At 45.2% G+C, this 62,043-nt stretch overlaps 1 protein-coding gene across 1 annotated transcript; it reads left to right on the top strand.

Annotated features, from left to right (window-relative positions):
• Window positions 1-21,423: 21,423 nt before the first annotated feature.
• RPIA (ribose 5-phosphate isomerase A) lies at window positions 21,424-53,918 on the top strand. Its single transcript, XM_007175372.2, has 9 exons — window positions 21,424-21,731; window positions 27,443-27,503; window positions 29,655-29,710; window positions 41,819-41,878; window positions 44,087-44,151; window positions 45,392-45,460; window positions 46,165-46,306; window positions 47,800-47,899; window positions 52,974-53,918. Exons 1-9 carry the CDS (start codon window positions 21,459-21,461, stop codon window positions 53,066-53,068), a joined length of 921 nt encoding a protein of 306 aa, XP_007175434.2. The 5' UTR covers window positions 21,424-21,458; the 3' UTR covers window positions 53,069-53,918.
• The last annotated feature ends 8,125 nt before the right edge of the window (window positions 53,919-62,043 follow it).

Raw genomic sequence — 62,043 nt, 5'->3', positions numbered from 1 at the left:
GAGTGAAGTTCCATGGAAACAATGTGCCACATTTGTTTAACCAGTCACCCGTTGAAGGACATTTTAGCTGTTTCCAGTTTTTACTATTACAAATAAAGCTTTGATGAACAGTCGCACGTAGGTTTTTGTGTGGACGTGGATTTCCATTTTTCTGAACTAAATGTCCAGGAGTGCAATTGCTGGTCATATTTTACTTGCATGTTTAGTTTTTTTAACTAAAGTAAGTTTGCCAAGCTGCTTTCCAGAGGGTATACCATTTTATATTCCCACCAGCAATGTAAGAGAGATTCACTTTCTCCACATCCTTGCCATCATTTGGTATTGTCACCCATTTTTATTTTAGCTGTTTTAATAAGTGTGAAGTGATATCTCAATACGGTCGTTACCTGTGTCGAGCCAAAAGACACAACCAAGATAAAAAAGCGAGAGAAGGAAGGATTTATTACTTGCATCAAGTAAGCAGAACACCAGAGATCTTTTCCAAAGCAGTGTTGATGCCGAAAGCTCGGCCTCTGTGCACCAGCGCTGAATTGAATCTCGGAGACGGAGTTTTGGGTGAAGTAGAAAAGAATAATTCTATTGCTTTGCCAGGTGAAGGGGGACACAGTGGGCTCCTACCCTTGGAACTGTGTGTCCCAACCCAGGGGAGTTTGGTGAGGAGTTTTATAGCAATGGTTCAAGGGTGGGGTTGCTGATAGGATCAGGGTGTGTGCAGGGCCTGCATTCCTTTAATCTGGCCTCAGGTGGTCTCCTGATCGTCTCTGAAGAATGCTTCATCCAGCAGTTCCATCTTCCATTTGTTGGGGGTTTTCGTTCTATAAAGAGCTCAAAGATATTGTTATGTGTATCCCTTGGGGTGGAACCAGGACCCTGCTCCAAGGCTGCTCTGCTGTGTCCTGACTGTTCCTCCCTTGTCTCTGCATCCCCTCCCTTCCCTGATTAGCAACTGTTTGAACCTGCCCTTTGGGACTCAGGGAAGGTCAAGGAGGCTGAACAGAAAGGCTCCTGTGCCCAGGATCCCCACAGGGTCCTGCTCGGTTTCACTGTCTCCTCAAACAGCAAAATTGGGGAAGTTTTAAGCTTCATGAAGGGGCTTGAGCAGCAGAGAATTCAGCACAGAACTGGGGCAAAGGATGACAGTGTCCAAACTTCAGTTGATTGAAGTCATGAGGGTCAGAAAAGGTCAACATCATCATTCCACCCTCCACCTAGGTGGGGGGCTGAGTTCCTGTAGAACTCAAATGTAAGTATCAGATTGTGATGTATATCTCTTGAGGAGGAACTATTGATAGGACTCTGTTTTATCTCTGAACTGTTGTTTCTTGACTGCTTTTCCTTTGTTCCTGCATTCTTTTGTTCCCTTGAAGATCGTTAATTACTGAGACCTGTTCAAGGGCAAGCATCGTGGCCAGGCTTAGATCACAAAATGGCTTAGGCCAAAATGGCTTCTCTTCTGTCAAGAAAGCCATGCCTTGTTCTCTTTTGCTGGGAACACCCTACCCTATCTGCTTAGAGTCTTTTTTAAAAAATATTTATTTATTTATTTATTGTTTATTTATTTATTTTTGGCTGTGTTGGGTCTTCGTTGCTGCGCACGGTCTTTCTCTAGTTGTGGCAAGCGGGGGCTACTCTTTGTTGCGGTGTGTGGGCTTCTCATTGCAGTGGCTTCTCTTGTTGCAGAGCACGGGCTCTAGGCACGCAGGCTTCAGTAGTTGTGGCACGTGGGCTCAGTAGTTGTGGCTCATGGGCTCTAGAGCGCAGGCTCAGTAGTTATGGCACATGGGCTTAGTTGCTCCGCGGCATGTGGGATCTTCCTGGACCAGGGATTGAACCTGTATCCCCTGCACTGGCAGGCGGATTCTTATCCACTGCACTACAAGGGAAGCCCTGCTTAGAGTCTTAATTTGCTTTTCCCTAGGGGCTAGTGATGTTAAATATCTTTTTATGTGCTTATTCCTTTTTTTCTCCCCATTTCCTAATTGCATTCTTTTGTTTCTGTGTTTTACTGTTAAGTTATCAGCATTCTTTATATATTCTTGTCCAACAATAATCAGATTGAGGCTGAAAGGAACAAAGAGTTTTATTTGGGGTCTTAGGAACTGCAATTCAGGAGACACAGATTCAGGTAAAACAGAAAGAGTGTTCCAAGGTAGAGAAAGAATCAGGGGCTTATAAAGGCAAAAGCCACAAGATTGTTAAAGTTGTCTGTCAAGCCTATGATTGGCTCTGTAGCAAAAAGAAAATATTTGTCCTTAAGGGGTAGCCTGTCATGAGTTATGTAGAGTAATGGTCTGATAAGCTATCTTGAGTTTCTGGGACATTGTGCAGATGTTCTGGAAGCCTGCTTTAAGACAATAAGTGGTCAAAGTTCAGACTCCATCTGGTTGAGCTGTGCATAAGTCACACTTCCTCAGCGGTCTCCTGGCTCTGGTTTAGAACTCTCTTAGCAATACCGACTCCATTCTGATTTTCCTTTCACATTCTAGATATATGTCCTTCTTCAGATTTATGGTTTGCAAATATTTTCTTCTAGCCTGTAGCTTGTCTTTTCATCCTTTTCATCATTAACAGGGTCCTTCAGAGAGCAATATAGAAGAATAAGAAATATATTTGGTTTTCATCCGTGATTCCTCCTAAAACCTTCATGTTTTCCTAAGTGATAAGAGCTATAGGAGCATCTTTTGTTATAATATTTAGTTTTTGTTCCCAGCTCTCGAAATAGTGTCAGAGCATAAAAGTGAGTATCTTGAGTTATTGTTACAAGCCCCTTGCAACTGAAGACAGGAAGCGCGCAGGGCACAACCTTTAAAAGAATGACAAAGCCATTGAGGGCACACCGTAAACTGGTTAGAAGCAGGAGTTCCCTGGCGGTCCAGTGGTTAGGACTCTGAGCTTCCACTGCAAGGGGCATGGGTTCAATCCCTAGTCAGAGAACTAAGATCCGCGTGGCAAAAAAAATAAAAATAAAAATAAGACTGGTTAGAACCAACTAAATCCAAGATGGAGAAAGATTTGACTTCCAGTAGACCTTGAGCGTCATTATAATCTCATTTTAATACATTAGCATATGCTAAGCAGACCATAAAAGGCCAAAAAGTGGGCAGTAACCCAATTCCTGGAAATCTCTGCCCCTTCCCCAAAATAGTTGCAATAATCCTCCCACTCATTAGCCTATGAAATTACCCAGCCTATGAAAACTAACTACCTCATATTTCAGGGCCTCTCACCTTCTGAGATGGAACACACTCTGTCTATGGAACGTGTATCTCTCTAAATAAACCTGCTTTCACTTTACTGTGGCTCACTCTTGACTCCTTTCCTGCGCGAAGCCAAGGACCCACGCTCGGCAGCCCGTCCCAGGGACCCTCCTGAGACCTGGGATGTGACCATCCTCTAGAGGCTCACTCCTTCCGGCAACACAACCACAGCCTGAGTTTATGTTAATGAGGTGACTTTTGGAAGGACCCTAAGAATGGGGTGGGGAGTGCTGGTTGCCAGGGGAACCAACCCTGTGATTAGAGAGCTGGAACTTCAGCCCCAACTCCACCTCAGGGAAGGGGAGAGGGGCTGGAGGTTGAGTTTAATCACTAATGGCCAATGATTTAATCAAGCATGCCTGTGTTATGAAGCCTCCATAAAAACTCTTAAAGTAAGGGGTTTAGAAAGCTTCGAGGTTGGTGAACACATGGAGGTGCTGGTGGAAGCAGAGAGGGTAACAGTCCCCGGAGAAGGAGAACCAGGCATGGTTTTCTTTCATTTTGACCTCAGGCGTTTTGTGATCTAAGCCTCATCACAAGGCTTGCCCTTGAACAGGTCTCAGTAATGATGGTCTTAAGGGAAGTGAGGGAACACAGGAACAAAGGAAAAGCAGTCAAGAAACAATAGTTCAGCGATAAGAGTCCTAGCTCCTTCTCAAGGAATATACATCACAATCTGATGCTTATCTTTGAGTTCTGCAGGAACTCAGCCCCCCACCTAGGTGGAGGATGCAATGATGATGCTGACTTTTTCTGACCCTTGTGACTTCAGTCAACTAAAGCTTGCACTCTGTCAACCTTTGACCCAATTCTGTGCTGAATTCTCCACCACTCAAACCCCTTCATGAATATACATGTTCTCTTAGCTTAAAACTTCCCCAGTTGGGCTTCCCTGGTGGCACAGTGGTTAAGAATCCACCTGCCAATGCAGGGGACACGGGTTCGAGCCCTGGTTCTGGAAGATCTCACATGCCGCAGAGCAACTAAGCCCGTGTGCCACATCTACCGAGCCTGTGCTCTAGAGCCCGCGAGCCACAACTACTGAGCCCATGAGCCACAACTACTGAAGCCCGCGCGCCTAGAGCCCATGCTCCACAACAAGAGAAGCCACCACAATGAGAAGCCCTCACACCGGAACGAAGAGTAGCCCCCGCTTGCCACAACTAGAGAAAGCCTGTGCACAGCAACAGAAACCCAACGTAGCCAAAAATAAATAAATAAAATAAATTAAAAAAAAATTTTTTTTAAAGTATTGAGAGTAATAGTAGAGCAGAGAGGCAAAAGGGGTTTTCCTTTCAGTAATCTAAAAGTGTGAGGTTTACAGTGACGTTTGCCATTGTTTTCTTATGGTTATTTGTGGTAGGCTGAATAACAGCCCCTCAAAGATGTCCAAATCTTAATATCTGGAACCTGTGAATGTTACCTTGTATCCCTGTATTGATCTCGGGTGGCCTCGACCTGCAGCGGCTTGAAGCAGGATTTCCGTTCCCCGCCAGAGACTGAAGTCAGGCCACGGCAGTGAGAGCGCTGAGTCCTAGCCTCTAGACCAGTGGCCGGTGACAAGGCCCTGGCCCATACAGCTTTGCAGAAAATGAATTTCCACAAAGAAACGGAAGGTAGTGAAACAAGTTAAAATGTTTATTAGGAGGAAAAAGAGTACGTGTGGATAGACGCGTGGGCGGGCTCAGAGAGAGAGAGCGCCCTGGTGGTAGTTTGAATCACTTTTATGGCGCATTCCTTCCAGGTTTCCTCTGGCTAATCATCTTGATTTGCCTGGTTCTGAATCCATGTTTGGTTTATCTCAGGGTCCTCCCATGTGTGCGTGCGCATCTCTTAGCCAAGATGGATTCTAGTGAAGAGGCCTATGGTAGGTTGAACATCACTCCCTTTTTGACCTCCAAGGAGCCTTTCTGTGCCTGTATAGTCGGGAAGGTCTCCTTGACCTTGAGAATGAGAAATATGTGGTCTCTTATCTGGGCAGGGCTTAGCTCCTCCTCCTCCTCTTCATCTTGGAGTATCTCTCCACAGGCGACAAACTCCAGCTGTTCAGCCTGGAGCCCATCTACCTCCTGCCTCAGTATCACAAGAGAGATTTTTGCTGATGTGATTAAATTAAGGTTCTTGAGAGGAGGCGATTATCCTAGATTATCCATGTGGGTCAGGTGTAATCACAAGGCTCCTGATAACAGGAGTTGAGGAGATCAGAGTGGGTAGTAGGAAATGTGACCACAAAACCAAGATGTTGGAGTGATGTAGGAAGGAGCCATCAGCCAAGAAATGCAGGCAGCCTCTACCTGTTAGTGACAAAGACAGGACTAAAAATCGATTCTTGAAACTCAGTTTTTTAAAAATTGAAGTATACTTGATCTACAATGTTTCAGGTGTACAGCAAAGTGATTCCATTTTAGATAGATAGATAGATAGATGGATAAGTAGATAGATAGATTCTTTTCCATTATAGGCTATTATAAGATATTGAATATGGTTCCCTGTGCTCTACAGTAGGTCCTTGTTGTTTATCTATTTTATACATAGTGGTGTGTTCTAACTCAATTCTTTATTCTTCCCATCCCATCATACAGCTTCTATATGATGTTATAAGTTAAATCAGATATGCTGTATATGTTAAATCATATTTTCATAAACTGTAAGCTATTATACAATTTCTGGGTTGTACCATAATCTTAACATGCTGATTTTGTCTTTTCATCATCCAGGAACCACATACTGAGCACTTACCTTGGGCCACTGTAAAGCCCTGTGGACACAGACAGAAAAGATGCAGGCTCTAGGCTCTGAATCAAGGAGCTTGCCCTTTAGTGGGCAAACACATGTATATCAGTGTGAAAAGTACTATGATGAGTTTATTCAGGAAGTGAGGCCTGAGCCAGGTCTTAGAGGATGACGAGGTGTCAGCCAGAAGAGGATGAAGCGGGGGTGGGGAGGGGAGGGGTGCACTGGGGAACTCTGTTGGCTGGCTATGATTGGTGCTTAGGCAGTGAGGGTGCTAGTGAGAGAGGAGGATGCTGAAGGAAAAGGTCAAGGTCAGCTCCTGGGAAGCCCTGGCATACCTTAAGATGTTTGGAACTCACCTTGAAAACGATGGGGGAGCCATCAAGATTTAAACAGGGATAATATGATCAGATTTGTTTTTTAAAAATTGCTCTGATGACTGCAGAAGGGAGTTGAGGATGAGGAAGGAGAGAAGCTACGAAACTGTTGCAGTAATCTAGAATTGATAGATGCTGGAACAGGAAGGTCCCCTCGGACATAGGGAAAGGGGCCAGGTCTGAGAGTTATAAAGGAGGTAGGACCTGTAGGTAAAAGTAATTAACTGACTAGAGTGAGAGAGAGAGGACTATTCTTAAAATCCTAGCTCAGAATTTGTTCATTCATTCATTGCAATGGTTCTTGCTCACTGGTTGCTTAAATCTATCATCTGCAGGGAAATAGAGACATCCTCGGTGTGGGTCTATGATAGTATTTAATTCAAAAAGCATTGCAAATCAACTTTCGTTTGTTTTGTATAAAATATCCAGAATGGAAATTGGCTACAAAAATATTTTAATTCCAGCTATTTTTTTTTAACATCTTTATTGGAGTATAATTGCTTTACGATGGTGTGTTAATTTCTGCTTTATAACAAAGTGAATCAATTCCAGCTATTTTTTTCCCTTTGCCACTTGCTCACTCACTGATCATATCCCTGACACTAGCAGATGGTAGGTGTGTATGCGAGAGATGCCAGCTGTGTATGCGAGAGATGCCAACCCATTCCAATATTTGATTGATTGTCTCATGTATTTATAACTCCACCTGTTTCCAAAAAGAATTTGGAACAGCCTACTATGAACACACATATACAATAAGCCAAATCTCAGTGGATACAAAGCAAAAGATTGATCATCTTTGTACTCCCATGCACGGCAGCCATGTGCTGTTTTCAAGTTCCTAGCATCCATTTCTTTCTTCAACCTTAATTTTTAAAAATTTATTTTATTGAAGTATAGTTGATTTACAATGTTGTGTTATTTCTGCTGTACAGCAAAATGATTCAGATATATGTATATATAAAAATATATAATAAATATTTATATATAAATAATAAATAAATAAATATATATATATTTATATATATATATTGGATTGGCCAAAAAGTTCGTGTGGGTTTTTCCACAAGCTCTTATGAACGAACTTTTTGGCTAACCCAATATGTTCTTTTCAAAATTCTTTTCCATTATGGTTTATCACAGGATATTGAATACAGTTCTCTGTGATATACAGTAGGACCTTGTCGTTTACCCGTCTTCCACCATAATTTTTATTCCACTCCTCTCCACAGTTCATAGGCATCTGAGGAAGATAACTCTAGCTCCTAAAGAATTTGGACTCAGACTAAACAAAATCCACTTCCACACCCCGCCCCACAATTGGTTCTGAGTGGGCATATCCCTAAATTGGTCTAATTAAAGCTGAGGACTTTTGCTTAGAGGGTCTGGGACACACACCTGAAGTTTCTGGTAGCCGTCTTGAGATATGAGGGCAAAGTCCATCTGAGGCTGGAGCCAACCTAGAGAAGGTCAGCCTGAGACTGGCTTATTATCACATCCTTTGAAATCGAAATCAAGCTGAGCCGTGAATTACTTGGTTTTGGGAACCAATCAATTGCTTTGTGGCTGGGGCCAGGCTGAGCTGGGTTTTGTGTTGCCCAGAAGTTGAAAGATTCCCTAACTTGAACACCTCCATGGGAGGCCAGTAAGTCAAGGCCAGTAAGAACCAATGCAGAGCCCAGGGGAAAAGAGGTTTGATACTGGACACTGAAACCTACTTGTCCTGGGCAAAAGGTATCCTTTTCAGACATCATGTTCAACTGTTACTCCATTAGGTTGGCAGGGAGGGGTGGGAGGCAAGGTCCCTGGGGCTAATAAGGTATGTTTGCCTTAGTGAGGGACTCTGGGTTCCTCAACCAAAGGATATCACCCTTTCCCCAGAAGCCTCTGTCATAAATACAACTCAGTCCCAATAATAAGTCTTAGAGAGATGCTGGGGGTTTGGAAATTACCAAGGTGGGGCAGCCTCATGAAGGGACCTCAACCAGATTTGCTTTCAACTGAGACCTGCAAGGCTTTTCTTCCTCCCAACTCCACTGTCTGTTCTTTACTGTATAATGAGCTTCACTAAATACATCCTTCCTCCAGGGATCTCTCTCCTTCTCTGATACTGAATTACAGAGGTGCCAAAAGTGTATATTTTAAACTGCTGTTCTCCATTCACTAGGGGTTGTGAAATCAGCTTAGTAGGTCTCAGCTAGTGTTTAAAAAGAAAGAAAGAAAGAAAATATTAGTACATTAGATAGAATAAGAGTAAGAACTGTCTTCATGAATATTTTTTCAGAGTTGCTATGTATCAATAGAATGTGGTCCTTGCTGTGGGCTGGGTGAAAGGTGGAATTGGTTTTGTTACCAGAAGGGAGACCTCTTCCAGGGCCCAAGAGTGGGCTCTTGTCTAACATTTGGAAATGAATTGTCCGAGGAGACACACGTACTGATAAAGCAAAAGACTTTATTAGGAAGGGGTGCCCGGGTGGAGAGCAGCAGGGTAAGAGAATCCAGAACTGCTCTGCCACGTGGCTCACAGTCTCAGGGTTTATGGTGGTGGCGTTAGCCTTCCGGGTTGTCTCTGGCCAAGCATCTTGCTTGTGCCCATATTTGGTCTGACTCAGGGTCCTTCCTGGTGGCGCGCACATCTCTCAGCCAAGATGGATTCCAGCGTGAGGGTTTCTGAGAGGTTGGCAGGACATATTATGGGCTGGTGTCGCCTCCCTCCTTTCAGCCCCTCCTGAATTCTCCAGGTTAGTTTTCCTGGAGAAAACACGTGGCAGCACTGTGCTCCGTAGTGGGACCTCCTGTTGTGACAACTCATGCAATCAGTTATTATTAGTGTGCCTGGCCAAGGTGGGTAGTTTTGGTCAACGGTTCCCTAGCACTTTGGCTGAGACTCTTCTCAGAGCAGTGGAAGGCAAGGGTGGGGTGGAGAGAGGTAGAGAGGATGAGGGAGGGGAAGAAGATTGGAGAAAACTGAACTGCGAATTACAGCTGTTTTTGCATTTGCTTTTGTGGCCCAGGGGAGAGGGCAAGTCTGTGGCCACTCCAGTGTTCATAAGATCCTAAGACTTGGACACTAGGACTAGAGCTATTGTAGAGAAATGCAACTGTGGACATGAATTGGTGTTTGAGAAATTTTTGCAGAAGGAGAACAAAAAATAATTGTTCTAGGATTACTTCTGTTATTTAGTTGGTGCTGGGGTCGGTGCTGCAGTATTCATGTGTGCCTGTATCACCAGCTCAGTGGTTCTCCACTAGGGACAGTTTTACCCACCACCGGACATCTGGCAATGTCTGGAGTCACTGTTGGTCATCACAACTGCAGGGTGTACTGCAAGGGTGCTACTGACACCTAGTGGGTGAAGGCCAGGGATACTGCAGTCCCCCACGATAAAGAATGATCTGGTTCAAAGTGTCCATAGTGTCGAGTCTGAGAACCCTGTGCCAGCTCCCTGTAGCTTTAGAGAGATGGGACGCATGGGAGCCTAGACCTTGGCATCATAGAGAAGATTTTGTGCTTCATTGGAAAACTGTGCATCATCTAGATTGGAGAGGACACCCCTCCAAGTTATCTGATTCTATAAAAGCTATTTGCAGGTCTGTAAATTATAGGTAACCAACAGCAACACAAAATTATAATTATTCTTGTTTATAGACATGCAAAATCTGCTCCATCTGGCAGAGGTTCCGTGGGCATCCCTGTTGTACTGTGGAACAAGTGTGTTTTCCTCCATCAGCACATTCTATTCAACATTCCTTTATTTAATTTTGTGATTTAAAAAAATTTCTCCTTTAGATTGGGATTGACATATATACACTAATATGTATAAAATGGATAACGAATAAGAACCTAATGTGTCTTTAAAAAAAATTCTCCTTTACACTGGTTATAATCCCTCACTACTTTCCTTGCTACTGAGTTAAATAAAATCATTCACATGTGGTCATCTTAAAAAATGTGTGTAAGGCTTTCCTGGTGGCGCAGTGGTTAAGAATCCACCTGCCATTGCAGGGGACACGGGTTCAATCCCTGGTCCAGGAAGATCTCACATGCCATGGAGCAACTAAGCCCGTGCGCCACAACTACTGAGCCTGCGAGCCACAACTACTGAAGCCCGTGAGTCTAGAGCCAGTGCTCTGCAACAAGAGAAGCCACCGCCATGAGAAGCCCATGCACGGCAATGAAGAGTAGCCCCCGCTCACCGCAGCTAGAGAAAAGCCCACGCACAGCAACGAAGACCCAATGCAGCCCACAATAAATAAATTAAATAAATTAATTTAAAAAAAAAGAGGCAAACCATTTAAAAGAAAAGTGTGTGTAGGTGGGGGAGGCGAGATAAAATAGGAGTTTGGGATTAACATATACACACTACTACATATAAAATAGATAATGAACAAGGACCTACTGTATAGCACAGGGAACTCTGCTCAGTATCTTGTAATAACTTATAATGGAAAAGAATCTGAAAAAGAATATATATATATACATATATATAAATACAAATATATGTATGTATAACCAAATCACTTTGCTGTAAACTTGAAACACATTATAAATGAACTATACCTCAAGAAAAACATTTAAAAATTTTTAAAAATAATGACTATATTCCCCACACTGTAAAAAAAAAAAAAAAAAAAAAAGAAAGAAAGAAAGTAGGCACAAAGCAAAACCAAAAAACCCTGTATCAGAGTCATACTTCATCTTTTTTGGAGAATTCTCTTTTAACAGCATCATCTACCTTTGAGGTGCTGAGGAAATGGAATCATTTCCATTGGAAGATATGCCCCGGTCTTGGCAATGGAGGCAGGAACCCAGACTCCCCTGAGAGCTTCAAAATGACAGGCGTTGGTCTGTGTGGCCCATTGCTGTATTCCTGGTACTGCAGCAGCATGCAGCACATAGGAATTGCTCCATAAATATTTGCTGAGGGAATATGCGAGGCAACTGAATGGAAACCTCCTGCTGAAGCTGAGCAGATTCTAGAAGAATCTAGAAGAAAAGACCTGTGTTCTCTGTGGGAACAAAGAAGGGGAGATTTCTTTAAGGGGAGGAAAAAATTGACTTGATAATGGGAAGAAAGTTGTGTTTAAACGGGTAGGGGGCTAGGGAATGTGCAGTCCCCGACATTGCTGGCAGCTCTATCATCTGGTGCACGTTGCATGGGCCAGTCTAGCCAGTGAGCATAATTTGAATGAACAGAGGGTGACTTCTCACCATCTTCTCACAGTGTGGCTTTGAGATAAACTCATTTATTTTATTATCAGTATTATGTTTTGGCTGTGCCTTGTGGCTTGTGGGATCTTAGTTCCCCGACCAGGGATCTAACCTGTGACCCCTGCCGTGGAATCAAGGAGTCCTAAACACTGGACTGCCAGGAAATTCCCCTAAACTCATTTATATCAAAGACTTCTGGGGTAAAAATGAAAGGCATTCATAAAATATGTAAGGTGCAGTGCTGCCTATATTTTTGGCCCCAGGTGAATATATAAGGGGATAATACAAGGTAACCTCAAACATACTGGGATAATAGGAAGTATATAAAATAGGAAAAACTTACTTAAGAAATCCAACAGCTGTATTCCATCACTAAAAAGTGGAAGCTTTGAGTTCCCCAAAAGCCTGAGCCTAGCTTTTGTTGTCTACTAGCAGGAAGTATACCTGTTAACCAGGGGGAGCAAACAGAGGTTTCTGGGGCCCTGAGGTCTGAGGGTTCTGGAAAACTGGACATCCACGTGCAAAAAAATTAATCTAGGCATAGACCTTACGCCCTTCACAAAAAGTAACTCAAAATGGACCACAGACCTAAATATGAAATGCAAAACTATAAAACTCCTAGAAGATAACATAGGAGAAAATCTAAGTAACCTTGTGTTTGGCGATGACTTTTTAGATGCAACACCAACAGGAACAAGCCATGAAAGAAAGAACTGATCAGCTGGATTTCATTAAAATTAAAATTAAAATTAAAATTTTCTGCTCTGTGAAAGGCACTGTCAGAATTAGCAGACAAACCTCAGACCGGCAAAAAATATTTGCAAAAGACATATCAGATAAAGAACTATTGGGAATTCCCTGGCAGTCCAGTGGTTAGCGGTCCGCGCTTCTGTTGCAGAGGCGTGGCTCACCCCTGGTCTGGGAACTAAGATTCCGAATGCCGCTAGGCTCGGCCAAAAAGAAAAAGGGAACTGTTAGAACTGTTATCATCCAAAATACACGAAAAACTCTTAGAACTGAACAATAATAACACAAACAATCCGATTTAAAAAATGGGCTCGTGGGGCTTCCCTGGTGGCGCAGTCGTTGAGAATCCGCCTGCCAATGCAGGGGACACGGGTTCGAGCCCTGGTCTGGGAGGATCCCACATGCCACGGAGCAACTAGGCCCGTGAGCCACAATTACTGAGCCTGCGCGTCTGGAGCCTGTGCTCCGCAACAAGAGAGGCCGCGATAGTGAGAGGCCCGCGCACCGCGATGAAGAGTGCCCCCGCTTGCCACAACTAGAGAAAGCCCTCGCACAGAAACGAAGACCCAACACAGCCATAAATAAATAAATAAATAAATAAATAAAAAAGAAAGAAAAAATGGGCTCGAGACCTTAAAAGACACTGCACCAAGGAAGATATACAGATGGCAAATACGCATGTGAAAAGATCCTCCAAAACATATGTCAACAGGGACATGCAAATTAAAACAATAATGAAATATCATTACACACCTATTAGAATGGCCTAAATCCATAATACTGACAACGCCAAATGCTGGCGAGGATGTGGAGCAAAAGAAACTCTCAACCACTGCTGGTAGGAATGCAAGATGGTATGTGCACTTTGGAAGACAGTTTGGCAATTTCTTACAAAACCAAACCTCCTCTTACCATATGATGCAGCAATCACACTCCTTGGTAGTTACCCAAAGAAGCTGAAAACTTATATCCATTCAGAAACCTTCATTTGGATGTTTAGAGCAGCTTTATTCATAATTGCCAAAACCTGAAATCAGCTAAGATGTCCTTCAGTAGGTAAAATGGGTAAACTGTGGTCCATCCCAACAATGGAATATTATTCAGTGTGAAAAGAAATGAGCTATCCAACCATGAAAAGATATGAATGAAACTTAAATGCATATTCCTAAGTGAAAGAAGCCAATCTGAAATGACTACATATGTAGTATATGATTTCAGCTATTTGACATTCTGGAAAAGGCAAAACTATGGAGACAGTCAAAAGATCAGTGGTTGCCAGGGATGGGGGGAAGGAGGGATGAATAGGCAGAGCACGGAGGGTTTTAGGGCAGTGAAACTATTCTATATGATACTACAACGGTGAATACGTGTCATTATACGTTTGTCCAGATCCATAGAATGTACAACATCAAGAGTGAGCCGTAAGGGCTCCCCTGGTGGCGCAGTGGTTAAGAATCCACCTGCTAATGCAGGGGACACGGGTTCGAGCCCTGGTCCGGGAAGATCCCACATGCTGCGGAGCAACTAAGCCCATGCGCCACAACTACTGAAGCCTGCGTGCCTGGATCCTGTGCTCCGCAACAAGAGAAGCCACCGCAATGAGAAGCCCTCAGCAACTAGAGAAAGCCCGCACACAGCCACGGAAGACGCAACGCAGCCAATAAATAAATAAATAAAATAAATCTATATTAAAAAAAAAAAGAGTGAACTGTAATGCAAACTATGGATTCTGGGTGATAATGATGTGTCAATGTAGTTTCATCCATGGTAATAAATATATTACTCTGGTGCGGGATTACCGTATATTTATTACCACATTGATAACGGGGGGAAAGCAATGCATGTGCGGGGGCAGGGAGTATGTGGAAAATCTTACTTTCTACTCAATTTTACTATGAATGTAAAACTGCTTTAAAAAATAAAGCCTATTTTTAAAAAATATTTCTTTTGTTTTTTAAAATGTTTTTATTTATTTATTTATTTTTATTTTTGGTTGTGTTGGGTCTTCGCTTCTGTGCGAGGGCTTTCTCTAGTTGCGGCGAGCGGGGGCCACTCTTCAATAAAGCCTATTTTTAAAAGTTATAATCAAAACATGTTATTCATAAACCCAATAAATATTTAGATTATAATTTAGAAAAAAATGGAAGCTTGGGAGAGCTTGGACTTTCTAACCAACTTAAGAAAAACATGCTCAGAAAGCTAGTAACTCGTTTTTGCTTTTATTCTCCCGGTAATCATAAAAAGCTCATTTCCTGCAGCTTCCTTTTTCATTAATAGAACGTATGTCAGGCCACTCTAAATGGTGTTCAAGACATGGTGTCCTGCTTTTCTAGTGGGGCGAACAGAAGCGGCTGACCTCAGGTCTGTTCGGCTCCTGCTTGAACCGCGAACATGTGTGGTGACACCAAGGCCCAGAAGCCCCTCCCCTCTGAGCTCTGGTTGGGCCTTGAGTCAGGGAAATCAGCAAGGAAACAGTTACTGTAAAAAACATCAGAGACACTGTGCAGTAGTGCCTACAGTGTGCTTCATACATAGCAAACAGCTCCAGAGAAGCAGGAGAAACATTTGGGATGGAGTTATCTTGGTCCATTGTTTTATCATAATTTCTTGGTAAAACTATTTCTTACACTCTTAAACATTCCTGTAAGCTGATAAAGAGGGAGGTTATTCCACAGCAGGACTGAGGTAGAGTGAGGCTGAAGGTGGGGAGTTGGAGGATGAGGGGAAGGAGGAGCCAGGGGCTGTGGATTCATTCATTCTGCAAGTGCATGTATCCAGCAGTGAATAAGAGAGACAAGTTTTCTGCTTATATTCTACAAATAGGGGATACAGGCAACACACAAAGAAACAGATTACTTAATGAAATGATGTTACAGCAGAATAGGATGATCTGGTGGGCATGAGGTGGGGATTGGAGGGCTGAGAATTGGGGCAGTGGTACTTTATTAAATGATCAGGGAAGACCTGGGAGTGGGCAGGAACCTAAGGGAGAGTGAAGGTCTATGGCTAAAACGTGTGGTCCAGCCTTAGAAAGTGCCCCTGATTCCTCTGGAGGACTCATTTATACATAGAAGTGGCAGAACAGGTTATTTTGGACCTGCTGGACCACATTTAAAAATGTGGACCATTTTTAAAGTCTTTATTGAATTTGTTGCAATATTGCTTCTGTTTTATGTTTTGGTTTTTTTGGCTGCAAGGCATGGGGGATCTTAGCTCCCCGACTAGGGATCGAACCCGCACCCCCTGCATTGGAAGGCAGTGTCTTAACCACTGAACCGCCAAGGATGTCCCCAGCCTCCTTCTTGAAGAAGGACACAAATCCTTCCCTTCTTTGGGGCCGGGTACCTGGTAAGCCAGGCTGATGCTGCTCAAGGCTGAACAGACACGGGCTCTTGGGGTAATAGTGCAGGCGTTAGGGCCAGAGCTGATCCCTCTGACAGTGTGAAAAGGATGGACCTTCTCATGGATGTTTCCCCCCACCGCCCATGCCCGCCAGGCAAAGCCTGTGTTCCTTCATGTCCTCCTACCCCTCCTCAACTCGCAGGGATGTGAAGCCTCTTCCAGCTCCATCCAGAGGAAAAAAAACAATGGAACTGAGTGACGACCTTGACCAAAGAGAAGAGGTGAACTCCTGAGGGCACTCTGGGGAAGAGGAAACAACCAACAGGGGTGGTGGTGATAGGAGGTGGGGAGACGTTTGGCGATAGGATGGACTGGAGAAGGCCAATCACGTGGACGTTCTGGGTGTAGATGAAGCCGGTGAAACAAACTTCCTGGGATAGAAGACCCACCTGTGAATTTCCACTTGAGGATGCTTTAAAGTGAGTTTTTCAATCTCAGCACTACTGAAACTTTGGGTGGGAAAATTCTCGGTGGCTGTCAGTGCATGTAGAATGTTTAGCACCATTCCTGGCCTCTGCCCAGTAGCAGCGACCAGTCATGACAATTAAAAATGTCTCCAGATATTGCCAAATGTCCCCTGGTGGGGGGCACAAAATCACTCACCGAGTTGACAACCATTGCTGTAAAGATTTGAAAAGGCAGCTTGATCCTTACGCAAGGAGTGTTTTCACACAGCAGTAGGAAATTGTCCTATACACATTTTTTGACCATGTGGTCAACCAGAAGGAAGACTTGCTTTTGGTAAACGGACTGCTCTATGCTTCCTTCTAATGCTAAGTGTCTAGCAAGGTCAGAACACTGATATGTTAACCACGGCTCATTTTGACCACTAGACCATCAGAAATAACAAGGTCTCATTCTCTTCCAAGGCTTTAAATCTCAGTCAAAATTATTAGTAGACAATGAACCTGTTCTTGTGGAAAGGGGATGAAGGAATTCAGGCCACAAGTTGAGGCTCCAAAGGCACCTTCTAAGGTTGTGAGAGTTGGATGTTAAGAGGATGTGAGCTTGAGTCCCTATTTCTAAATTAGTGTAACTCCTGAATACAACTAGGGGAACTCTAGCCTGAGGTGTATTTGAGCTAGCCCCACACCAATCTCTGTCAGGGTCCTCAAGTCCATTCCAGCATCTGTACAGTCTTCCCTGGGAGTCCCCTTCCAAATGAACACACTGAAGAAAAAGAGAGGGAGAAGGGAGTGGAAAGGGAGGTGGGTAAGTGGGGAGGGAGAGAGTTTTTCTTGCTTTACTGAAGCCCAGGCAGGCACACATGCTGGCTGTGTATCTCCCTGGGGGAGCCTACATCCTGGGATTGAGGGAGTGGCCAAGGTGCTTTGTTTCCTCTCAGACTGGACCACACTGGAGCCATCAAGGAGGTGAGGTGCTCAAGGCCCTCCCTCTCACCATCAATAATAGTGCTGGAAAATGGGCTCTGTGATCTTTCATTCTGTCCCTGAAAACTCTTTTCCAAGGATATTAGGGTCCATGAAAGAGGGGAAAATGAGCCCCATGTAGTTCTTTCCAGTGCGAGTAATCTAGAAAGAAATAGAATTTTTAGTGGTTTGTTAAGATTATAACATGGATTGATCTCCCCTCTGTGAGACCCTGAAAGTGGTCCAGCAGCCAAAACTTGGACTTCCCTTCAGTTACTACTTCTTCATTTATAGAGTTTTTCCTTCCTTTTTTCCCTTATTAACTATTTTGTCTTAAGGGCCGTTGCTATTACTTGTGACTTGAAAGAGAAAAAACATTACCTGTGTGGTTTATACAAAGTTTAGGGCTATACTGTGTGTGGGAAGGCAATTAATACATCTCCATCTAGGTGATTCTGTTAGATCAAAGTTTGATCCTAGAGTCCCTGAAGGTTTGCCTCCCAGCTTCACCTGTGAGCAGTGTGACCTTGGGTCAGTCAGGACTTCTTTCATGTCTTATCTGAACAGTGGGGATCAGAGTACCCACTTCTTGGAGTTGTTAAAATTAAATGTGATAACATCCGCAAAGCATTTAGCATGGTGCCCGGCACTGTTATTAATACATATGCAAATGCAAAGCGTCATAGGAACACGATACTCAAACTATTCTAAGGGTCAGCATAATCTTCAGCCCCAAGAGCCGCCAGTGGAATTTCAGATTGGCCATGAGAGTCGCTGGGTACCATTGGCAGACCTAAGGAGAAGGGTTAAAAGTGAAGGCAGGAATGAGAAATGATTGCAAGATGGAGAGAAGAGAGACAAGAGAGAAGAAAACAAAAAAACAGAGGCACAGACAGGTGGACCTTTTAGGACACTGCTTACTCCCAAATTATTGAGCCAGGCACTGTCCATTCTATGAGGAATAGACTGTCTGTGCTATCAAGAGACATAGACAGTTTCACAATCTTTTGAGAGAGACAGTCGCGTGAATAGAGCAAGGTGGACCATCACAGAGAGGGTAGAGGTGAGTGGAAGCACAGAAGGGCAGCCAACCCCGGTAGCAGTGGGGTTCAGGGTTACAGAGTAATATGTACAAGGGTGGAGACCTTAGGAACATCTGAGAGAAGAGTATAGTGTTTTCCAAGACATGGAGGGAAGAGCATGTGTGCAGAAATTGAAATTCTGTACAGCTGAAGGTGAAGTGTGGGGTTAGGCGTGAAATGTCTCTGTTATCCAGTCATGCTTTAGGTATTTGTTACGGACCATCTACATGTCAGACACATGGAGGATACTGTAGAGGAAAAAAAGCAAATTCCCTCTTCTCAGAAATATTATTATTATTATTATTATTGGCCATGCCACACGGCTTGCAGGATCTTAGTTCCCTGACCAGGGATTGAACCCAGGGCCATGGCAGTGAAAGTGCCTGAAGTCCTAACCACTGGATTGCCAGGGAACTCCCAGAATATTATTTTCTAGAGAGGACAGATGACAAACAAATACAAAACCAAGTAAACATAAATAATCAAGGAAAGTTCTGTGAATGAAAGGAAACACTGGTAAAGTGATAGAGGATGGGTGGGTGGGAACCCAATTTCGATAGGGTAGTCAGGAGGACTTCTCCGAGGAGGTGGATTTCAGCTGAGTCTAAAGAATAAGATGGAGCTGGCAGTGCAGAGAGGGGCAGACAGACAGGCAGAGCAATCAAGATGGTGGGAAGCCCCAGTTCAAATGCTGGAGACTGGGGGCAGCTGGGGGCGGTGGGGAGTGAGATGGGTAAAGCAGAGATTGGCACTGATATTTGCTCCAGTAACCTTTTGATGGAGAAATCTGAAGGGGGGGAGACTGCCCCCAAGAGGATGCAGGAGAGGCCACAAGCTTGTAGAGACCAACTGTAGTGAGGATCCACGTATTTTTCTTTCTTTTTTTTTTTAGAGATTGGAGTTTGTTTGTTTGTTTGTTTGTTTATTTATTTATGGCTGTGTTGGGTCTTCGTTTCTGTGCGAGGGCTTTCTCTAGTTGCGGCAAGCGGGGGCCACTCTTCATCGTGGTGCGCGGGCCTCTCACTATCGCGGCCTCTCTTGTTGTGGAGCACAGGCTCTAGGTGAGCGGGCTCTAGAGCTCAGGCTCAGTAGTTGTGGCTCCCGGGCCTAGTTGCTCCGCGGCATGTGGGATCTTCCCAGACCAGGGCTCGAACCCGTGTCCCCAGCATGGGCAGGCAGATTCTCAACCACTGCGCCACCAGGGAAGCCCCACGTATTTTTCTTTTTTCCTGCATCTTAGCCAGAACTTTGCGCTAATTTCCAAATTCTGCCTAAAACGTAGGATTCAAGTATCACCTCAAATAACTTTTCCTCCTGCAGGCCAAGGTGGAGGTGGTTGAACCATTGGTGGGCGATTGTAGTGGGATCAGTATCGAGGCTGTCAAGCAGAAAGAGCTTTATTTGGGGTCTTGAGAATTGCAATTCCGGAGACACAGATTCAGGTAAAACTCAAGAGTGTTCTCGGGAAGAGAAAGAGCCAGGAGCTTATACGGACAAAACCACAAGGTTATTAGAGTTGTCTAGCAAGAATTGTAATTGACTCTGAATGCAGGTAAGAAAATATTTGTCCTGAAAGAATAGGCTGTCACGAGTTATTTTAGGGTAAGGGTCTGATAAGTATCCTGAGCTTCTGGCAGATGTTCTGAATGCCTGCTTTAAGACAGAAAGTGGTCAGCTTAGATGTGCATAAATCACACTTCCCCAACGGCCTCCTGATTCCATTTCAGAGAACTCTCTTACCGACTCCATTTTGATTTTCCTTTCAGAAGGTCCAGGGGCTGACAGCCTCAGGGGTCATGGCAAAGAGAATCCAGGTGACCAGGGCGATAACACAACTTTTACCGGTGCCTTGCACACAGAAGAGGGAGAAGACCTGAAGTGACTTTGAAGGAGATGAATTCATGGCAGACAGAATGGATTCCACAAACATGGAAGGGTAGCACAAAGGCTAGTGCTTTTAAAAGACCTCTAAGTAGTTTATATGGCTGGTGTTAGCAATAGCTTTCTCACCTGTAAAATGGGGACAATAAGAATTCTCTGACCCTCCCTATTCCCTCTGTAAACAAACAAACAAAAGGACAAAGAGTCTCACTCATCATCCAGTTACACAAAGGGCTAAGTCTCAATCCTGCAGTTGCCCCACCAACAGTGCACCCTGAGGGGAATTCAGGATGAAGAAAAACAGCATGAAGCATTTTGTGTTTTGGATACATGGCCCCTAGATAGTTAAGATGCATATCTAAGGAAGAATTTCAATGAGCCTAGATTCTTGGATCTTCCCATATTTGGGAAAGCACTAAAATCATTAACTTGAGATATATTCAATATATATATTTTTAATGATTAGCAATCATCTTTTACCAAGATGTATGCTTAACTACATTTCCTAGATCAAAAATTCATATGTATACATATACATATATATGTATACGTATGTATATATATACTGGCCCCTCCCCTATCTCTTCGTAATAGTTCCACATAGCAGAGAGGTTATCTCCCAGGCTAGAGTCCCTAGTAAGGTCCCAGAATAAAACTGAAAGTCACTGCTCTTACATCGTGCGTTTTTTTTCGTCCACACCTACAGCAAGACACTTTACAGGTAGAGAAGAAAAGAGAAAGCTGTTAGGTTCAGTGAAAGCCCTTTTTAAGTCAACAAGTATTGCAGGGTTTCTGCAGGTCACACGTATGTTCCCAGCCAGGCTCCGTCTGGAGGGAAACCGTGCCATCCAACGCTGCCCAGTGCAGAACAACATCTAAGGATGGGCGTTCTAATTTGTAGCCTTGGGCCTGCGGTGGGGGGCGGTGGGGGGGCCTAAGGATGGACTAAAGTGGGAGCCGGAGCCCCCAGGTGCGTTTCCCTGTGGCGTCAGTCTAGAGAAGTCACTCCCAAAAGGACATCTCCAGAAGAGCGGCTGCCCTCAGGCTTCGTCCACCGCCACGTTCTTACTTCTAGAAAAAACAACAGGGTCAGATCGAACACTCCCTTCTCAGATGCTGGGGCAAAGAGAAAAACCTCCAGGATTAACCCCACCGGGGCTACTTGGGCGGTACAAGCCGTTGCGCCAATTCCTGTCGCCGAGATTTGCGAACCCGGTCGCGGAGCATTGTGGGGCTGGTAGTCCAGGCTGGGGCACGGCTTCAGGCCACTGAAGCCATAGAACTACATTTCCCAGGAAGGCCCGCTCTGCAGCGGACGCGGACCTAGTACGTCAGCTACCAGACTTCCGGCAGAGCCGGGGGCGGAACCGTGGTGGAGGCTGGAGCGGGGCGGCGGGATGCAGCGACCCGGGCCCTTCAGCACCCTCTACGGGCGGGTCCTGGCCCCGCTGCCCGGGCGGGCCGGGGGCGCGGCCTCTGGCGGAGGCGGGAACAGCTGGGGCGTTCCGGGTTCCCACGTGCAGTTGCCGGGACGCGCGCAGTTCGGCGCTGGCAGCGCAAGTACAGCTGGCGGGGACGCTAGCAGCGTCTGCCCGGCCCCCTCCACGATGTCCAAGGCCGAGGAGGCCAAGAAGCTGGCGGGCCGCGCGGCCGTGGAGAACCACGTGAGGGTGAGCAGCTCAGGACGTGGGGCGCCCGTGCTCGGCCTGATGGGTTCGTGCTCTGGGCACTGCCGGGTGCGCCTAGTTCCTGGCAGGGAGGGGGCTGCGTGAGAGGGGAGGGGGTACGCATTTTACCCGCCTTGAGACCTGCTCCTTCAAGGCCTTTTAGATGTGGAATCGGTTGGGGTCGCGTCCCCTAAAGTTGTGCTATCTAAAGACTGCTTGTCAGGCCAGCTAAGTTTGCAAAGTGGAGCCTGGTGGTGTGCGTCTGATGTTTGGAGTGGGGTTAGTAGGGACTTAGCGTGTGGCTTCCTTTTCAACAAATAAGAGACTGGGACTGCGAGAGGTCTTCACTCGCTTCACTGCCCTGGGAAGTCGGTGGGGAGCCGATTTTAAAAGTGTTTTGAAATTTTACTCCAAGAAAGTGCTTAGCTGGGCGCGCACCCGCTCCTGAGTGTACTCGCTGGAGGGAAGAGGAGACTGAGCCAAAGGAGAAACCCAGGCTTTAAGCCTCCTTTTGACAGGGCTCGGGTGGACGCTTGAAGTCTGGAGGACTCTCTTCTTTAAGGTCGGGATGTGGAGATGTTTAGCTTTTACTTGGCGAGGTCGTGGCCCTACTTGTTTGCTGTGTTGCGGGTGTGGTCCTCTTGGGTGGAGTCTTTTAACCCGAGGGCATTTGCTGTCAGCAGTCAGTTATCTTAATTGTAATACCGACAGCCAAGTGGAGTATCTCTGCCCTTAGGTGGAGTTTCCTTGACTAATTATTGGCTTTTAATCTTTCTTTTCTGATTCCTGGAAAGTGGTATCAGATTCCCTTTTCTCTAGTGATGGTTCTTTATTCTTTACATTTGGTAATGCTTTCGTGTACAAAGTTATTTTGCCTAGGTAGATGTTTGATGCTCCCACCGCCTGGCTAAGTGGGAGGGGCGAGTGTGGTAACCTTTGGCTCTGCGTGTTCTGTAGGAGGAATGACCAAGGATCCTCCAGGACCCAAACCGAGTGACTTCCGTTCCAGGGCCCTTCCACCAGTTACACAGCTGCTCTGTTCTGGTTTAATAGTGTGGTTAGCAATAGGATTTTCTATGGGGATTCACAGAGATAATGTAAAATGTGTAATCTGGCTCTCCTTTTGGGATTCACGTGCCTCAGCTGCAAAATTGGGACGGTAAGCTGAAATTTCAAAATGCCTGGATAAAGTGAATCGTAATGGGTAAATGTAATGGATAAATGAGATCTATACAATTAGAAAAGACCCATATATTAGATTTCTTATTAACCTATTTACATTACTGTTTGGTGGCATGCATCTCCCTGACCATTGTTTTATTATTATGTATTTGGTTAAATTACAATTTGCAAGCTCCCACCTTAGGCCAGAGCTGCAAAACACTGGATTCTGGCCACATTATTGCATGAAGTTACCAGGCAATCCTGGGGAGATCTCCATAGGCCTTTTGGGGGCACCTCACCCCCATCTCAGTTACACCCACTTTCCTTTGCAAACTTATTTTCTGAGATGCCAACACTACTTGAATTTTGTATTTTCTGCTTTGTAACTTCGATTCATTCATTGCAGGTATTTGTTGAGTGCCTACTAAGTGTAGGTAGTTGGTGTCGTGGTCAGAAATCTGGCTAAAGGGAGGAGGAGAGGCTGGTCCTGGATACTTTGCAGACAAGATAACTTAATTCAAAGCCACAGGTTTATTGAACTTAATTCAAAGCCACAAGTTTATTGAGCATAGTCCGGTACCTAATTGTCAAGGCTTAGCTGCTCTCTCCAGGGAGAGAGGCCAAGGCCAAGTTTTCCTTTAGCACTTTGTGTCTTGAAGTTGTTCACTTGTTACACAACTCAGGTTTGGCTGCTCACCCCTCCAAAGACAAGTGTTGGTTGGAAAGAAAAGGTTACTTTATTCTGGAGGTGGGCAACCTGGGGAGAAGGCAGACTCGAAGAATCAACTCCAGGGGAGAAAGGGGAAGTTAATCGCAGTTAATCATTTGTGGAGGGGGGGTTCAGAGTCTTATCTTCCACTGAGTGCAGACTTTCTTCTGATTGGTTGATGGTGAGGTAACTGGGTGATGTTTAGCCCGAAGTCTTGCACCCAGTCTGAATTTACCGTCTTCCACCTGGGTGGGGCCTTAGTTCCTGTAGAAGAACTCAGAGTTGTATTGTTTTGTATATTCCTTGAGGGGGAACCAGGACCTTGCCTGTCGCAGCACCATTGTTTCTTGTCTGCTCCTGCCTTGTTTCTGCAGTCCCTTCCTTCCCTGATTAGCAACTGTTTGAATCTGCCCTTTGGAACTCAGGGGAGGTCAAGGAGGCTGAAAGAAGCCTATTTCCTACAAGCAAGAAACAAAGGACACGGAAAGGATTTGTACGGGAGGACCCCATAGGGTCCTGCTCCGTTTCATACTCACTTGTGTAAGTTTGTCAAGCTAGGCTGTGTGCGAGGTCCTGTTGGTTCCACCTTTGGAATGTTCTTAGAACTGACCCTTCCTGTTGACCTGCCAACTTTCCCGGTTTAGGCTCTCCTCGTGGCCAGAAGATTGCAGTTGCCCTTATCTTGTCCCCTCTGTCGACCACCCAAGTGGTGCATTATCAGCTTCTGAAGCTTTAATCTACTCTTGTCACTGTGCCCCTCAGGTGGCCTCATCCTAACCTCCATAAGACACATCAGGAGCATCTACTGTAAACCAGTACTGAGGCAGGTGGAGGGGATACACAGATAAGAGGCTCTGGTTCTTGTCCTTACGCCCACAGTCTTGTTTCCTTCTCTGCTCCCTTCTCTCCCAGGTACCAGAACATTGGAAAGGACAGACTACTGGCATAGAGTGTGTGTTTTAATATCACAACCCTTGACCAAGAGTGCTTTTTCTTGTCTGCTGCTTTTGCCTATTAAAATCATATATGTCCTTCAGGGTTTGGTTCAAAGGCCATTCTTCCTTTCAGTTTTTCCTTAGCCTTGTAGGGGAAGCAGTTCTCCCCTTTAATTCTTTAGCACTCCATACCTCTTAGGTGCCTTATACCTCTTTATGACCTAGTTATGTGTATGCGTGTCTCCCAGTTCCCTGAAGGGTAAGCTTCTGGAGGGTAGTTAACCTTATTTTCATTCAGTGTTGGTCACAGTGGGGCCTTCCCAGTAAATGCTTGATGAGTTGTGTGGAGTGTGGACACAAACGTGGAGGTTGTGGGGTGAATTACCCTAGTCCATTGGTGACTACTTGCATTTCTGGGTGGGAGGAAAACTTGGAGAGTTCTCAGCTGAAGCCTCTGGGTAGCCACCCGGGACTCAGGTGTGCCTGTTGCAGGCTGGGTCACCATGCAGGGCCATGCTCTCCTGAAGGTCCCTAGCCTCCTTTGTTTTCTTTGGCGCCTGGGCTTAGCTTTTTGGCTGGCTTAGCTTGGAGAAGTTGGTGGGCAGTGGTTCCAGTTGGTCAACAGAAGAGGTTACCCTAGTGGACAAGGTGACCCGAGTTGTGATGTTGCACGTATGGCCTGTTGTCAAGTATTGCCGTCAGGAGAAACCTGCTCCTCCAGCAGAGCCTGCCTGGCAGCCTTCTGCTGTTGGGGCACCTCTATTTGGCTTTGGCTGGTACACTGATTCTTGGCCAGTCATTTGATTGCAGGGTAGCAGGACCACAGGGTTGAAGAGCTTTGGGCCTGGCAGGCCTGTGCAATTCCTGGCCTCTTGCAAAAGCCGAGGGAGGAGCCTTGCACAGAGCTTGTGTGGCTCACCCAAGTTCATCTGTGTGCCACCTGCCTGCTGGGTGACATGAGTGTATGGCAGAGTATGGTAATGAGGAATCTGACAGTTGAATTACTGTATAGCTAGAGCTCTCAGCTTCAGGTTGGGTGGGAAGGTCAGGTTGAGCCTACCTAGTCAAGACATTTCCTCGTTACTTGAAGGTTTGTACATTTTCTGATATTCAGCTATTTTGTGTTGTGATGCAGCATTTACTAGTCTTGAAGACCTTGCTATTGAGGTTTGCCCAAGTAGCTAAACGGCTGTTGGATGCATTGCCTTCTTGAGGGCGTCATCACAGGTGAAATCCTGACCTAGCACGAGCTCTGTTTTAAGGCCCCTTGGTGTTATTTGGTGACTTTGAAACTTTGAGCAAAGGCACACACCCCTGTAGGATCAGATACTACCTGCAGATTCCAGCATTTCATTGAAAGTATGTCTAATAATCTCTTGCTCATTTCTAAGTCTTAAATTTTTCCTTAGGGTGTTGAATTCATCTCTAAAGTGGGGCTAAGGGCCTTGAGGTCACAAGGGGTTGTTGTGAGATTTGACTTATATGAACATTTATGAATCTTCTTAGTAGCTGCTTAACAGATGATATTAGGCTTTGGCTTGTAGCTGTTTTGCCTTAAACAGGCAGGAGATTACTCCCAGGAAGTTGCTTAGGAACCAAGCTTCACATTAGTTCCTGTTTGTACTCTGACCTTGTTTTGCTGTTTGTGGTCTAACTGACCTTGGCTGGGCCCCTACTCTGCCCCTGGTCTACTCTGAGGTACCTTCCCCCTTTTCTTAAGATGATAGGCTCAGTAGTATGATGCCTGTTTCTTCTCCGTTGTACTCAAGGAGTGGCTTCCTATATGGCAGATGAAGACTATTTCTCATGTTCCCACCTGAGCCTTCACCCTCTCCCCATTTTCTCTGAAGCAGGCTTGTGCAAAATGAGGACCCCTTGGGATCAGTCAGAGTTGATGTGATTTGCTATTCAAGGTTGCTTCAGACTCTCTTCTGTTGACTTTGGTTGGCGCTCTGGATGGTAGGCTTGATGTGTCTCTGTGGTTCGCTGTGATGCCACCAACTTGATGGGGACTGTGGTCAGTCCCTTCTTTTAGATGTTAAACTTGTGTGAAAAGTTGCTGAAGCCAGAAACCTCTGTTTTCTGCCCTTAACGTTCAGCTGGGCTCTGTTTTTCTCCTAGGGTCTTTCCTTTCTGATCGTGCTCCTGGGGATGGCCAAAAATCGTTCAGCGTTCCTCTGCAGGCCATTTCTGTGAGGCTGACTTAAGTTGCTCCACGTTGTAAATAAGCCAAATCTTTTGTGTTGATAGGAGGTAGGGAATGTTAAAAATGAGACAACAGACCCAAAATGGAGTCGCTTATGCCAAGCCCCGCATCACCAAACAATATCTAATTACACTGTTGGCTCTCCCAGAAATGGAATCTTAGTGTGGAATCTTAGCTCAATCAATCAGGAATCACCTGATCAGCACTATTGAGGTCATCTGCCTGGTAGACCCCTGCCGTCCCCTAAAGGGAAGTAACCTTACAATAACCAGCTTGCTTTTTTGCCCAGTATAACTTCCTTGTCCCCGCTTGCTTCTTGCTATAAAAGTCTTAATTTTGTACAGCTCCTCAGAGCTCCCTTCTGCCTGCTAGATTGAGTGCTGCCCAATTCAAATTGATTTTTGCTGAAATAAATGCTTAAAAATTTTAATAGGCTTCAGTTTATCTTTTCACAGGAGGAAATGGTCATGTCATTGTCAGGGATGAAAGGAGGAGGGCTCTGCTGATAAATTGCCACTGGGCACCAGGACAGAGTACAGCTTTGAGGTTCAGTGATTATGTTTCTGTGGGCACAGTACCTTGCACCCAAGTTGGTGAATTGCTGTTCCTAATAATTTTATAGCTCTAGGAAGCGGGCTGGAGAAGGGAGTAAAGCATGGTATTAATAAGTTTTGGATTTCCCTCCTCCTTTTTTTTGCAGAATAACCAAGTGCTGGGAATTGGGAGTGGTTCTACAATTGTCCACGCTGTGCAGCGAATAGGTACGTTTTCAGGCTGACTCCTGGATGTTAGTGTGGGGTGACGGGGGTGGGGACATAGAGGAGAGGGAGGAAGCAGCGCGCAGCTTGGCACCAGCATTGTGGAGCCTGTGGTCAGGTGAGTGTTTCTGCTCTTCTCTGAGTGGGATTCTTGGGGTTTTGGGGTTGGCAAATTTGGGGTTGCCCTGGCTTTGTTTACTCTGCTGAGCTGGGTGAGGAGCTGACTTAGGGTGAGGTCTCCGCAGAATCTTAATTGTCATCAGGGGGGTGTGTGTGTGGCCTCATGGATCCTGAGGCAGGCAAACCCTCTAAAGCCCGCGGTTTCTCAAGCAAACAAATCGAGGTCGGCCAGGCCAGCGCAGGCTTGGCCTGTCCGTGACCCTGCAGTTGGTGGCTGGCTCTGCAGATGCTGACTTCATTCTGATGTGGGTGTCTCTGGGCTCAGGAAAGGCTCAAGAATTATCAACCCCGGTCGCTGCTGGACAGGTTTGACTGCCCTGCTCTTGTTTGTGAGAACAGAGCCCAGAGGAGAGGCTTGCCTGAATGTGGATCTCCTCTGGTAGGTGCCAAGGGGCTGTGCTCAGGGGACAAAGCCCAGGAATGCTTTGTCTTTAAGGAATGACTGTGGTGCAGGTGTGATGGCTTCTGAAAGCCTCAGTGTTACACACCCTTCTGCCTCAGCACTGAGTATGTGAAGGAATTTAGGGCACAGGGATTACTGTGGATTTCATAATAGTGGCATCTGAATCTCCTAAGGTGTACACCCAGTGATTAAGGAGACTTGAAAATTTTAATAAGACAGTTTTTCCCTGTCGACTGAAAAAAAATGCACAACCTCAAAGTTCAGAATTATGTTTTGTGTGTGTGTGTTTTTTTTTTTTTTTTTTTTTTGGCCATGCTGTGTTGCTTGTGGGATCTTAGTTCCCCGACCAGGGATCAAACCTGCACCCCCTGCAGTGGAAGCGTGGAGTCCTAAACCACTGGACCGCCAGAGAATTCCCCAAGAATTATGTTTTATTTGGGGGTGTTACTGAGGACTTAAGCCTTGGATACCGCCTCCCAGATAGCTCTGAGGGACTGTTGAGGAGCCAGGATATATAGGAGTTTTTGCCAAAAAACCCCAAGCAGTCGAACATCAAAAGATTACCGTTAGTTAAAGAAAAACCAGACATCTCAAGTTAATGAATGTAGTGCTTTCCTATGTATGGGAAGATGCAAGGGTCTGGGCTTAATGAAATTATTCCTTTGATGTGCACCTTAATCTAGAGCCAGTATCCTGTTTTTTTCCGTCCTGAATCCTCTCGGGTGCACCGCCTGGGGGCAGCTGCAGTGGCTGAGGGCTTGATGGCTGCGGCATCCTTTGTTCACTGAAATGACAGGAGACGTTCTTTGTCTGCATCCCTTAAGACTTTCCTTTTTGGTTTTTGTTTTTTTTTGGCCGCACCATGCGGCTTGTGGGATCTTAGTTCCCCGACCAGGGGGTTGAACCCATGCCCCGGTAGTGAAAGTGCCGAGTCCTAACCACTGGACCGCCAGGGAATTCCCAAGACTTTTCTTTTTGTTTAAATCAAGTTTTCCCGAAAGGTACAAATCCAAAGTGAATAAATAAACCCTCTCTAACCACCCTCTGGCGTCTATAAATGATTATATTTTTTTACTAACTGTAAAAGTCAAATTCTAGCTTTTCTCTGTAAAAGCCTATATAGGGAAGTAGTTAAGACTGGCACTAGACTGCCTGGGATCAGATCCCAGTTCTGGCATTTGTTAACTGTGTACCAGTTACTTTGCCTCTCTGTGCCTCAGTTTCCTCATCTGTAAAGTGGGGATAGTAATTGTAAGTTATCTTTGGGTTACTGGATTAAAAGAGTTCATGTGTACAAAATTCTTTGAATATTACCACGCACATACTAGCAAACCCTGACGTTGCTCTTTCTGTGGTTAATACTTACCTCCTTAGGCTTTTTTGTCCCTGTCTAGTGACATGTGAAGGCTGTTTACCAACTTTTCAGCAAGGGTGGGGACATAGAACGAAAGGGACATTTCAGTGGGGGGAGGGGTTGGACCTTTTCTGTTGGATTTGAGCAAATGTGAGTACGACAAGGAAAATAAGGTGAGGAGAGAGAAAAACCACCAACGCGGCTTTTGTCTCCACAGCTGAAAGAGTGAAACAAGAGAATCTGAACCTCGTCTGTATTCCCACTTCCTTCCAGGTATGTCCTGCTTTCCATTCTGCATCTTGGCAGTTGCCGATGAATCTTCTGGGTCCCTGAGGATATAGGGGTGTGGCTCTGGGTTGTGTACCAGGGTTGTTCTGGGTGAGAGAGCCAGGAGCAGGAGAGCAGTTGATTGACTGGGGATTGCTCCTCGGAAGCATGGTTTTTTTAAAAAATGTAAAGTATTTTTCCCTTTACTTTTTTTTTTTTTTGGCTTTATTTATTTATTTTTGGCGGAGTTGGGTCTTTGTTGCTCTGTGTGGGCTTTCCGTAGTTGCAGCAAGCGGGGGTTACTCTTCGCTGCGGTACACAGGCTTCTCATTGCGGTGGCTTCTCTTGTTTCGTAGCATGGGCTCCAGGCGTGCGAGCTTCAGTAGTTGTGGCTCGCGGGCTCTAGAGCGCAGGCTCAGCAGCTGTGGCACACGGGCCCAGCTGCTCTGCGGCATGTGGGATCTTCCTGGACCAGGGATCGAACCCGTGTCCCCTGCACTGGCAGGCGGATTCTTAACCACTGCGCCACCAGGGAAGCCCGGAAGCATGGTTTTAGACGTGAATATTTTAGTATATCTTGTATTAGGCACTGTGGAGTTTGTAGAGATAACCACATGGTCTCCGTCCTCAAGGAATATTATCTCCATTTATAGATGAAAAAACTGAGGTGAAAGGGCATTAAGTGATGCGTTAGAAATGCAAGTGCAGTAGTTTGAGTCCGTGTCTCATGCTGTTTCACCATAAAATAGTAGGGGCTGATGAAGGAAAGCAATGGAGCCAGTTAAACACAGGGAGAGATAAGGGAATAGTAGACTTCAGGAAAGGAGGGAAGAGAGGTGCCTAGATAGAGCCCCATCCCTCACCTGGCTGTCGTGGGGAGGGTAGGTGTGTCGTCTCTCTTTGGCTTCGTCGCGAGGATCCTGTGAATTGGGGTTAAAGATTGGCATTGCTGGTGATTTGTGCTCCTGTGATGTTGTGGACACGGTTTTGGACAGCTAGGTCTTCAGAAACTCTCAGTCCTGGAGGCAGGATGTGTCTGGTGTGTGCCCCAACCTGTCGGAGTAGGGAGTGGAGGAGGGATTCCAGGTAGGCAGGATAGGAAGTTAGGATAGTGCACGCTGTCAGAGCTGTTTTGAAGTTAAATCTCTTGGAGGCTCTGACAAGCTGCCCGGACACCCAGGGAACTGAAGACAATACCATAATTCCTGCTTTAGGCTAGAAAAGGAGTGGTTTCACCTGGACTTTCTTGCTTTTGAAATCCTCATGTTCTGAGGAGATGCTCTTAAAGTCAGAGGGGCTGTGATGGGTTGCCTTGCCCTTGAAAAAGCTAAGTGTCTGATTTTTCCAAGTGACTTGATCATCTAGTATTTTTATTTCTTGTTTAATAAAATTATTTGATATTGGTGCTTATTTTATTTTATTTTTTTAAAAATTTTATTTATTTATTTATTTATTTATTTAAGTTTTGGCTGTGTTGGGTCTTTGTTTCTGTGCGAGGGCTCTCTCCAGTTGTGGCAAGCGGGGGCCACTCTTCATCGCGGGGCACGGGCCTCTCACTGTTGCAGCCTCTCTTGTTGCGGAGCACAGGCTCCAGACGCGCAGGCTCAGTAGTAGTGGCTCACGGGCCCAGTTGCTCTGCGGCACGTGGGATCTTCCCAGACCAGGGCTCGAACCCGTGTCCCCTGCATTGGCAGGCAGATTCTCAACCACTGCGCCACCAGGGAAGCCCTTGGTGCTTATTTGTAATTAAAGTTATACATACACATAGATTGAAGAATCAAATAATTCAAGTCATTTTATTAAAAAATAAGACATTCCCTTCACACCCTCCCCCACTCCTGACCACCACCATTTCTTGCTCTTTAGATGGACATACCTTTAAAACTCTTTTAGCTGATTGGGTATTTGCTCCAAAGTCTGGAGACAACATGCTTTTCTTGCCATTTAAATTTTTTTTTTCAACTTGAGGTAATAATTCCATGCTGAATGGATGCAGGGAAGACGAGCATTCGGTTATCTCTTCCCTCCTTGCTCTCGCAGGTCAGACACTCTTCTCCTAGTCTTCAGTACAGTTACGTTTTGGTGAGGCCTCACTCAGTGTTTACAGAATTGTGGTGTCCAAGCTACAGCTGAACTGTGCAGTCAGCTATGATTACGCTTCCTTACCTGCTCATTATTTTGTTTTCCTGAAAGTTAAGTAAATGATGCCTTTGTTTTTTCCACTTCCTTGGTTGTCTGCGTACTCCTTACTAATTCAACCCCAAACTCTTACTTGGATGGAAAATCTCACCTCGTTCTGGCCCAGTGGATATTCTACTCCCGTCAGCTTCATCTTCTTGGTACTCTGGTTGGTAGCAGCTGCCCTCGGCTGTTGTCTTGGGATCTCCCTTTGCGGTCAGGAACTTTCCTTTTCTGTCTCCTCTTTTGGATCATCCTGTTCCTCCTCACTACTCCCCCATACCCTTTGGTTTCGTTTCCTTCAGTTTCGGTGAATCACATCCTTTAGGTAGCTACCCAAGTGCACGGGATGCAAACTTGTCGGCACTTTGGATGTCTGAAAATGTCTTTAGCCCCTCTGGAAGTCAGTTATTTGGATAGAGAATTATTTTTTTAAAAAAATATTTATTATTTATTTATTTGGTTGCTCCAGGTCTTAGTTGTGGTGGCAGGCAGGCTCCTTAGTTGTGGCTCGCCCGCTCCTTAGTTGTGGCATGCGAACTCTTAGTTGTGGCACGCATGTGGGATCTAGTTCCCTGAGCAGGGATTGAACTTGGGCCCCCTGAATTGGGAGCATGGAGTCTTAACCACTGCGCCACCAGGGAAGTGCCCTGGGTAGAGAATTCTGTGCTAAATCACTTCTTAGTACTCTGTTGTATCTTCTGGCTTTTTTTTTTTTTTTGGCTGTACTGCACAGCCTGTGGGATCTTAGTTCCCCGACCAGGGATGGAACCCGTGCCCCCTGCAGTGGAAGCGCGGAGCCCTAACCACTGGACTGCCAGGGAATTCCCTCTTCTGGCTTTCAATTTGCCGTTGAGGAGCTTGCTACCATTCTGATTCTTGATCCTTTGTATAAAACCTATTTTTCATTCTCCCTGAACTCTTACACCCTTATATTATCTTTTCTTTGTCTCCAGTGTTCTGAAATTTCACCATGCTGTGTCTTGGTGTGGGTTTATTTTTGTCCACTATGCTGGGCGCTTGCTGGGACATGTCATTCTACAAATTCACACTCTTCAATTTTGGGGATTTTTTTCCCCCTATTATTGCTTTAATTTTCTTTTCTCTGTTTTCTCTGGTCTTTCCTTTTAGGGTACTTGTTAATGTCCTTGGTGCTTGTGGCCTGTTTTGTCCTTTTGTCTTTTCAGCTTTACCTTTTTCTAACCCTTCCATTGAGCTTTCTTTGCTCTCGTGTATTTAATTTCAAATAACTCTTTTTTTTATTGTTCTCTGAAAAGTTTTTTTGTTTGTTTTTGTTTTATGGGTGCAGTTTTTTTCAATTTCTTCTCTTAGCTCCCTGAGGATGTTAATACTTCTGTTTTTGTTTTAGGATTTCTTCTCCTATATCTCTTTTCTCAAGTTTTTTTTTTTTTTTTACAGTTTGTTGGAGGTATAATTTACATAGAAAATTTACTCTTGTTTTAATATCTATAAAAATTTATTTATTTATTTATTTATTTATATATGGCTGAGTTGGGTTTTGTTGCTGTGAGCAGGAGCTACTCTTCGTTGTGGTGTGCAGGCTTCTCATTGCGGTGACTTCTCTTGTTGCAGAGCGCAGGCTCTAGGCACACAGGCTTCAGTAGTTGTGGCATGTGGGCTTCAGTAGTTGTGGCTCGTGGGCTCTAGAGCGCAGGCTCAGTAGTTGTGGCACACGGGCTTAGTTGCTCCGCGGCATGTGGGATCTTCCCGGACCAGGGCTCGAACCTGTGTCCCCTGCATTGGCAGGCAGATTCTTAACCACTGCGCCACTAGGGAAGCCCCCAAATTTACTCTTTTTAGCATATAATTCTGAGTTTTGACATAGTCATGTAACAACCAACACAGTCAAATATTGTTAGAATGCTTTGTTCTTTTTTTTTTTTTTTTTTTAAATTCCAGCTCATTTTGAAGACTAATGGACTAAGAAGCTGACCGGAAACCAGCTCTCAGGGTGGGGGTGGTCCTTGCTCTCTGCCAAGAGCTTGTCTCCCAAGAGCACTCCTGGCAGACAGATCATTGGGGAACTCCTAGTGTCAGATCATTTTTTTTTTTCCTCTGGCTGGTCAGGTTTCCCAGAGAAGACTGCCCAGTGCCCGTCTAGGAGGGGTATGCGGGCCTGCCTGGGAGCCAAGTAAGAGAAGAGGGCTAGAAGACGCCTGTCATTATTTGGGACATAAGCCCTGTTTTCAGTGTAGTGCCTCTGGTAGATGGGGAAGAAGTGCCTGCTACATTCTGCAGTATTTCTTTGACTCTGGGCCTGATGGTGTGACTTGTTTTGCCAATGGGATGTGACCAAATGGCAGGCCATCAGTGGCTTGAACAGTGAGTGCTTTTGCTTTGTGGCTTGGCCCTTTTGCTGCTGAGACCATTCTGCTGCCATGTGAACAGGCCTTGACTACTCTTCTGGAGGATGAGAGGCTCTTTTAAGCCTCTGAGTCTTGGGGTAGCTGCTACACAGCAAAAGCTTGCTGATGGAGTACCCCCATCTTCAGCTGTGCCTGGCAGTTCAGTCCTGAGACCTGCTGTTTGACCTCCAGAGAATAAACATGCTGCTTTGGGAGTAGTGGAGAAAGATGAGGAGCTATAACAGGTTCTCAAATAGGCTTTCAACCAGTCTTCCCTTTTTCACTCCCACCGTTGTGTCTGTTTTCTGAAGTTCACAGGGCCGCTGAGTCCTTGAACCTTTTGGGAGGTTCGGTGCTGTTTATTTGGTCGCTTCTTAGCTTTCTCCAGTACTGGTTTAGAATACTGGCTTAGGACTTCTCTTTCTCATTTCTGCCATTTACCATTGTCCATCAGTGATCTAGCTTTTAGAAGTTGGTTGCTGTTTTTTCCTCTTTTTGCCATTGAGAAAAATTCCTTTATTGTATTATAGATTTAGAGAGGTTTAGGGAAGGAGCTGAGCTAAATACAGGTGTTCAATTGCTATCTTTAATTGGAAGTTTGATCTGTGTTTTTAAGGTAGCATCCTCCCAGCCCACCTATATGTTGTGGTGGTTAGTAATAACAGTGTACCCAGACTGGAAAATGCTGGCCAATTCCAGCTGATCAGGTAGAGGAGTCATTCACAGTTCACAGGACTTTAAAAAGTTCACTTGTTCAGAGTTACTGTTTTGTCCCCGCCCCCCCCCCCCCCACCATGCCCCCATCAAACCCAAACTTATTTTGTGTTAAGTTTAGCCAGCTGCAATCTTCCTGAAATGATTGAAAGGAAATCAAAATATTTCATGTTCTGCCTTTTAAACAAGTAAACCCATAGGTGTTTAAAGGATTTTTGTAGATTTTCCCTTTAAAGTTAAAAGCTTTTGGGAGAGAAAATTTAAAAAAAGATTTAAAAGCCAGATTTGGTCTAGGCAAAAAAACAGTGTTTGTCCATGCTGGCTTTCAGTCTACCTCTGTTAGTTGATAGAAGGGGGAATGCAACGTTTTCAGGTATTATTGTGAAATTGATGAAAAACAGGACGGCTAGCCTGCCACATGCCACTGTCCTTGGTCACATGAGGCATTTGGGGCACCAGCTGTGGGATTGCAATGAGAAGGCATTGCTTCCTGTCTCTTTTTTTCAAAAGTACAAGCTAATCATTAGCTTTCCTGCTCTCTGCACTTTTAAGAGCTGGAAGAGACAGCTGTTGCTCTACACCCTCAGGAGCCCCTTAGCTTGTGAGCCTGGAGTGTCTGGTGTCTAGCAGGTACTGATCTCAGTTAAGCACCTGTGTCTGCATTACTACTGGCTGAGCCAGTGATGGGTCCATATCTCCACAGTAGGGCTGTAGTGTTGAATTCAGTGGATTCGTTTCCCAGGGCTGCCATAACAAGGAACCACAAATTGAGCGCTTAAAAAACAGAAATTTATTGCCTCTCATTTCTGGAGGCTAGATGTTGATTGCTTTAGAGGCTATGAAGGAGAATCTGTTTTGTCTTTCTCCTAGCTTCTGGTGGTTTGCTGGCAGTCTTTGGTATTGCTTGGCTTGTAGGCACATATCCTTGCTCTCTGCCTTCATGTTCGCGTGGCGTTCTCCCAGTGTGCCTCTGTCTGTGCGTACAAATTGCCCTTCTAAGGACACCAGTCCTATTGGATTAGGGCTCACCCTCATGACATTCTGACTTGATTACCTCTGTAAAGGTCCAATCGCAAAATAAGGTCACAGTCAGAGTTACTAGGAGTTAGGACTCCCACATACCTTTTTTCTTAGGGGAGCACAGTGTAACCCGTAACACTCAGTGAGGGTGACGCTCCTGCCACCTGTGATGGTGACTCCTCTCCATGTGCAGGGCCATTCGCAGGGGTTTTGTGGGGAGTCCGGTCAAAGATGGGGAGAAGGGAGGGTTGGAGGACCTGCTGATGGAAGCAGGACTTAAGGGTCCCACCCCAGTGGGCTCTTTGATTTCATTGTACAGGGCCCTCCACGTCGTGAAGGGGGATACAGACGATCTAAAGGGAGAACAGATCCTGTCCTTACGTTACTGCTTATTGTCTGGGAGGACACGGGGCTTGTGGAGGAGGTTGGGGCGACCTCCCAGCCACATAACATAGACAAACGTATCTGCTGGGCTCCTTTCGTGTGCGGACTCTGGACAGGTATTGAGACAGGCAGCTGGTGGTGGTGGTGAAGAGGCAGATTGCAGTCAGCATGGCGATCACCGAGGGGTTACCTTTTTAAAGGGGTGCGAGGCTCCTTGTGCACAGCGGGGGTTACTCAGCGTTGCTCGTGCCCAGTGTGGTGCCTGGCTCTTAGCAGGCACTCTGCCTGGTGGATGAATAAATGCTACATGTACGTGTGCCATTTTTCACCAATATATGGTAGAGAAGAAGTAGAGGTAGCGTGCCTTTTGGAGGAAGGAGAGCCCACTCCTCGCACAGGGGATTGGGGGCCTCCTGGAAAGCCGGGCGTGAGGGGCTGGAGTTTGGGAGGAGGCAGGGCATGTCAGGTAGAAGAGGGAATGCCAAAGAACTCCTTTTAAAATTGTCATTGTTAAAAACGTTATTAATAGCATAGTATCATTATGTAAGATGACTTCAATTCCATTTATAAGCAGAGGCTTATCAATTGTCATTGTTAAACATGCTGCTTTGGGAGTAATGTCATTGTTAAAAACGTTATTGTTAAAAACGTTGTTATTGTTAAAATGGTCATTGTTAAAAACGTTATTAATAGCATAGTATTATTATGTAAGATGACTTCAATTCCATTTATAAGCAGAGGCCGTCCTCTCCTTTCCTTTTTCTTCTACGTTCCCTTTGTTTGCCTTACCTTCTGATTTCCTTCCTAGTCCCTAGACAGGGCAGGAGAGCAGGAGACTGTATTTCTGGTCCTCGCCCTGTCCCTAACTTAGCACTGGGACCTCTCTGGGCATCCATTTCTTTCTTAAAACAGGAGTTTGCACTAGGTAACTTGACTGAACTCAAAATAATTATTCACTCAACTATTGGCTTAACTGACCCTAACTGCTATAGGGTGAAAAGTGTATGTGAAATGTTCTCTCTGATTACAATCTAGATGGACAAACAGGACATCCTCATGAAAGAGTAACGCTGGCAAGTGGTGCAGGCAGTCTTTAAACTTAAATGTTAAATTAAAATGATATACTTATACAGGATTTTTCCCTATAGGCATCATGATAGAACAGTTTCCTGACACCCAGTTTTCATGTAATACGTTTGAATGCAGTTTAGTATTGTTTCTAAAGTAGTACATAAAATTAACAGGAACCGTAGTATATAATACAGTTTTATTTGCATGATAGAATATCACACTGAACTTTATGCAGTTCATAGCATTATTCCAACACCATCTGTATTAGATATCTTTGCTGGAACAAATTACCCCCAAACTTAGCAGTTTAAAACAAACATTTATTAGCTCCTAGTTTCCAAGGGTCAGGAATCTGGAGCGGTTACCTGGGTGGCTCTGGCCTTGGGTCTCTGGGGAGGTTGCAGTTAAGCTCGTGGCCAGGGCTATAGGCCTCTCAGCTGTGCTTGGAGGATCTGCTTCCAGCTCCATCTTGTGGGTATTGTGGGCCTTAATTCTTCACACCCTGTGGGGTAGGGGCCTGTCCCCAGGGCTGTCTCCATGTCTTCAGGACTTGTCAGCTGGTTTCCCCCAGTGTGTGTGATAAGAGAGCGAGGGTGAGGGGGAAGGAGGGAGGGAGGGAAGGATCTTGTGGGAGCTTGCCTCCACTGCTTTATAAACTAATCTCAGAAGTGTCTTGCTATCGCCTCTGCTGTGTGCCACTGGTAGCACAGAACAGCCTTGGGACGTTGTGGGCAGGGATTCCCCAAAGGCATGAATACCAAGAGGCGTGGGGGACTTTGAGGTTTCATCTTCCAGAGGTTCCAAATGTTTTTATAGCCTTAGGGTCTGGAATTAGTATGGTTTCTCCAGTGTTACGTTTGGAGAAACCTAGGAACTGAGAAATAATCCAGAAATACCATTTTTATTGTTGTTTTCTCCCTTCATTATATATTTCTCTTTAATAGGAGCAAAATCATGGGTTTTTTTCTTTTGAACTTTTTTCAGTCAGCATTTTATTTTAGCTTTTTATTGTGGAAAATTTCAAACTTCAAAAAGGATAAAGAATAATGTAATGAACTTCCACCTACCCATCACCCAGTTTCCACAATTATCAATTCATGGCCAATTTTGTTTCGTCTGTATCTCATTCTCCTTCACCTTTGTTATTTTGAAACAAATCCCAGGCAGAGTATGGTTTCATTGTATGTATTTTATTATGTCTCTCTGAAAAGTAGGGAGACTTTTAAACATCTCAACAATACTAAAAAAATCAAACAATAACCTTTAATAGGATCAAATAAAAATCCAGGATTCAAATTTCCCCTATTGTCTTATCCTTTAAACATATTTTTTACAGTTTGTTTGAATCAGGATCCAAATAGGTCCCATATATTGCAAATCCCAGGGTCTTTGTATTTTATTGTTAGAGTCTTAGGATTTTGGATTTGAAGACTGACATTGGTCATTATCCATCTGCATCTTTTTGTAGATGAGAAAACTTGCCAGGGGTCATGTGGCTGGTTCATTTAAGATTAGAACTGAGACCTTCGGATCCTACATCTCAGGTGCTTTTGACTTTAAGCAGAAAATATTTTCAAGACATGGCTTTTGAAAAAAGTTTTCCATCCTTCAGTTCCTCTGCGTATTGTAAACAGTGGCATGAACACAGATCCTTATCACTTGAACTTGAGAGGTCAGACTCAAAGATTCATGGTCCATTTATTCCAGCATCAAATTCTGCTCTGGGCCCTGTGGTGGTGGTAACCTTCCCCTTCAGTCAGCCTGTGTGAAAGGCATGTCCGTAGAGTCGGTAGTGCTGACTTTTCCCACAAACGTCCTAAATCTTTCCCAGTCTGGTGCTCTCAGGTGCTCTCACCTAGCCATTCCGGAGGTGCTGCCTTTACATATTCTTCTGAGTGTATGTATTCTTTTGCTTATTTTTATTCAACAGTGTAGCCTGGAAATCACTATGTATCAATGTGTAGTGATCTTCCTCAGTCTTTTTTCATACTGTTAGATTTTTTTAGAGATGTTTCTAATATTTTGTAGATTTGGCTCTTAGTTTAGGAAATTTTAAAAAATGTTAGTTCCCCCTTATCCATGGGGAATATGTTCCAAGACCCCCAGTGGATGCCTGAAACCACAGATAGTACTGAACCCTGTATACACTGTGTTTTTTCCTGTACAGCCATGTCTATGATAAAGTTTAGCTGATAAATTAGGCACAGTGAGAGATTTAACAACAACTAATAATAACATAGGACAATTATAACAATACACCGTAATAAAAGTTACATGAATATGCTTTTTCTTTCTCTCAAAATATCCTACTGTACAAATTTAATGCCTTTTCCATCTTTACTAGGCACTTATGCACTGTAGTCTTGTAACTTTTGCAGTTTGAGATGTGACAGCAAAATTGGCACAAATTTCTTTTTCCTTCTTTAACTTCATGGATGGAAAATTCATTCTTACCATAGATCTTAGCAACCTCAGCATATAACTTCTTTTTCTTAATTTACTAAACTGAGAACTTTCACTTTTTCACTTAAAGAAAGCACTTTATGTCTTGTCTTTGACATATCTGAATTGCCAGCATCACTATTGCGCTTTGGGACCATTACCTTGGAGATATTGCAGGTTTGGTTCCATTCCACCATAATAAAGTGAGTATGATATAAAGCGAGTCACATGAATTTTTTGGTTTCCCAGTGCATATAGAGGTTATGTTTATACTGCATCGTAGTCTAGTAAATGTGCGATAGTATTATGTCTAAAAAAGCAATGTACATACCTTAATTAGAAAATACTTTATTGCTAGGGACTTCCCCGGTGGCGCAGTGGTTAGGAATCCGCCTGCCAATGCAGGGGACAAAAGTGCGAGCCCTGGTCCGGGAGGATCCCACATGCCGTGGAGCAGCTGCGCCCGTGCGCCACAACTACTGAAGCCCACGTGCCTAGAGCCTGTGCTTCGCAACAAGAGGAGCCACCGCAATGAGAAGCCCGCGCACCACAACGAAGAGTAGCCCCCGTTCTCTGCAACTAGAGAAAGCCTGCGCACAGCAATGAAGACCCAACGCAGCTATAAATAAATAAATAAATGAATAAATAAATAAATAAATAGACTTCATTGCTAAAAAATGCCAAAACAATTACAGTAGTAACATCAAAGATCATTGATCACAGATCACAGTAACAAATATAATAACAATAATGAAAAAGTTTGAAGTATTGCGAGAATTACCAAAATGTGGCACAGAGACACAAAGTGAGCAAATGCTATTGGAGAAATTGTACCCCTAGACTCCTTGGAGTCAAGGTTGCCACAGCCTTCAACTTGTAACAAATGCAGTACCTGCAAAGTGCAGTAAAGTGAAGCACAATAAAACGAGGTATGCCTGTATTAGGTAAAGTAAGGGTTACTTGATACACAAGCACTGTGGTACTGTGACGGTCAATCTGATAACTGAGATGGCTTTTAAATGACAAATAGGCAGGGTACGCTGGACAAAGGGATGAGGGCCAGACGGAGTAGATGACGAGAATTTCATGCTACTCAAAATGGTGTGCAGCTTAAAAGTTGTGAATTGTTTGTTTCTGGAATGTTCCATTTAATGTTTTTGGATCAAGGTTGCCCCTGGGTAACTGAAACCGTGGAAAGTGAAACCTTGAATGGACCGTTGCGGGGGGGGGGGGCGGTGGAGGGAGAGGGAACTACTGGTACTGTATTACCAGAGGCTTTAGGAGGCCATGACGCTACCTTTATTTATTTATTTACTTACTTACTTATTTATTTTTGGCTGCGTTGGGTCTTCGTTGCTGCACGTGGGCTTTCTCTAGTTGTGGCGAGCAGGGGCTACTCTTCGTTGCGGTGCGCGGGCTTATTGCAGTGGCTTCTCTTGTTGAGGAGCATGGGCTCTAGGCAGGAGGGCTTCAGTATTTGTGGCATGCAGGCTCAGTAGTTGTGGCTCGCGGGCTCTAGAGTGCAGGCTCAGTAGTTGTGGCGCACGGGCTTAGTTGCAGTTGCTCCGCGGCATGTGGGATCTTCCCGGACCAGGGATCTAACCCTTGTCCCCTGCATTGGCAGGTGGATTCTTAACCACTGCACTACGAGGGAAGTCCCCCATGACATTATCTTAAGTAACAGGTCACTGAGGAGGAACTCTTAGCCTAGCACTGGAGCAGTGTTCACTATGTGCTGTTTACCTTCTTCCAGCTTCTGGAATGAATTAACTTCTGCTGTTCATGGGGCTAGATCTCCTACCTCGTGGTGGACCAGGTTGGATTTGAGAGGGAGCCTTGGTGGGACTCAGTGTCTGACACTTAAATCCAAGAGGATTCTGAGGATCCTCGCCGTCACTAAGAGTTAATGATCATGGGTGCTTTTCCCTGTCCTCCACAGGCCCGTCAGCTCATCCTGCAGTATGGCTTAACTCTCAGTGACCTGGACCGACACCCAGAGGTAAGTAGAGAGAGGCTGCTGGGTTTTTTGGTGTCCTTTCTTTTTTTTTTTTTTTTTTTAAATAGCTGTCACTTGTTCATGGACTCTAGATATCTTGTTGAGTCTAGGAGAGAAGTCAGTTAGTCATACTAGCTTTTCTCCTAGGACTTTGAATATTAATCCTGGCTGAGGTCAGAAGAGAAGAGCTTGTTAATTTCTAGGACATTCCCTGTGGTTTAACCGAGAGGGCTCAGGGACCCAGGGCTTCCTGCAGCCCTCACACAGACGTATACGAGCAGGGCGGCCCTCAGAACTTATCGCTAAGTGGAGATAAGAAGCATCGTCTGAGGCAGCCATGGGTCTTTGAAGACAGATTAAAATGAAGTTTTACGGTGAAGATGATTAAACACACAGGCAATCTAGAGGAGACTGAAGTTGATGAGAGTGAGGCGCATGCTCACAGCTGGCATTTCCTGAGCCCCGACTGTGTGCCAGTTACCATGCTAAGTGCTGGGCCTGTACTAAACCACAGTCATCCCTGGGTATCTGCGGGGGAACGGCTCCAGGACCCACTGCGAATACCAGAATCCGCAGATGCTCGACTCCCGTAGTTGGCCCTCTGTATCTGCGGTTCAGCATCTGTGGATTCAACCAACCGTGGGTCATGTAGTACTGTAGTACGTATTTAGTGGAAAAAAATCTGTATAAGTGGACCTGTGTAGTTCCAACCCATGTTGTTCAAGGGTCAACTGTATTTAAGCTCCAGTAGTCTTGAGGGTGGGTACCATTATTATCTCATTTTACAGATATGAGAAAGGCACAGAGAGGGCAAGGCATTTGCGTAAGGCCATGCTGTTTGTAAGTGGCAGAGCCTGAAAGTGAATCCAGGTGCTTCTGGCTCTAGAGGATGCTGCTTAGAAGGGTTTTGTGGGAAGAGGTAAAGTTTGAGCAGAGCTGTGAAGGCTAGGTGGCAAGGGCAGGAGAGAGCATTCCAGAGAGGGGTAGATGGGAACCCTGGGAGCGGTTCCGGGCTGGCATGTGTGCGGTGCTGAGACTGGCTGGGGTGTCTAGGACCGAGTGAGTGGAATGGGTTTGTGCACAGCAGGGGGAGGGGGAGAGGGAGAAGGAGAGGGCAAGGCTGGATTGGAAGAGTGAGGTGGGATTATGGCAGCTTGAAAACAGACTTGATGGTGGTCTACTAATCCACTGTGTCATGGGACATGTGGGCCACAGATGGGTTAGTAAGTACCACGGGAAGGGCTTGTTCGGAGATATCTGTGGGTAGAGCCAGGGCACAGGCTGAATCAGCTGTTCAACGCTGTGGGGAGAGTGGTTTGGGCTGAAGGTGGGCATGAAACCCAGACAGAAAAGGTTGCCGCCTTCCAGGCCCCAGAGAGCTGCTGTGGTGCAGAGTGGGGAGGAGCATCGCAGGCTGTAACTCCATCCTTGTGAAAGCGTGGACGCGAGGACGCCCCGTGGAAGCTTTGTAGGCCCTGTGCCAAGCAGCTTCTAACTGCGGCTTGAACTGAGTTTGCACCCTGAGGTCTTATACTACTGTTTTAAAAACCGTACTTGAGGCTCCCACATTGTCTCTGCAGAGTGCCAGGAGTGACAAGAAGTGCATCTCTTTCTTAATTTCAAATTTTGAAACATGAATGAACCTATTCCCTCCTTGACTGCTTTTGGGCCTGGCGGTGGAGCTTCCTGTAAAGGGAGTGGGCAGGCCCAGACAGGTGCTTTGGTGGGTCATAGTGGGGGTACCTCAGAAAATTTCCAGTTCCGTATTGCATCAGATGTGTGTCAGCATGCCAGTATTTTTGCCACATTAGTACGGAGACTTCTGAATCAGTGTTTCTCAGCCTTTTTTCCATTAATACCCACCCCCAGTGAAATTTTAATCTCACAGATATACTGTATACCTCCTTTTGTACTTGGAGGTGAAGTTACTCACGTTGAGATTGCATGCTCTCAATAATTCCAGCTCATCCACAGAGAAGCCCATCAGTGAGTAAAGGGAGTGTAAAGTGGTAGATAAGAGTTGGCCCCAGGTGTGGTTCCCCTATTTGTTTCCTGGTGACCTTAGTGGAATAGCTTAACCTCTCAGAGCCTCAGTTTCCTGACTGGCTAAATAGGAAAAACTGTGCCTGGCTAATAGGGCTGCTGGGACCTGATGAGCTATTGCATGTTCAAGCTTAGTGGTTTTTGTATCTTTCCTTACCCTCAACACAGATTGACCTTGCCATCGATGGTGCTGATGAAGTAGATGCTGATCTCAATCTCATCAAGGGTGGTGGGTGAGTGTTGTGGGGATTTTTTTGCAGAGTATCTGCCAGTTAATCCTTAGCAAAGCAAAGTGGAATACAGAATAAACACATTGCCGCTGTGATGTACGTGAGTTTGTCTTTCTACTCGGATGCGGATAGCATAAGGCTGTAGAACCAGCCTGGCATTTCTGGTTGTTAGTAGCAATCCGGTGACAGCAACCTGGGCCTCTTCAATGAAATTATTCATCTTAATGGGTTCTCTTTGCTGCCTTCTACTGATTCCAGCTTTAAAAACTGTACAGGCTAAAGCAAACATATTACCAGGACTAGATTACTGGGTCTGTGGGCCCTGAGCAGTTAGTGATGTATGTATTCATTCATTTGGAAAACATTTATTAGGTGTTTCTTAGGTGTTGATTTTGGGGGGTTAGGAAGTGGTGAGTTGAAGGAGGTGAAGTCCTGGTCTCCTGGTTCTTATAATCAAGCAGACCTATGGAGTGACACAAAATTTGCTTGAAATCTCACTGTGCTCTCTCCACTTTATAACCCTGGCTGTCAAATTGCAGATAGGGCAGGTTGTTCAAAGCTTGTCCTTACTTCTCCAGTTGCAGAAGCTCCGCCTCATGCCATGCTCAGATGGCATCTCCCCAGGCACAGTGCTTCCTGGCAGATGCATCTTAGATGGGATTATGCCTGCTGCCCGACTGGGAACCATTTCTCCCAGACACAGGCTGTGTTTCCCTAGTCCATTTACTGGAAACAGCATGTCTTAGCTTGGGCTGCCATAACAAAAACCTTAGACTTAGTGACTTAAATGGAAAAATGTATTTCTCACAGTTCTGGAAGCCCTGGGCTTGCAGATGGCGGCCTTCTCAGTGCAGCCTCCTGTGGCGGAGGGAGAGAGAGTAAGAGAGCTTTCTGGTGTCTTCTTAAAAGGATATCCATCCTATCAGACCAGGGTCACACTTTAATGATCTCATTGAACCATAATTACTTTCTTGGAAACCCCATCTTCCAAGTATAGTCACATTGGGGGTTAGGGCTTCAACAGTTGAATTTTTTGGGAGGGGCAGGGAGACACAAGTTAGTCCGTTGCACAGGATGATGGAGTTGAGGGAGGGGGTGTTCCTTTAAGAATTAAAAATTAAATTTCTCTTTAAGTGCCAGAATTGAGTGGATTTTGGTTTCCCGTATCTGACCTTAGTTCCCAAATTCAGTTTTTGTCTTACTTACCCCTGTTTTCATTTGCTGCTTCTTCCCCATCCCCCAGAGGCTGCCTGACCCAGGAGAAAATTGTGGCTGGCAATGCCAGTCGCTTCATCGTGATTGCCGATTTCAGGTACGGTGTTCGGTGTTCTGAACTGTCCGCTGAGGAGGCAGATCGGACCCCAGGCTTCATTTTACAGAGGAGGAAACAGGTGGAGGGAGGGGCTCTCGTAACAGTCTATGACGTAGCTAGTGAGGATTATGCTCTGCTTTCATGCTGAAGTTAGGTACTGCTGTTTCATGTGTCCGCCGGAAGGAGGCGGAAGCAGCTCGGCACCCTTGTTAACAGAGCGCGTCCTTATTTGTCACTCGTTCGCTCCTAGCAAGGCGCCTCAGAAGAAGCAGGTCAAGCCCTGCCCCTGGGCAGTGACCCAGCACCCCTGCAGCCTCTGGGGCCACACGTGACTTGTGTTGTGGACAGTCTTTGACCAGGCTCTCAGATTCTCCTTCAGGGAGTCTGATAGAAGGCGCTTGTGCGAGCATGTTAATTAAAAAAAAAAAAAAATTACAGCTGTAAATGATTATGTTCTTCACAACTGTATATGACAAGCCAGTCACATCCATCCAGGTTTTAACATTTTTGTCACATTTACTTACAAAAGCTACCGCTTTTCTTAAACGGTAAAACACAGCCAAATGCATCTGAAGCCCCGTGTGCTCGGCCCTGCTCGCTTCCCTTGTCCTCTTACCTCATTCTTATCCCCATGCCTGAAGTTGCTGTGTCTGTACCACTGAGCTTATTTACACTTGTTGTACTTTCTGACTCTTTCTTTCCAGGAAGGATTCAAAGAACCTCGGGGATCAGTGGCACAAGGGAATCCCCATCGAGGTCATCCCGATGGCCTATGTCCCCGTGAGCCGAGCTGTGACCCAGAAGTTTGGGGGTGTGATTGAACTTCGAATGGCTGTCAACAAGGCAGTAAGTGGCCAGGGAGGTTTCTGGAAGGCATTCCAGGCTCTCAGGGCTGTGTCCTCCTTCCTGCTTCCATTAGGTCTGCGCCTAGACTGGGCAGGTGGCTTCTGTTTATTTATTTTTAATCAGCCTATTGGTTTACTTTTAGAGCGCTGGCTTTATCAGTTTCCACATTCAAACTCATGTAGATAAGACTATTCTTAATGCAATGCATATTCTCTGTACAGATGGGTGTATTTTCTGTCCCTCGGGATCTATGCTCCTTAGGTTATCTCTGGTCTTTGTACCTGAGGCCTGGATCTCTGACTAACAGCTGCTAAAAATGGGTTTTGGGAGGCCCACCTGGGGCAGAAAGTTATTCAGGTTTCATGACGTAATTTTATTTTTCCTTCTCTTTTCTCATTCTGTGGTTAAATGAAGTAGAGTTTCTTGGGGGATGTGAATTCCTCCCCAGGAATATACTCCAGAAACTTAGTCCACATGTTTCTCTTCAGCTTCTAAAGTGGGTTGCACAGAACTTTTTTTTTCTTACAAAAAAGCAACAGCAATACTCCAAAAAATAACTGTAGTTGCAGACAGAACTATTTATAAAAAGTTTGGAACGTACAGAAGAGAAAGCAGATTATCTGTAACTCCACCCCGATGAACTTTTATTTTGACGTGTTTTCTGCCTGGTGTTTTTGTGACTTTTACAAAATCATAATCCTAATCATACCGGTTGTACAGAGCTCTGACTCTGGCTCCCTGTGTAGCTGAAAAGCCAAGAGGAGATTGTTGGGGTGCCCTCTCATGGCTGGGGTTCCTCCACACTAGAGCCCAGCATCTTGCCTTCGTGGCGTTCTGAACTGGGCTCCCACCCCTTCTCCAGTTTGCAGAGGAGTCCTCATTTCCTTGCCTTTGACTGTAGTGTTCTGTCAACATTTATGCTCCTCAACGCTTTCTAGTGCCCAAAGCTGTTGCGGAATTCTGGATTACTTAACTAAAACTACCCCCAGCCTGTTTGACCCCAGGACCCATCTCTGCTCCCTGTCTTTTGGATGGGTCTGCCCCACCTGGGGGAGCGTTGTCTTATGTTGCATTACTGATGGTTCTTAACGTGAGGCTGTGGGAATGTTGAGCCATGTTGGTAGTCTGTTCTGTTGCTATAGTTTTTCACTCTAATAATAGCTAAGAATCAGTGAGCCCTCGCTGTGGCTAACGCTTGCCCATGTGGCTTACCCACAAGCTGCCTGATGAGGTATGTTTCATTATCCCTTCTTTGCCGTTGAGGAATCTGAGGCTCACAGAGGTTAATGGCTCCTGTGAGATCTATGCCTGGATGGCTTCAAGACTCCAGTTCTGACTCCCAGGTTCCTGCCTCCTAGAAAGCACAAGGCAGGGGTACTGGTTGGAGCGGGTTAATTAAGATACTTGTCTTTGGTTATCACCTCCTCTCTCCTGCTCCCGTCTGCCTGCCTGTATCTACATGGCCTCTGTAAGTGTGGGGAATTATCTTCTAGGGTCCTGTGGTGACGGATAATGGGAATTTTATCCTGGACTGGAAGTTTGACCGGGTCCACAAATGGAGTGAAGTGAACCCAACGATCAAAATGATCCCAGGTAATGGGAGTGGCGTTCACTGTGCACAGACGCCCACGCCCTTCACAGCTGTCCCCTGCCTCTGGCCATGGATGGATGTGGGCTTTGCAAGACTTGGTTGGAAAGAATTTCCTTCATGCTGTGTTTGGAATTCCTAACTTCACGCCTTTGCCTTTTCCTTCCGAGAAGAGTTATTGCTCACCTAGCAGCTTCATTGGTTGGCATTTCACAACCCATTCAGTTGGTGTAGGCCTGGAGCTGATGGGGTGTCAGATGGGGCCTGCCTTGAAATAAGCGCACCCTCTCTGCGAAGAGCCTTTCCTTTCAGGAGCTTGACTGCAGCCTCTTTGATTTTGGCATGTTCTCTGGGGGAGAATGACTCAGGTCACCCACACATTAGATTCCTGCCATAGGCAGGGTGCTGTGACACGTGTTACAGGGAGTTCTCCTGTCAATAGAACGTGGGCTCTGCCTCAGGGAGAGTTGATGTGAACCTGGGGAAAGCTGTGTGGGGCTGCCTAGAAGCTGTGCCTACAAATAAGATGGAATGTGGAATACCAAGAGTCTAGGGTTGCTTCTTCTACGAAGCGTGGGGAGGTTCATGGAGGAGAGGTGACTTTGGACCTGTGCCTTAGTGTAGAGTGATCCAGACACTGTGCTAAGTGTTGAAAAACGTCTTGTTTGATCCCCCAATTTAATGAGGTAGTTATAGAGGAAGACACGGATCGAGGAAGGGTACATGATTTGCTCAAGGGCTGCAGCCCCAAGGTGGGAGCCTGGGTTGTCTGCCTCTAGACCCTGAACTCTTAGTCCTTCCTTCGTCGAGAGCCAGGTCAGGAGGGGGTTGTGTGACATGGACCTTTGGAGCAGGGGGGGTGTCTGCAGTCCACCTTGTGCCAGGGACCTGGGCCCTGGGTGAAGGCTGGGTGGGCAATGTCGGGGTGAGTTATGAGTCCAGGCCAGAGGTGGTACTGAGGGCTCATACGAGGGGATTAAAAAGAGGAGGCAGATGTGAGACATATCAGTCTTATGATATCGAGCGACTAAGATTCCAGCTGGGAATATTCCATGACATGAAGTATTCTTGGGCCAGAGCAAGCTAATGGGGCAGATGAAGTCAGTTTAGTAGATTGTAGTGGCTAGGAGTGGATTCTGGAGCAGACATCTTGGGTAAGGATCCAAACCCAGGCTTGCTCTATCAATATGACCTTTGTGCAGTCAGTTAAATCTCTGCGCCTCAGTTTCTTCCTCTGTAAAAGAGGCTGCTCTTAGTACCTACCTCATAGGATTGTTGGGAGGAGTAAATGAGTTAAAATGGTGCTCAGCACACATGGAAATATTTGTTGAATGAGTACATCCCTAGGAAGGAAGTATACTGTCTTCATCATTAATTAAGTTGCTAGATTACATTCTGATTTACCCATGCTATTTGGGAATGAAATACATATAAATATATAAAATGAAAAATATATAGACATGTAATAAAGAGCTAATTCTCCAACCTTACTTTAGTCTACTATTTTAGTCTTCTATTGACAATCTTTTTCCAGATTTACTATGTAAAGAAGATGGGTTGAATTATGCTTATTTCCTTACTTAGTGTTAACTTTTTAGTGGAAGAACTAAAGAGCCAAGAAGGCAGGAGGAAGAGAAGCCATAGAGGTCACTGTTAGTAACATGGGAGACTTAGCCCCGAATGGTAATACAGACAAACCCAGGGACGGCACAGGAAACCGCTCACCATTGCTGGTGCTGTTCCTCTGTAGGTGGATTTCTTGCAGTGCCCACTAGGTAGCTCTCTTGCACCTGTTCAGACCTTTCTTGGTGTATTGAGACATTGAGAGCTCCTTAGTGAGCAGATTTCTCCCATGCTTTGCTCTCCACCTTAGTAAGTAGATGCTACATCCTACAGAAGTTCAGAGTTTCATTAGGAACTTAACATGAAGAAAACGAAAAAAGAGAGGCTAGATGTTAAATTATTTAGTGCAGTGCCACCAGGATCATCAGTGCGGTTGGTTCTCTTTCTCATTCTCTTTTCTCTTCCTCTTTGGTCTCTTAAGATACTTGCTGCTGGACCATGATCAAGGGAGGAAAAGAGGGCAAGTTTCCCTGTCTATCCTGTCACCCTGCCCTCGTCCCATGTACGTTCATTTATGTGAGGACACTTAAAGGACAGTTAAACTGGTCCATGGCTGGTCACGCCCTTAGATGTTCCATTGTTTGCACCCAGAGCATAGGTTCTTTCCCCCATGTTCACATTGAGCCACCTCTGCCCTTTCCACTAATTGGGAGGGTGGGGGTAGGAACGGGTCAGTCGCTCCTGGCATCTCAGTAATCTGAAGAGAGGTTGCTGTAAGATCCGACCTTAGACTGCTGCCATGCATCTCTGCTCTTTCTTTGAAGTCTTTTCTGGAGCCAGTTTGGCTTTCTCTTGGATCAGGTGGAAGCTGTCACCTTGTATTACAGAATTTTGGAAAAGGATGAGTCTTGAGTGGCCACTTGGCATGTCTTTGGGAGGCCCCAGTCGTGGCGGCCCAGTGTGGTGCTGGGGACCTCTGTGTTTCAGCAGCTCCGTTCTCTACCTGATGGCTTTTTATTGCTGGTAGATGATTTTATTTGTTTGTGTATTGGGGGCTGTCTTTGAAAATTTTAATTTTATTTATCCTTTTGAATTTACGTAGTTCAAAATTACAAGAGTAAACAGTGAAAAGTCTCTATCTTCTATCCCTTTGCCCTTCCTCCTGTCTGGAGGCAGCCAGCGCTGCCAAAGTTGTGTGTCCTTCTTGAGTTGATCTTTCATAAACGCAAATCAGCCCCCGCCCCATCTCCTTTTACATAAGTGACAGCACACTAGACACGTGGTTTGCTTCCTATTTTTTCCCATCTTGAAGATTATTATGTAATGGTTCACAAAAGAGCTTCCTCATTTTTTAAAAAAAATAATTGCATGGCATTCCATTTTGTGGCTATCACATCATTTATTTAACCAGGTCCCCACTAGCAGATATTTGTTTCCTTTTTTTTTTTTAGAAGGGAATTACCAGATCAAAGAATAAGTGTATCTGATTTTGCTATTGGTGCAGAATTGCCCTCCATGGATGGCATCAGTTTACCCTTCTGCCAACAGTGTATGCAGGTGCTGCTTCCCCTGCACACTGGGTCCATCAAACTTTTTTTTTTTATTTTAATTTTATTTATTTATTTTTGGTTGCGCTGTGTGGCATGCGGGATCTTAGTTCCCTGACCGGGGATCGAACCTGTGCCCTCAGCAGTGAGAGCTCGGAGTCCTAACCATTGGACCTCAGGGAATTCCCAAACTTTTTTTTCGATAGTTGAACAGTATAGTAAGTCCCCTGCATATGGACGAGTTCTGTTCCAAGAGCGCATTTGTAAGTCCAATTTGTTCATAAGTCAAACAAAGTTAGCCTAGGTACCCAACTAACACAATCGGCTATATAGTACTGTACTGTAATAGGTTTATAATACTTTTCACACAAATAATACATGAAAAGCAAACAAAAAATCAAGAAAACATCTTACAGTACGGTACCTTGAAAAGTACAGTAGTACCAGCTACATCACTGCTGCTTTTATGCTTGCTTCCAGACATCCTGGGCTTGAAATAAAGATAGTATACTACTATACTCTATGCAGTACTGTACAGTAAAGTACACAAAAGCACAACCACTTGTAGAGGATGCACGGATGTGACATGTATGCCAGACACGTGAACTAACTTATGTGATTGGACATGCGAACGCACGTTCCCATCTTTGAAGGTTCGCGTGTAGGGGAATTGCTGTATTATCTCATTGTAGCATGTGTATATACGTATATATTTTCAGCGAAGGTTGCTTACAGTTGTAGTTAATTCTCACTACTGAATAGTATACCATCATATTTATGTGTGTGAAAAAAAGTTTGTATATCCATTCTACTGTTATGGGCATTTGGGTGTTTCTAGTTTTTAGCTATTAGTAAAAGTGCTGCTGTGAACGTTCTCATACATGTCTTGAGGACCATATATATACCTAATATACACCTTATATACCAGAGTAGAATTGCTGGATCATCAGGTATGAATATGTTCAGCTTTAGAAGATGTACCAACAAACATTTTCCAATGTGGTTTTGCCAATTTAATCCTGCTGTTAGCGTGTGGGAGTGTCTTTGCATTCTAGTCAAATTTCATTATACTCATTCTGGTGATTGTGTTGTGGTGTCTTGTTTTAATTTGCATTCTCTTTTGACTAGTTTGAGCACCATTTTCTATGTTTATGGGCCATTTTGGATAACCTCTTTTGTGAAGTACCTCTAAGTCTTTTTTTTTAAGTAAATAAATAAATTAATTAATTTTCTATTTATTTTTGGCTGCGTTGGGTCTTTGTTGCTACACACGGGCTTTTTCTAAGTTGTGGCGAGCAGGGGCTACTCTTCATTGTGGTGCGTGGGCTTCTCTTGTTGTGGAGCACGGGCTCTGAGGCGCTCGGGCTTAGTTTTGCTCCGTGGCACGTGGGATCTTCCCGGACCAGGGCTCGAACCCATGTCCCCTGCATTGGCAGGCGGATTCTTAACCACTGCGCCACCAGAGGAGTCCGTCTTTAAGTCTTCTGCCCATTTTTCTACTAGGTTGTCTGTCGTCTTATTGATTTGGGGAGTTCCTATATTTTGATGTGGTATATGCATTGCAAGTATGTTCCAGCCCTTTGTGGGGAAAACTTCTACGGCTGGTAGTGGGATTGAGGATGACTGGGAGTGGGAGCACTTAGAGTGGTCATGGAGGGCCCCTCTGAGAAGATGACCGGTCCAGACTAAGGCAGCAGTGTGAGCAGAGGCCCTAAGGCCAGAAAAAGCTTTGCGCATTTGAGTATAGAGGGAAAGCCAAGATTGCAGGGGAGAAGGGATTGCAAGAAGAAATAAAAATAATCAGAATCTCTTTTCATTGTCATGAGAGAGGGAGGGCTTTAGACTTGTCATTTCTTTGTCCAGTGCTGTTCATGGTAGTTGCTCCTACTGACCCTGCCCTGTGATCCTGGTTTTCTTCTTGCCTTGGGAACCTGAAACTTAATGCTCCCTCCCGTCCTTCGTCCTGCAGGCGTGGTGGACACGGGCCTGTTCATCAACATGGCGGAGAGAGTCTACTTCGGGATGCAGGACGGCTCGGTGAACATGAGGGAGAAGCCTTTCTAAACTGGCCCCGCAGGAGCGGAATGTGTTCCCCTTGTGTCCCCAGCCCGCCGCCGAGGCGGACATGCCTCTCCAGGAGCCTTTGCCTTAATGTATCTGTGCCAGGTGGACACTTGGCAGGGTGGGGGGTTGAGGGTTAAATTTGGTCTTCTGAAGTATTGTTATTAAATGTCTTTTTAAAAAGAGAAATATAAACATATATATTTTTACTATTACAAATACTCAGTTGTTTTTTTATAAAGTAGAACTTGATTTCATGTTTTATATGAAACATTTACCAAAAAAAAGGAGGACTGTCTTTTAAACTTTTAACTTGAGCCTGCTTGCTGGTTATGGTGAAGCCTCTGAATATTGGGTTTGCTCAGAAATGTAAATCAAACTTTTCTTTAAACTGGTGAAATGAAGGGCCCAGCCAGCAGTGATTCCCTGATGCCTTACTGGAAACACTGGAGTTTGTTTACTTTTCTACCACACTGTTTTATTTTTAGTTTTTGTTGTGTACAGACGCACAGTGTGTAGTTACGTGTTGGAAGATGTGAATGACAAAAAGTCCGGTGAGTGTAGGGGTGTGGTGTGTGTGACTCAGAGTGTGTAGACCACCAGGGGGAAAATATGGGGGCTCTTTTGCTGAGAACAGGGGGTTCATTCAGACCCCTCTTGTTGGAAGCCGTTGGCTAGAAGTACTTGCCAGTACTGCCAGAGCACTGCTGTGAATCACCTTTAAATGACTGTCTTTTCGTCGTTAATATTTTTTTTTTGTTCCTTTATGGTTATTTGCATGGTTTGGCATCAGAAGTTGTTACCTCTTTATATTGTTTGAAGGTTGAAATAAAACAGTACGGTGACATTTTGACTATTTGTCTTTACTGTGGAATTTTTGTCAGTTTTGCAGTAAAATAGGAGTCAGTTTTGCTCACCCATTTTACATTGGATCTTTGGTAAGGGGTGGAATTCACTCAAGAAATCTTGAGCCAAAGAATAGACAAATATTACCTTTATTTCTGAGAGAGCTTGATGTCAGTTTTATTCCAGAGACCTCTGTCAAATAAGACATTAGTTTCCTTTGTTAATAGAGGATAACACAGCTGAACAAAAGTCACAAATTATCCCCAAGTTTCACACCAGTCACACTTTTGATCTTGGAAGCTGACAAGCAGTAAAATGGGTAACCTGACTTTTCTCTGTGTTCTCCCAGTCTGTCCTCTTCACAGTGTGCCTAACGAGCAGGGAACCGTCCAGAAAGCCTCAGATGGGAACGGAAAGGCTGTGATCAGCTCAGTGATGGTTCTAGATGGGACTCAGGAATCCATCCTGTTGCAGAGGTGTTTGTGCTGAGAACCCTGATACCCGCCCCCCCCCCCCCCCCCCCCCCGCCCGCCACGTGCTGACTTCGCACGATCCTCAGACAGTCATTTCACTCGCCTTGGCCTCTGTTCTGAAGCTTGGATTATAGCTGCCGAACTTAGTGGCATTGGAATTCCTGCTAAATCAAGTTGCAGAATAAAAGTCAATCAGTCAGGACTGAGCATTGACGAGGCTTTCTTTGCTGAATTCCTTCTCTTCTTTGCTCTTAAGGTGCTCTTTAAAAATAGTTGCCTCGGGCTTCCCTGGTGGCGCAGTGGTTGAGAATCTGCCTGCTAATGCAGGGGTCACGGGTTCGAGCCCTGGTCTGGGAGGATCCCACATGCTGCGGAGCAGCTGGGCCCGTGAGCCACAACCACTGAGCCTGCGCTCCGCAACAAGAGAGGCCGCGATAGTGAGAGGCCTGTGCACCGCGATGAAGAGTGGCCCCCGCTTGCCACAACTAGAGAAGGCCCTCGCACAGAAACAAAGACCCAACACGGCCATAAATAAATAAATAAAAATTAAAAAAAAAAAAAGTTGCCTCACACATTGTTAGGAAACCTATTGTTAGGAGTGCTTTATTTTTCTCCAAGACTATTTTGGTCTGGATGATAGGTAATTTTTGCACAAAATGGGCACAAGGTCTTAGCTGAGAAAACTTGATAGAACTGATTTTTGGAATGATCCTTCAAAGCTCTTGGATTAAATTCGGGGATAAAGATAAACAAAGTTAAACTGGGCTTCTGAAAAACGCCTGTACGCTCCACAGCACATGAAACCCTCAGAGGGTTTCATACGCCTTCACACCTGTGACCCAACTGCAGTTCCCTTAAGTGTGAATGTGAGGTTTTTCTTCTCTTGAAGAAGAAAAAAACACCTGCTGTGCTTCAGGTACGCATACAGCAGTTTGTTCTAGAGGTCAATTTGGATTAAAGTTTCTTCAATAAAATTGTTAGTAAATGTGATCTTGTTGGATGGACACAATTTGCAGGCTTGTGATCAGTCGGAGGGGCACAGGGCAAGCTGCAAGTCCAGTGTTTGGCAGTGTTTGGGAAAGGTTTTTATTTATTTATTTATTTTATTTTATTTTTGACTGTGTTGGGTCTTCGTTTCTGTGCGAGGGCTTTCTCCAGTTGCGGCAAATGGGGGCCACTCTTCATCGCGGTGCGCGGGCCTCTCACTATCGCAGCCTCTCTTGTTGCGGAGCACGGGCTCCAGACGCGGAGGCTCAGTAATTGTGGCTCACGGGCCCAGTTGCTCCGCGGCATGTGGGATCTTCCCAGACCAGGGCTCGAACCCGTGTCCCCTGCATTGGCAGGCAGATTCTCAACCACTGCGCCACCAGGGAAGCCCCCTTGTCTCTTTTATGGAGACATAAAATGATTATGGAGTCCTCTCGTGTTTGTCGTCACAGTCGTAGAGTGGCTTTGTGTGATGGCGTTCTGTGAAATTGTTTATGATGCACAGGAGAACGCAACAGCCTTGCTGTGGGGTGCCAGGCCAGCTCTGAGCAACGCCAAGACTGGGCTAGAGAGCCAGGCCAGTTCCCAGCTGTCAGGGGCTGCACTTCTCTTTCTCAGGATCTTCTGACCCCAGGGTCTGGAGACCTGAGTGTTCTATGAGCTGCTCTTCCCTTCCCTTTGGTTAACAGGTACTGAGCCCTTTCTGTGTCCTGGGCCCTGGGATGGAAGAGTCAGGCCACAGATACCCTGTGATGTGACTCTAGCCTTCAAAGGCTTCATTGGTGCCATGAAGTTTGCTCACTCCCTGTCCCACCTGGCAGCTGATGCAGCCAGATTTAGGATTGCGTCAGCCTTCACTCTCCACTAACCCAGTGATCAGTTGATGTTTTTGACGCAGGTTCAGTGCCTTTGCTTTTTTAGTAACCAGGTTGTATTGCGGGACAGCAAAACACTCCAATATAGCCTCGCATTCAAATGTGCCCAAGTTGACCTCTGCAAATAAACATCTCTCACGATGCTTTGAGAGGGATGGAAATGTGATGGTCAATGAGGGCAGTGTGGTAAGGTGGAATCCAGAGGGGAAGGGAAGGCTCTTCTCTGGAAAGGCCACCCCAGTGTTCTGTGGACAATGCAATATGCAGACTGATTCAGTGTTGCAACTCCGTCACTGAGAACATCTCCGCTCAGCAGCAAGGTGGGAGAGGACGCAGCTTCTCTGGGAACGGAAGCCCTGGCTGCTTGCATCTCTGTCAGCTTCAGCCCATGGGCAATAAGACCCCCAAATGTCTCCCTGATGACAGAAATACATTGGAGGGAGTTCCCAGGTTCAAGGGTATTCCAAGCTGAGTTGCAAATAGGAGAGTTGCACACATCCTCATTTTATTTCAGAAGCTGTTCTCAGTGGAGTGTTAGGCCAGTCTCCAGTCTCTGATGGGTTCAGTTCAGATTAGAACTCTGATCTGAGTTTAGCTCTACTTGGCCCATGTTCCTGGGCCAGTGGTGCTGCCTCCTGTTTCTTTGTGAACTTGTGAGAAGCATTCACAAGGCGAGAGCCCGCAGGGAACTGGCACCCAGGGCAGTACAGGTATGGTCCAGAACAGCACTGCCCAGTGGAAATGTGAGCCACATATGCTATTTTAAATGTTCTAGTAGCCACACTAAAAAGGTAAAAAAAAAAAAAAACCCAAAAAACAGGACAAATTAATTTTAATAAAAGACTTAACCCAGCAAATCCAAAATACTACTATTTTAACACATAGTTGCTATTTTACATTCTTTTTTTTTTTTTTACTAAGTCTTCAAAATACCATGTATATTTTACTTCAGTACATCTCATTTTGGACTAGGCACATTTCAAGTGCTCAATAGTGGCTATAGGATTGGGGAACAAGGTTCTAGAATTCAAGTGGAACTCTGGTGTTGTCCTTGTTCTGGCTTTTTAAAGCCTCCTTTGATTTCCTGGAGCAAGCCTGGGTTCTCCTGTGGCCCTAGAATTTTTTTAAAGCCCACGGAGCATTGAGTCAAATAGAGGGCTCCCTGGGGGCTCCACTCAGTTGACCCAATTTTTTTTTTTTTTTGCATCTCTTTATCTATCTATCTATCTATCTATCTATCTATCTATCTATCTATCTATCTATGTATCTGGGTTGTGCTGGGTCTTAGTTGCGGCATGTTGACTCTCAGTTGTGGCATGCAAGTGGGATCTAGTTCCCCGATCAGAGATCGAACCCGGGCCTCCTGTATTGGGAGCGTGGAGTCCTACTCACTGGACCACCAGGGAATTCCCATCAAGCAGATGACTTTTTTGACCTTATAAGTGGCCTTAACTCCAGGAAAGAGAATACCATTCCTTCAGCTTCTGAGTTCAATGATTATCTTAGTTGAGGTGTACTATTTTTTCTGAGAGAGCTAAGTATGATTAAGATAGTAACCTTGGTTTGGAATTCCATTCTTCCACTTCCTAACTTTTGGATAAGTTATTTCACTCATAAGCCTTGATTTCCTCGGTGTAAAATGGCTATAAAAATGTTACCTTTTAGGGTAATTTTGAGGGTTAAATGAATTAATTCATGCCAAGGGCTTAGAGCAGTTATTGGCACATAAGGCACTTGAATGTTTTATTCTCATTAGACTGCTGCGGCCTTATATTTTCTAGATTCCTTGGGCCTCACAATGAAGGGCATTGGGATGTGCAGAATAGCTTGCTGAAAATAATTAGGGGGCGCATTGGATGGGGAAACCGTGAACTGAGGCATAGGTACATGGGGGTTCACTGCCCTCTGCTTTTGAATGTGTGATATTTTCCATAATCAAATTTCTCTTAAACTGGCTTGCCAACTTCTGTTCTGGAATTTTATGGAAGAAAACATTGTTACAGTGATCGTAGTTGCCCCTATGAAGCGCGATATAGGATTATCGAGATGTGTGAGCACATGTGTGTGTTCTGCTTGGGAAAGTCAGGGAAAGCCTCGTAGGGTAGGTGGTCATTTAGTTGTACCTTTAAAAAATTGTTTTCAGCTCTATTGAGATATAATTCACGTACCACACAATTCACCCACTTAAAGCGTACAGTTCAGTTTGTAGTATATTCACAGAGTTGTGTAGCTGTCGCTACAATTCTAGGACATTTCCATCAACCCAAAGAGAAACCCCTTGTCCATTAGCAGTCACTCCCTATTCCCCCTCAATGCCTCCCACCCACACCCCCCAGTCGCAGGCAACCATGAATTCACTTCTCTTTTTAAAAAAATTAAGTAATTAATTGATTTTTGGCTGCATTGGGTCTTCGTTGCTGCGTGCGGGCTTTCTCTAGTTGCGGCGAGCGGGGGCTACTCTTCGTTGTGGTGCGCGGGCTTCCCATTGCGGTGGCTTCTCCCGTTGCAGAGCACAGGCTCTAGGCGCATGGGCTTCAGTAGTTGTGGCACGCCGGCTCAGTAGTTGTGGCTTGTGGGTTCTAGAGCGCAGGCTCAGTAGTTGTGGCGCACGGGCTTAGTTGCTCTGCGGCATGTGGAATCTTCCCAGACCAGGGCTTGAACCCACATCCCCTGCATTAGCAGGTGGGTTCTTAACCACTGCACCACCAGGGAAGTCCCATGAATTCACTTCTTGTCTCTATAGATTTGCCTCTTCTGTAATTTCATATGAATGGAGTCATACAATATATGATCTCGTTGTGTTTTATTTAGCATAACGTTTTCAGTTCTTGTTCATTCTTTTTTTTTTTTAAAGGAGTTCATTTTTTTTTTTTTAATTTTTTTTATAGCTACTTTATTTATTTATTTATTTATTTATTTTTGGCTGTGTTGGGTCTTCAGTTCGTGCGAGGGCTTTCTCTAGTTACAGCAAGTGGGGGCCACTCTTCATCGCGGTACAGGGACCGCTCTTCATCGCGGTGCGCGGGCCTCTCACTATCGCGGCCCCTCCCGTTGCGGGGCACAGGCTCCAGACGCGCAGGCTCAGCAGTTGTGGCTCACGGGCCCAGCTGCTCCGTGGCATGTGGGATCTTCCCAGACCAGGGCTCGAACCCGCGTCCCCTGCATTAGCAGGCAGATTCTCAACCACTGCGCCACAAGGGAAGCCCTTCTTGTTCATTCTTATAGCATGTATCGATACTTCATTCTTTTTTATTGCTGAATACTATTGTATGAATATGCCACATTTTATTTATTCATCAATTGATAGACACTCGGGTTGTTTCCACCTTTTATGAGTAATGCTGCTATGAACATTGATGTACAAGTTTTTGTGTGAATATATGTTTTTTGTTATCTCCTTGTCTGTTTGTACTTCCTTCTTTTGATTTAAATAAATTTTAAAGCCTACTGTTCTAATTCCTCTGTTTTTTGTTTTCTTTTTTACTGTTTATATTTTAGTGACTTTTTAAAGTGGTTGTTCTAGCTGCTGAATCTTGAAGGAAGAGTAAAAGACCACCAGGTAGGCAGTGGTGGGGGGGGGGAAGAGTGATGTGGAAAGAAGCATTCCATGGAGGGGGAACAGAATGTGCAAAGGCAAGGGTTAGTGAGGACCTGGTGGGTACGATAACCTTGAGGAGCTGTGTCTGGGTGACAAGTGATGGTGGGTTTGGGCAGGAGCTGAGAGAAGGGAAGGCAGGAACCACTTACTGAAGGGCCACGTTCACCATAGCAGTGGATTATGGTCTTAATCCTGACAGTGGGGAATTTAGGCAGCGGAGACGTATGATCTGTCATTGCCGGTGGCAGGGAGGAGGGTGGGATGAACAGGGCAGAGTCTGGGCCGGAGAAATCAGTGATGAGTCTATACAAAATGTTCAGAAGGGCTTCCCAGTTTATTTGAAGACTTTGTTGTTGTTTTTTTTAAAAGGCTAGTAGAATGTTTTCTTTACAGTTTCAGGACACAGCAAGTCTGGGTTGTGCAAGATGCCAGGAAATGGTCTATCATGTAGGTACTTTTTCTGAGCATCACTAGTTACCCTGGGGGCAGGAACTTTGGCACTTCCTAAATCCATTTACCTTCAAAGTGTTTCCGTTAAAATGATCCATTGTTTAGGAACCCCCCAAACACGATGAGATATAAAGTGGAAGTAAGAAATAGGATTCTTGGGAAGGAGACACAATCGTCAATGTCTGTAGAGGGAGATCAATATATAAAAGGCAGATATGCAGAGGCAGATAAAAGGCAGGTACTGAGTTTAACAGATTTTTTTTTTTTCCCCTTCTCCAGCATCTGAACCCCCAATATATATCTGGGGAATTCCTCACTGTGGGAACTTGATGTGAGGCATGTCTTTCCCTTTCTGCCACAGCTGAAATGTCCATTCTTCCTGCTCCCTGGCTTCTAGGGATGGACTTAGGCTTGATCAATGGGCTGCTCCTGCCCAAGGCTTGAACCTTAAGGCAGTGTCCCAGCTATCTATTGCATAGTAAACCGCCTCAAAGTGTAGTAGCTTAAAACCACCACCACCGTTCATTTGCTCACGGTCCTGCAAGTTGAGCAGAGCTTGCTGGGGATGGCTCATCGCTGCTGTATGCGGCTTCAGCTGGGGAAACTTGGCAGAGGCTGGAATGTCTGGGAGATGCCTGGGCCTCTCACTCTCCACGGGCCATCTTGGGCTTCCTAACAGCATGGTGGCTGGATTCCAAGAAGGAGTGTTTTTGTGAAAGCTGGAAGGCTTTCTCAAACATTGCACGATGTCTCTCTCACTTAATTGCTCAAAGCAAGTCAAAATGCCAGCCCAGATTCACAGAGGTGGAGAAACAGACACGATGTTCTTCTGCTGGTGGCATCCAGAATTCAGTGGTGGGTGGCAGCAAGGCCAGGAATGACATTCAGGGTAGCAAAAACAATATAGCATCTTATTCAGACCATTTTAGGGTTAGATCTTGGCCGTATTTCCAGTGTGTCAGGTACCCTTGGTTCTATTTTCTAAACCTAATTTTCCAGTCTTCCCATCCGTTTTGGAGCTGCGTTATACTCTTTAAATAAATCCCATTTCTGCCTAATTTAGCCAGAACCAACTTCTGTTGTTTACATCTAAGAAGTCTGCCTGATACCCCAATCAATAAGAGAATCAGTAAGGACTGTACAGTAAAATAGTAAAATAGATAATTTACCAAAGAGGAAAAGCACATGGCTAATAAACACCCAAAAATGTTCTATCTCACTGGGGCTTCCCTGGTGGCGCAGTGGTTAAGAATCTGCCTGCCAATGCAGGGGACACGGGTTTGAGCCCTAGTCCCGGAAGATCCCACATGCCGCGGAGCAGCCAAGCCCGTGCGCCACAACTACTGAGCCTGTGCTATAGAGCCCGTGAGCCATAACTACTGAGCCTGCATGCCACAACTACTGAAGCCCATGCACCTAGAGCCTGTGCTCCACAACAAAAGAAGCCACCGCAGTGAGAGGCCCGCGCACCACAATGAAGAGTAGCCCCCGCTCACCGCAACTAGGGAAAGCCTGTGCACAGCAACGAAGACTCAATGCAGCCAAAAATAAATAAAATAAAATAAAATAAATTAAAACAAAAAAGTTCTGCCTCACTAACAACAAAAACAAAACACATCTACGATAAAACAATAACCACCAGATGCCTTTTTTTTTTTTTGCTTATAAAATTAGCAAATAAGGTAATCAATGTTGCAGAGGGCAAGGTGAGACAAGCTCTCTTTAGACCTCTGGTAGGATTGAAAACTG

Source organism: Balaenoptera acutorostrata, chromosome 12 (assembly GCF_949987535.1).
Source record: "Balaenoptera acutorostrata chromosome 12, mBalAcu1.1, whole genome shotgun sequence".
In the NCBI taxonomy this organism is placed as follows: domain Eukaryota; kingdom Metazoa; phylum Chordata; class Mammalia; order Artiodactyla; family Balaenopteridae; genus Balaenoptera; species Balaenoptera acutorostrata.
This window is presented reverse-complemented; position numbering and strand designations above follow the sequence as displayed.

Bases quoted from the DNA above. Each gene is read 5' to 3' on its own strand.
- RPIA (XM_007175372.2), top strand. From the start codon at position 21,459: ATGCAGCGACCCGGGCCCTTCAGCACCCTCTACGGGCGGGTCCTGGCC. The intron at 41,879-44,086 runs GTAAGTAGAGAG...CCCTCAACACAG, and splicing joins ACCTGGACCGACACCCAGAG to ATTGACCTTGCCATCGATGG. The intron at 45,461-46,164 runs GTACGGTGTTCG...CTTTCTTTCCAG, and splicing joins ATCGTGATTGCCGATTTCAG to GAAGGATTCAAAGAACCTCG.